This window comes from Gorilla gorilla, chromosome 20 (assembly GCF_029281585.2).
Source record: "Gorilla gorilla gorilla isolate KB3781 chromosome 20, NHGRI_mGorGor1-v2.1_pri, whole genome shotgun sequence".
Taxonomy (NCBI): domain Eukaryota; kingdom Metazoa; phylum Chordata; class Mammalia; order Primates; family Hominidae; genus Gorilla; species Gorilla gorilla.
The window spans coordinates 67486532-67554441 of NC_073244.2; the positions used below are offsets into that span (position 1 = coordinate 67486532).

Consider the following 67910-nt stretch of genomic DNA (forward strand, 5'->3'; position numbering starts at 1 on the left):
CCGAGGCAAGGGGGACGGAAGTGGGATCCGCACCTCTGGGCTTTCCTAGCCTGGCAGCCAGCTGGGCAGTGCATTCCCATCCACGTCCCCACCCTGCATGGCAGCCGCTTTGTGTGGTTAATGCTGATGTGAAAGGAGTGTTGGGCTGAGCTGGATGCCAAGGGTTTTTACACGCACGAATGCACGGAGACATCAGCACCAAGACCCTGTAAGGTAGGGGTGGGTCCACACCAGCGCAGATCAGCCCTGAGTTCCAGCCTGCTTGTGGACTTGGGAAACGGTGTGGGAGGCTGGAAAAATCCACTCATTCAACAAACAAGTACCGTCTGCTTCTCCATCAGGGCCCATGTTGGTTGTTTGGAATACCTGGGCAGCAAAGACACGAAAGGTCCTCGCTGTCATGGGACATAGATAAATGTCGCTGAGCATGTAAGAGGGACACCACCTAGCACAGGAGGCTTTCCAGTGGGATCTTGCTGGGCAGGGATGGGTTAAGGGCAGAAGGGCCTTCTGGCCTGAGAAACAGCATGCAGAATGGTCTTCAGGCTGAGGGTACTGCCTTTGAGCAGTGGCTCTCAACTAGTGAACATGTGGCAATGTCTGGAGATATTCTTTTTGTTGTTGTTGTTGTTGTTTTTAACACAAGGTCTCACTCTGTCACCCTGGCTGGAGTGCAGTGGCACGATCTTGGCTCACTGCAACCCCCGACTCCTGGGCTCAAGCGATCCTCTTGCCTCAGCCTCCTGAGTAGCTGGGGTTACAGGCGCCTGCCACCATGCCCGGCTAATTTTTGTATTTTTAGTAGAGACGGGGTTTCACCATGTTGGCCAGGCTGGTCTTGAACTCTTGACCTCAAGTGATCTGCCTGCCTCAGCCTCCCAAAGTGCTGGGATTACAGGTGTGAGCCACCGCGAAAATCTCTATCTGGAGATATTCTGAGCTCTCCTACGGGGTGTGTGGAGCGGGGCTGGGAATGCTACCTGCATCTACTGAGTGGGGGCCAGGGATACTGCTCACACCCTAGAGTGTGTAGGACAGTCCCCGCTGCAATGAATCCATCCCAAATGGCACTAGTGCTCTGGTTGAGAAACTGCGTTTAATGACCCTCAGAAAAGCCAGTGTGGCTGGAACGCTGGGTTGGGCGGGGGTTGAGCATGGAAAGGGGCTCTGGAGCAGCTCGGTCTCCCACTAAAACCCTAGGCCCCACAAGGAGTCTGGATTCCAGCCTCCCTGAACGGACCTTTGCCCAGCAGGAACCAGGTTTCTGCAGCGTCTGGATGAGCGTGCACGAAGCACACGCCTGAAAATCCTGAGCACGTGGCTCTACCGAGGGACTGGAAGCGCTCCAGGCCTCGGTTTCCCGCTGGAGCGATTACACCCTGGGGGCGGGGCCCGCTTCACGGGAGGGATTTTTGTACAACCGTGGTGCATGGAAGGATTTTTTTGCAGATGAGAGGGAATCGGTATTAATAAAGGGGAACTTGCGACCCCGCGTCTCGAGCTGGCCGTCCCTGGCCTTGGGCTCACCGGGGCCTCGGCCCCCAAGACCTGACAGCTGGAGTCCGCGACCACAACTGGGAGAACTACAACTCCCAGGATGCCGCGCATCGCCTGCGCCCGAGCTCGACGAGGCCTCGGACAGCCAATGGAAGGGTCCGGGGGCGGGAACTCGGAGTACGTGCGTTGTGACGCACCGACGGCGACGTCGGGGTTTGTGTGCGCGAGAGGCCGCCGATAAAGGTTGGGTGCCTCGCGCCGGGGGCCGTTGGGAGGGAGTGCGCCCCTGCCCCCCCTCCCCGGCCCCCACAGCTGCACCGCCGCTGCCGGGGCCCCACCTTCCCGTCGATCCCCGCGGGAAGGTCCTGGGGCTGCCACCCTCGTTCCCCCGATTGGGGCCGCAGGTGAGAGACCGGAGGGGGTGGGGGTGGGGGGAGGGACCGGAGGGCGGAGACGTTGCAGGGGGTGGGGCGGGGGGGGGGGAAGCGTGAAACCGGAAGGGGTACCTTAAAGGGGAGTCACTATTTCACCTCCGACTTTTGCCAGCTAGGCCGGGTCCGCTCTCTTAAAGGGCAAGGGGCTGCATTGAGAGGGCGGGTCAGGCTTTGCATTTTTACAGAAGCTTTCTGACTTAAAACAATGTTTTTCCCCTAAAAGGCGGTTATCTCATTAAAGGCCAGTGACCGTTTCCCAGACATTGAAGCAAAAAATCCTGAGTCCTGGTTGCTTCAAAGCGATCCCTAGTTCAGCTCAACAAAAGTGGAGATGGGGCTCTAGTGGCAGCATCCCCTTAAAGGGGAGGTCCAGCCTGCTGAAAGGGTGTGGCGCGGCCTTTTAAAGGGGATGTCTTCTTGTTAAATGGGACCCAGCTCTTTCAGGGCACGGATATCTCCTTTAAGGAGATGCTGGGCCTTCTCAAAGGCACGTGCAGCTTCTTAGCATCAGTAGGTTTGTTTTGTTTTGTTTTGTTTTCTGGAGACGGAGTCTTGCTCCGTTGCCCAGGCTGGAGTGCAGTGGCGCGATCTAACCTGCTTACATATTAAAGGGTACACTTACCTTTTAAAAAGGAAGTTCTTGGCTAGGCGCGGTGGCTCACGCCTGTAATCTCAGCACTTTGGGAGGCCGAGGCGGGCGGATCACTTGAGGCCAGGAGTTCAAGACCAGCCCAGGCAATATGGTGAAACCCCGTCTCTACTAAAAATACAAAAATTAGCCGGGCGCGGTGGCGTGCACCTGTAATCCCAGCTACTCGGGAGGCTGAGGCAGGAGAATCGCTTGAACCCGGGAGGCGGAGGTTGCAGTGAGCCGAGATCGCGCCACTGCACTCCAGCCTCGGTGACAGAGTGAGACCCTGTCTCCAAAAAAAAAAAAAAGGAAAAAAAAAAAAAAACAACACACAAGTTCTTGTAGCTTGTCCGAAGGGGATGCCTAGCCTTCATTCATTTAAAACTTGTTTACTGAGCACACACTCTGCCAGACATTATTGTAGGCACTGGGATGGCATACAACAGTGAACCAGACAGAAGCCCCTATTTTCCCGGCGTTGACATTCTAGCATGGGGAGACAGAATAAAACAGAAAGCACCCTGGTTATATAGTAGCGGTTCTCATCTGGGGGCAACGGTGCTCCCCAGGGGCGACACTGCGGCTAAGACTTGGAGGTGCAGGAGTGAGCTTTGTGGACAGTGTAGAGGAGGGCTTCAGAGGCCAATGTCAGGCGTCCAGTGGGTCGAGGCCAGGGGCCAGGGCTGCTGCTAAACACCCTACAGTGCACAGGACAGCCCTCAACAGAGAATGGTCTGGCCCCACATCTCAGCACTGCTGAGGCTGAGAATCCTAGTACATTAGAAGGTGATAATTGCTGTGGGGGAAAAAATAAGGCAGGAAAAGGGAATGGGGAGTTGGAAGGGATTGTAGATTTAAATAGGGCTGTCAGGGAAGCTCTCGCAGAGGGGATTTCAGCGAAGACTCGGAGGTGAAAGAGCGAGTGGCGGGCACAGGTGGAAAGGAAGGGGGTGGTTCTAGGCAGGTGCCCTGAGGTGGGAGCAGGCCTGCCTGGCCATCCTGGGTGACCAGGGGCAGGTGGCCAGTGAGGACAGCAGTAGGACAAGTCAGGGAGGGGACAGGCTGCAGGAAGTCGGCAGGCTCGAAGACCAGAACTGTGGCAGATTTCTGAGTACAGGAATGCAATGCCCAGCCCTCCCTGTTGACGGGTTCGCTTCAGTTGCTGTATTGGGAACAGACGGGTGGGCAGGGCACGGGTGGAAACACGGAGATCCGTGGGGAGGCTGTTGCAGCTGCCTGGGAGAGAGACAGTGGTGCCTCAGATCAAGGTGGAGGCCTGTGAGAAGTGGCCAGATCTCGGATATGTTCCGGCTGGAAGGGGAATCTGCGGACAGGGTCAATCGAGAGAGAGGAGGCGAGGAGCCTTTGGCCTGAGGAAGAAGACGGCTGCCATTTTCAGAGATGGAGAAGCTATGGGTGGAGTAGAAGCTGGGGGCGAGGAGCAGAAGACCATAGTTAGATTTTGGGCATGTTAAGTTGGAGGTGTCTAATGAGGCATCCAGGTGGAACAGTCTAGCAGGTGGTTGGCATTCAGAGGGTAGGTCTTATAGAGCTGGAGGCCTGGAGTCGTTGTTCATAGACAGTGGAGTCCTGAGAGTGGGTGAGGGCTCCCAGGGAGAGAGGACAGACAGAGGACAAAGTGGTGCCGGAGCCCCGGGCGCTCCCACATCTAGAGGTCAGGGAGGTGAGAAGGAACCCAGCTGGGGACTGAGATGGGGTGACAGGTGACGGAGGGCAGCGAGGGAGCGAGGTATCCCGGAGGCCAGGGGGAGGCGGGCTACGGACCCAGTGACAAGCGGGCCATTGCGGGCCACGTGCCGCCCAGGCCATGGAGTGGGGGCACCCATGTGGGACTGAAGGGGTTTGCGCTGGGAAAGAGCGGGCTGACGCTTGAGCTGCTCTGCTGTGAAGGAATGGAGAAACGAGTCTGCAGCTGGACAGGGAAGTGGAGTGAAGAGCTTTTTGGTTTTTAAAGATGGGAGACATAGATTGTTGGTTCTGCAGATGGGAACGTCCAGGAGAGGAGGAAAAGTGGAGGATGTGGGTGGGAAGGCAGGGTCCATGCGCACTGGGTCAGGCCTGTGGGGAAGGATTGCGCAGGGTGTCTGGACCTCGCACTGCTGGCATTGTGGATGGGATTGTTCTCGGCTGTGGGGCCGTCCTGTGAATTGTAGGGTGTTGAGCAGCATCCCTGGCCTCCACCCACTAGATGCCAGGAGCACTTGCCTCTCTAGTTAACAGATAACCCAAAATGCCTCCAGCATCGCGGGATGTCCCCTGGGTCGAAGGCACAATTTGTCCCAGTTGAGAACCACTAGTATCGTGGTCAGAATGTGAGAACCTTCGCGTCTGATTGCTTTTATTTTCACAGAGGCATGATCAAGGACAGGGTTGCCTGCCAAGAACAGGAGGGGAGAGGAGGGGCTGGAGGTTTCAGGAGAAAGAAGCATGTCAGGTAGTCACCTGGGGAGTGCATGGGCCAGAGACATGTAGTGTGAGCCAGGGAGGGTGGTGGTGAGGGGGCCGCAGATTTCGTGGGCTTGAAGGAAAAGTGAGACTGAGGCCAGGCAAGGCAAGGCCAGGCAAGGGGGTGCCTGTCATGGCCACCTGCAGCGTTTGTGCAGGGTCGGGCAGGAGTGAGGATGTGGGTTGGCTGGAGGTGAAAGGGCGCGCTGGATGGTAGATGGGCTGGAGTCTAAGGATTTGGGGAGTTGGAGCACCAAGCTGCAGTGACCTAGAAGGCTTTGTGGTGTTGGGAAGTAGGTTGTTCCAGGCTCAACCATGAGGACACTTTTTTTTTCCTTTTTTTTTTTTTCTTTGAGATGGAGTCTCTCTCTATGGCCCAGGCTGGAGTGCAATGGCGTGATCTCGGCTCACTGCAACCTCCACCTCCAGTGTTCAAGCGATTCTCCCGCCTCAGCCTCCTGAATAGCTGGGATTACAGGCGCCCACCACCATGCCGGGCTCATTTTTGTATTTTTAATAGAGACAGGGTTTCACCATGTTGGCCAGGCTGGTCTCAAATTCCTGATCGCAGGTGATCTGCCTGCCTCAGCCTCTCAAAGTGCTGGGATTACAGGCGTGAGCCACAGTGCCTGGCCCCATGAGGAGGCTTTAGTTAGCATGAAAAGGCTTAGGGTATGGCAGTGGGAGGAGTGTTGAGGCCGAGATGGAGGATAAGGTCTTAGAGGGAGAGCAGCAAGGAGGAGCCAGGAGAGCCTCTCTGCGTGTGGTCTTCAGGGACCCTGCCTGTCTGGAGAGGGAGGGAGCAGACTCCTACAGGCAGTGCTTGCTCTCTTGAAGGCGGGCCCCAGCCTTCTCAGACCTGGCTAGCCTCCTAAGGAGGGTGGCCACAGTTTGCTGGGGAGTTTCCATTTCAGCACTGAAAGTCCAGCATCGCTGGCACCTGCTCAAGTCCCAAGCAAACTGGGACCATTGGAGACCCTCATCCTCAGGAAGGTCCCCTGCAAAGTGGGTGACGTGGGGAGGTAGTCCCTGTCCCTTAAAGAGCCCGTGTGTGGGTTTGGGGTTGAGATGATCCAGTGCGGGGGTGAGCCGCTGACCCAGAATCCCTCCCCCAGGTGTGATGGTCGGCTCCCACGCGGACATGGCGCCGGCCTCTACTGCGGAGGGGGCCGGGGAGAAGCCAGGCCCTGCGGCCCCTGCCCCGGCGGCCCAGTACGAATGTGGGGAGTGTGGCAAGTCATTCCGGTGGTCGTCCCGGCTCCTGCACCACCAGCGCACGCACACAGGCGAGCGGCCCTACAAGTGCCCAGACTGCCCCAAGGCCTTCAAAGGCTCCTCGGCCCTGCTCTACCACCAGCGAGGCCACACGGGCGAGCGGCCCTACCAGTGCCCCGACTGCCCCAAGGCCTTCAAGCGCTCCTCCCTGCTGCAGATCCACCGTAGCGTGCACACCGGCCTGCGGGCCTTCATCTGCGGCCAGTGCGGCCTGGCCTTCAAGTGGTCGTCCCACTACCAGTACCACCTAAGGCAGCACACAGGCGAGCGCCCCTACCCGTGCCCGGACTGCCCCAAGGCCTTCAAGAACTCGTCCAGCCTGCGGCGCCACCGCCACGTGCACACCGGCGAGCGGCCCTACACCTGTGGAGTCTGCGGGAAGAGCTTCACGCAGAGCACCAACCTGCGGCAGCACCAGCGCGTGCACACGGGCGAGCGGCCCTTCCGCTGCCCGCTCTGCCCCAAGACCTTCACCCACTCCTCCAACCTGCTGCTGCACCAGCGCACGCACGGCGCCGCCCCCGCCCCGGGTGCCGCCCCCGCGGCCCCGCCCCCCCAGCCCCGGGAGCCCGGCGGCGGTGGCGGCAAGGTCTTCGTGTGCGACGCCTACCTGCAGCGGCACCTCCAGCCCCACAGCCCGCCTGCGCCTCCCGCCCCGCCGCCCCCGCCCCCGCCCGTGGTGCCTGAGCTCTTTTTGGCGGCGGCGGAGACCACGGTGGAGCTGGTGTACCGCTGCGATGGCTGCGAGCAGGGATTCAGCAGCGAGGAGCTGCTCCTGGAGCACCAGCCGTGCCCCGGGCCCGATGCGGCGCCCCAGCCCCAGGAGGCACCCGCCGAGGCGCCCAAGGCCGACCAGCCGCCGTCCCCTCTGCCGCAGCCCCCTCCTCCCGCCGTCGCCCCCGCGCCTGGCTTTGCCTGTCTGCCCTGCGGCAAGTCCTTCCGGACGGTGGCTGGGCTCTCCCGCCACCAGCACAGCCACGGGGCAGCCGGCGGGCAAGCGTTCCGCTGCGGCAGCTGCGACGGCTCCTTCCCGCAGCTGGCCAGCCTCCTGGCGCATCAGCAGTGCCACGTGGAAGAGGCCGCGGCCGGGCGCCCGCCCCCGCAGGCTGAGGCTGCGGAGGTGACCTGCCCCCAGGAACCGCTGGCGTCTGCCGCCCCCGCCCCGCCGCCACCCCCGTCCGCCCCCGCTTCTGCGGAGCGGCCCTACAAATGTGCCGAGTGCGGCAAGTCCTTCAAGGGCTCCTCCGGGCTGCGCTACCACCTGCGGGACCACACGGGCGAGCGGCCCTACCAGTGTGGCGAGTGCGGCAAGGCCTTCAAGCGCTCCTCCCTGCTGGCCATCCACCAGCGGGTGCACACGGGCCTGCGGGCCTTCACCTGTGGCCAGTGCGGCCTTACCTTCAAGTGGTCGTCCCACTACCAGTACCACCTGCGGCTGCACTCTGGCGAGCGGCCCTACGCCTGCGGGGAGTGTGGCAAGGCCTTCCGCAACACGTCGTGCCTGCGTCGCCACCGCCACGTGCACACTGGCGAGAGGCCCCACGCCTGCGGTGTCTGCGGCAAGAGCTTCGCGCAGACCTCCAACCTGCGGCAGCACCAGCGCGTGCACACGGGCGAGCGGCCCTTCCGCTGCCCGCTCTGCCCCAAGACCTTCACCCACTCCTCCAACCTGCTGCTGCACCAGCGCACGCACTCGGCCGAGCGCCCCTTCACCTGCCCCATCTGCGGTCGCGGCTTCGTTATGGCCGCCTATCTGCAGCGGCACCTGAGGACGCACGCCCCGGCCAACACGCCTCCCAGCACCACAGCCCCTGCCGCCGGCCCCCAGCCCCCTGCTCCACTGGCTGCTGCCCGGGCCCCGCCAGCCACCCAAGATGTCCACGTCCTGCCCCACCTCCAGGCCACGCTCTCCCTCGAGGTGGCGGGGGGCACGGCCCAGGCCCCGAGCTTGGGGCCAGCAGCGCCCAACTCTCAGACGTTCCTCCTGGTGCAAACTGCCCAGGGCCTCCAGCTGATCCCCAGCAGCGTGCAGCCCCCTACACCTCCGCCCCCTCCCGCACCTCCCAAGCTCATCCTGCTGCCCTCCTCCAGTGCTGGGGCTGGGGGCGGCCGTGCAAGGCAGGGCCCGCGGGCAGTGGGGAAAGCGGGCCAAGGGGCGGGAGTGGTCTGGCTGCCAGGCCCTGGGGGTCTAGGGGTGCAGGGAGCGGCCAGCGCTGGGGCCAGCGGGGCAGGGCAGAGCCTCATCGTTCTGCAGAATGTGGGGGGTGGGGAGGCAGGGCCACAGGAAATGAGTGGGGTGCAGCTCCAGCCCCTCCGACCAGCCCCAGAAGTAACCACGGTCCAGCTCCAGCCAGCGCAGGAGGTGACCACAGTCCAGCTCCAGCCAGCACAGGAAGTAACCACGGTCCAGCTCCAGCCAGCACAGGAGGTGACCACGGTCCAGCTCCAGCCCGTGGCCGGCCAGCTCTCCAATTCCAGTGGGGGAGCTGTGGCTACTGAGGCACCCAACCTGCTGGTTGTTCAGAGCGGGGCAGCTGAGGAGTTGCTCACTGGCACGGGCCCCGGGGAGGCGGGGGATGGTGAGGCCAGCACTGGTGTGGTCCAGGATGTCCTCTTTGAGACACTCCAGACGGACGAGGGCTTGCAGAGCGTGCTGGTGCTGAGCGGGGCCGATGGCGAACAGACTCGACTCTGCGTACAGGAGGTAGAAACACTTCCTCCTGGGCTGACCGAGCCGCCTGCCACCGGCCCACCCGGACAGAAACTCCTCATCATCCGCAGCGCCCCAGCCACTGAGCTGCTGGACAGCAGCAACACTGGAGGAGGCACCGCCACGCTGCAGCTCCTGGCCCCACCGCCGTCAGGCCCAGCCTCGGGCCCCGCGGGGCTCCCCGGGGCTCCAGCCTCCCAGATGGTGCAAGTGGTCCCCGCAGGAGCTGGGCCTGGTGTTATGACCCCTCAGGGCCTGCCCTCCATCCAGATTGTCCAGACTCTACCCGCGGTCCAGCTGGTGCACACGTTTTGAGGAGAGGCGGTGATTCCCCTCCCGCCCCGCACAGAGACCCCGACCCACTGCCAGCCGGGGCGGGGCAGCGTGCCGCAGGCTGGGCTTGCTAATAAAGACCCGAGTCTCCCCGCCTGTGTTTTGTCTTCCTGGGGGTAGGGAAGGGGGCAAAGTCATGGTCCTAGCCCCCGCCTGGGAGCGTGGAGTCTTAAGTCTTGCGTCCTGGGTCGCAGATGGCTTGTTCTGCATCCTGGGGCCAGCCACTACGTAGGGCTCAGTTCCCCTGTCCTGAAACCAAAAAAGGACGCAGGGGTCATTATAGTGGGGAGGTGGTGACATCAGACTCCAGGGAGTGCTACTTGTTCACTGTAGGTCGCCCCGCTGCCCCCCTCGTGTGAGAAATAGGGGGATCCTTATGCGGAAGGGTTCTGCGACCCCGGGCGCCCCGTGGGTGGAATGGCGTCCCTGGGGATGGGGGAGTCGGGCGCCAGGATGCTGAGCGTGGCCGGCTCCTCCCGCGAAGGCCCGGGCACGGATGAGAATCCACGCGCTGGCGTCGCCGCCCGGCGCTCAGGTTGCTCAGCAACGAGGGAACGTGGGGCGGGAGCTCGCGCTGGTCCCCAGCCCGCCGCCCGTCTCCTGCCGACTTCCGCTCCCGTTCTTCCCCAGGTCCCCTTTCCCCGTTGCTCCTTCTCTAGGGATAGGAGCGGTCGCTTCCCGGCCCTCCGCAGGGTCACAGCTCGGTTCCTCCCAGCCCGCCCTCCGGGGAGCTTAGCAACGGTTGCTACGGCCCGGAGCGGGCGCCGCCCCGCCCCACCGCGCGCTGTCTGACGTCACTTCCGCCCGCGACCCCCTTCCAGACCCGCTCCCGAAACCTTGTCGAAGGACCAAAGGCGACCGGTGCAGGTGCTTGCTGGTCCTTGTTCTTGTGGCGCGGGACAGGGACGACTGTGGGGGAGGGGGCGCTGGGGACCGGGGTGGAGCGAGCGTGGTCCGTTCTCTGGCATGTGGGGAGGGTGTTCGTGGACCCCACTGCCTGGGAGGGAGCCCCGTGCTGCAGTGTTGGCGTCCACAGCGCGTTTGGGAGTGTAGATCGCTGAATAATACGGGGGAGGGGAGATCCCGGGAGACTTTAGCAAGGTCGCTGAGTATTGTGGGGGGCGCCTGTCCTGCCGAGATCCTCGCTTGGGGGCCCCGAGGGTTCTCAGTGTCCTGATCTAGGAAGTGCCGTTGCTGCTCTCTACCCCTCGGGGGAGCTTTGGGGACAGAGGTGCCCCCCTGACGCTGACCTACTTATGTTCTCACCAGGTGCACGACGCCAACTCCCTTCTGGGGGGCGGGGGCCTGGGGGCTGCCATGGCCCCCAGCCACCTGTCAGTGCGGGAGATGAGGGAAGATGAGAAGCCCCTGGTGCTGGAGATGCTGAAGGTGAGAGGCAGGGGCCCCAGGGGGCCTGGGAGTGGCTGCAGTGGGGGAATTGCAAGTGGATTCAGCCACCCCCTCCCACCCACCTGAGCCAGCCTGGACCCCTGGAGCGGGATCTTTTCCTCCTGAACCTCAGCCGCCCTGCTGCTGAAAACCACAGCAGGTGTGGCAGGTGGGGGCTCACCCCCCCAGCCCTACTGGGACCCCAGCACCAACGCCCTCCCTGGTCTCTCATCTCCAGTCGGCTCTGCACGCCAGCGCAACAGCCAGCTCTGTGCCTCCGACCCCAACTCTTCAAAGCACAGCCCAGCACCCCAACCTAGCCCAGCAGCCTCCCTCCAGCTTCCACTCCAGCCTGAGGCACCCTCCCTGTCCTTACTTCTCTGGGGCCTCACTGCGGCATTGCTACTGAATTGAGCGCCCCCACAGCTCCTAATTCACTCATCCATCCATCATTCGCTCTCGTTCATTCATTCACTCCATACCCAGTGTGCCACACTGAACATCGGACCGTGCTGCCTTCCCTTCCCATTTGGGAGCCCTCACCCCGCCCGGGGCAGGGTCTACCTCCTCTCTTTGTCCAGGAGGCCCTAGCGTTTTGGATGGCTGAGCCACCCCTCCTGCCCACAGGCCGGCGTGAAGGACACGGAAAACCGCGTGGCCCTCCATGCCTTGACACGGCCGCCGGCCCTGCTCCTCCTGGCGGCGGCCAGCAGCGGCCTGCGCTTTGTCCTGGCTTCCTTCGCCCTGGCCCTCCTCCTGCCGGTGTTCCTGGCTGTGGCCGCCTTGAAGCTGGGCCTGCGGGCCCGATGGGGCTCGCTGCCTCCGCCGGGTGGCCTGGGGGGCCCCTGGGTGGCCGTGCGGGGCTCCGGTGACGTGTGTGGGGTCCTGGCTCTGGCCCCTGGCACAAATGCAGGGGACGGGGCCCGGGTCACCCGCCTGTCTGTCTCTCGCTGGCACCGCCGCCGGGGCGTGGGCAGGAGGCTGCTGGCCTTCGCGGAGGCCCGGGCTCGGGCCTGGGCTGGGGGCATGGGGGAGCCCCGGGCCCGGCTCGTGGTCCCCGTGGCTGTGGCCGCCTGGGGGGTGGCAGGGATGCTGGAGGGCTGTGGTTACCAGGCCGAGGGGGGCTGGGGCTGCCTGGGCTACACGCTGGTGAGGGAATTCAGCAAAGACCTGTGAAGCTACAGACTGACAGCCAGGGCAGGGGAGGAGGGAGGGGCGCCAGCACCTGATGAGCGCCTACTGTATGCGGGTTCTTTTACCTGCTCTCCCTCAGTAAGTCCTCAACCACCCTGGGCCCAGAAACAGAGGCCTGCCGAGGGGAGGAGCCTGGCCTCTGTCCACCCGTCAGCAGTGTGAAGTCTGTAGTGTTTGAGCTTCTCAGAGTGGAATGACTCCTTTTCCTTCCTGGCCCTCGGGGGCCTCTCGAGGTCAGCCTCTCCAACCCCTACCTCAGCTCATGTCTGCACTGAGAAACCTCCCCGGGTGATGTCTGCAAAGTCTGTGCTGTCCGTGCCCCAGGCTGGGAGAGCTATTTGGGGAGGGGGAGAGGAGGCCGAGCAGAATACACCCCAGAGTTAGGGTTTGCGACTCCGCCTCCCTGGGACCTGGATTGGGTCAGATGCCTGTCCTTGGAGGGGACAAGGTTGACTGCTTAGGGGGGGCGGTGCACAGGGCTGCCAGGCCTGGCCCCTCTCTAGGAAGGTTGAGAGCTGAGACGGGCAGCCCTGTTCCTTCCTCCAGATCCGTCTGGTTTTTTACACTGTTTGTTAATAAAGCCTGAAACCGCTGTGTGCCTGTCTCTTCTCTGATGGCTTTCCCAGTCTGTCTCCGGACACCCCCCGCCCATTTCTGTCTGGCTTCTCCTTTCCCCAGTTAACATTAATTGTTGGGGGACGGTGCTGGACTGGGAGAAGGGGAGGCTGTGAGCTCAGGGGCAGCCCGAGGCCCTGCCAGCCCTTCTGAGTCACGCTCCCCATTACCGAATATTTTCCGCCTCACAGCTGCCTGGTGTGCAGGCTGTGGGCTGTGTGTGTGTGTGTGAGTGTGTGGAAGAGTGTGTGGAGCCCCTCCCCTTCCCAAGCCTTGACCCTTGTGCTGCTTATCCCCCGACCCCAGTTCCCTCTGGGACAGTGAAGTTCAACCTCTCCTCTCTCAGCTGGGGACTGGGGGCTTCACACTCAGATCCACCAGTGAGTGGGAGGACTGGAGGGCCGGGTCTTTCAGTCTCTTTTCCTAACTCAGGAAGTCCCTCCTGGTGTCTGGCTGCAAATCTTGCTGCTGCACCAAGAGCCCCAGGTCTGCCCAGCCCCCAACCCTAGCAGTGGTCTCACTGGATTTCCCTGACCAGACAAGAGAGGAGACAGCAGGTGGGCGCCCCTCCCGCTCATGCTGCGCCCCCCCGCACATGTCCCCCAACCCCTGTCCTGTGCCTTCCTGCAGCCGGCCACCCCCTAAGCATCTCTGGGCACAGCACTTTGCTGGCTGGAGCCTGCCTGGCCGTCGTCTCCGTCTCCCGTGTGGGTGTCTGCAGTTGGACACCCTCCCTCCCGCCCGCCACCCCCCTCCCCCCCATGCCTCAGCCGACGGCCAGCCCCCTCCCGCCACCCCCCCCCACCCCCCCGTCCCCTGCCGCCTCCCTACAGCCTCTTTCTTCCTCCTGGCAAAGCGTCCAGCCCTGCCTGCTCCTCCTCGGGCCTGGGCGCCTCCAGCAGGCACTTCCCTCCCTCCCTCTCTCCCCAGCTGCCTCCTCCTCTTCTCTCCCCGCTCTCCTTCCCCTTTCACCCCATCCCCTGCCCTGGCTGCAACCATGAGGGTCTTGGCCTGCCTCCTTGGTGAGTGATCCGTTCTCCTTGGGGACTCAGGGGGCCTAGGCCCCCACCTCTGACCCCTTAGCTTGTCCAGTTTAGGGACTCAAACTTCCGGGACTGGTCGCTGGTGCTCTTGCATACCCTGACATCCCTTCTGAGGATTCCTGCTTGATCTGCCCAGCCTTCTGCCAGCCCAGAAGCCCAAGGGACCTGCCCCCTGCCCGCCCCCCAGCCCTGACCCTGCAGGGGATCTCCCAGACATCTGACCTTTAGCCAAGCCCATGTGGGAGCACCAAAGCTGTGGTCCCCAGCCCTGACTTCAGGGGCCAGACATCTGCAGCCCCACCCGCCTCAGAGACCTGCGTCTCAGCCAGCCCCTCTGTCCAGAGTCCTGCCTCCCAGCAGTGGGGGTTTCTGGTTCAGAGGTGTGAGGACCGTGTGTGTGTGTGTGTGTGTGTGTGTGTGTGTGTGTGTGTGTGTGTGTGTGTGTGTGTGTGTGTTTTGGGGTATTCAAGATGAGGGGCCTGCGCTGGAGAAAGGGCCACCCCCGGCCTGCCCCTCACTCTGCCCCACCCTCCGCCCTCCCTTCCAGCGGCCCTGGTGGGGATCCAGGCTGTTGGTAAGTGCCCAGACTCCTCCCATCTGCCCCCCCGCCCCCCGCACCAAGCCTCCCCCTTCTGCCCATCCAGGCCTGGCCTCACCCCCACTGGGTCCCCGGCCCATCCGAATTCCACTGTGACCTTGGCCCCAGCTCCGCGAGGGAATCCCCCAGGTGTCTGGCCGCATCTCTCTGAGCACCCAGGAGTCTGGGCCCAGGGGCCAGTGAGCAGGGCCACTGGCCTACAGACAGTACCTGCAAGACAGCCCCCTGCCCCTACAGTTGCCCTGGCCTTGGGGCCCCCAGGATGCCCCTCCCCAGTCACAGCCATTCCTCCAACCCTCAGAGCGCCTGCGCCTGGCCGATGGCCCCCATGGGTGCGCTGGCCGCCTGGAGGTCTGGCATGGCGGGCGCTGGGGCACCGTGTGTGATGACGGCTGGGACCTGCGCGATGCCGCCGTGGCCTGCCGGCAGCTGGGCTGCGGAGGGGCACTGGCCGCCCCGGGAGGCGCCTTCTTCGGGGAGGGGGCAGGGCCTGTGTGGCTCAGCGAGCTGGCTTGCCGGGGCAACGAGGGGCAGCTGGGCCTCTGCCACCACCGGGGCTGGAAGGCCCACATCTGCTCCCACGAGGAGGACGCGGGCGTCGTCTGCGCAGGTGAGGACACCCTGGCTGCTCCTTCAGGGGGAGCTCCTTTGGAGATGACCCAGGAACCCCAAGTCCTTAGCCCCAGCAAGTCTGAGTGTTCGGCAGTTCAGAGACACCCAACCTCCCATCCCCTCCAAAGCCAGGTGGCTAACTCCCTCTTCCAGGGACCCAAATGGCCTGGATTCCCCTCCTCTCCTCACAGCTTCTGTCCCTGCCCCCCCGCCGCAGGTCAGCGCGTGGCTAACTCCAGGGACGACTCAACATCTCCCCTGGATGGGGCTCCCTGGCCAGGGCTGTTGGTGGAGCTGAGCCCCAGCACGGAGGAGCCCCTGGTGACACATGGTGAGCCCAGGGGACTGCCCTGCCAACCCCCACCCAGCGTGCCCTCCTGCTGCCTCCAAGGGGAGAGGGACTGTCCTGCCAACCCCCACCCAGCGTGCCCTCCTGCTCCCCCCGAGGGGAGAGGGACCTCTGCAGTATGAACTCCCAGGGGACACATAGCCCGCCCCCTGCCCCACCCCATCTCCTTCATAGCCTAGGGAGTCCTCCATCACTTCAGACCCTCAGAGACGGAGGCCTGGGCCCCCAGGTGGGAGGAAGGATGAGGGGCTCAGCTCCTGACCCCTGGCTGTCTTCACTCCCAGCCCCCCGCCCAGCTGGGAACCCCCAGAACGCCTCCCGGAAGAAGAGCCCCCGGCCCAAGCAGGCCAAGTCCACCCGGGCCCCTCTGCTGACGACAGGAGCCCCCCGCCAAGGTAAGCTCCATGCAGGCTCCCCTGACCCCAAGGCTGGTTGCTGTGAGGCCCAGGGCCCAGAAAAACTGAGGACCTGCAGGCACCCTCTCCGTAGCCGGGGCCCCGTAGGGATCCCAGTGTTCCCCGTGTCCCTCCCCCGGGGATTTAGACGGCCAGGCCTGGTCTCCCCTCTTCTTCCTGCCCTGTCAGGAGGCCCAGGTGTCCTGGCCCGCTCAGGTCGTGGACTCACCTCTTCACGGGCTGCCGGCGGACAGATCTCAGGCCACCGCTCCCTCAGGCCTGTTTCTCCAGGTGGAAATCGAGGAAGGGGTGTTTGAATCATTTCTCACTGGCCACACCGTCCCCTCCCTGCTCACCCCACAGAGCGGCTGCGCCTGGTCTCTGGCCCCCACAGGTGCACCGGACGCCTGGAGGTCTGGCACGGCGGGCGCTGGGGCACCGTATGTGACGACGGCTGGGACCTGCGTGACGCTGCTGTAGCCTGCCGGGAACTGGGCTGTGGGGGGGCGCTGGCTGCCCCCGGGGGTGCCAGATTCGGGCCTGGTGCAGGGCCCGTGTGGATGGACGATGTGGGGTGTGGAGGAGGAGAACAGACCCTCCGAGACTGCCCCCGAAGCCCCTGGGGCCGGAGCAACTGTGACCACAGCGAGGATGCGGGGCTGGTCTGCACCGGTACGTCGGGCTGGGGCCTGGCCCCCTCCTGTCTTCCTCAGACCCCAGCTCCCTCTTGCCCCTCCAGGAAGCTGCAGCGGGCCTGCTCCCAGCTCTGCCTCCTGCCCGCCTGCTCTCTGCATGCCCGGCGCCCACTCACCACGCTCTCCAGCCCCTCCTTCCACAGCTCCTGCCGTTCTCCTTGCCAGGAATGGGAGGAGCAGGCTTGAGGCTTGGGCTAGTGCTCAGCCCTGTCCCGGGGCCTAGGCCAGTGACCGTTTGTTTAAGCCTCAGTTTTCCGGAAGGAGCGATGGAGCTAAGAATGCCTGCCTCAGGCTTGAGCCAAGTCCTGGAACGCAAGAAACCCTGCCTGCCCTCTGCCACTGGGCTGGCCACGGCAGGGGACCCTCTCAGAGACCCCTTGTCTCTGTGGCCAACCTCTGCTCCTTCCCCATCCTCAAGGGAGCTGGTGGGAAGGAGGGAGGGAGGGTGGTGACTTGGGGGCATGGAGGGAGACGGAGGCAGGGTGGGGACACCCACGGGTGAGCCTCTATCTCCCCTCATTCACGCCCCCTCAGCGCGGGGTCTCCTCCCCTCATACACACCCCCTCAGCAGGGGGTCTAGCTGTCTCCCAGGGGGTCCCTCCCCTCTCCTGTCCCCCTTGGACCTGGGATAGAACCCAGCAAACAGCTGTTGGGGGGTGTTAGGTGAGAGCTCAGGGGCTCCCTCCCCTCTCCTGTCCCCCTTGGACCTGGGATAGAACCCAGCAAACAGCTGTTGGGGGGTGTTAGGTGAGAGCTCAGGGGCTCCCTCCCTCCTTCTCTCCTTCCTTCCTCCCTCTTTCCCTTTCTCTTTCTCTCCTTCCACAAATCTTTACACACCACCACGGCAGGGCCTGGAAACCACAGGAGAAAGGCCAGGCCCCACCCTGCTGGACTGCCCGATCCATTGACTGTAGGAGGCCGGCAGGCAGAGGGCACCCACCTGGCATTTCATCAGCGTTGGGGTGGGGACAGTACAGGGGCTGCAGGCAAAGCTGGGTGCCTGCCCAGGACCGGTAGGAAATGCTGACATCAGTGGGTATCCAGGGGGAAGAGAAGAGGGAAAGAGGCTGACCCTAGTCTCTGCTGTATGCTGGGCCCTGCGCTGTGCACGTTACCTGGGGCCGCTCTGAGCCTCCCGCAGCCCGGACATGGTGGATCCTCATCCCTCTCTTCACAGATGTGGGGCCGAGGCTCAGAGAGGTGACATAAATGGCCCAAGACCCAGGTGCCTAGCAAGCCCCAGCCCCAGCCGCTGACCCTTCTGGGTCTGTATAGACCCACGCCCCATGCCTGTCCCACTGCACAGTTGGCCATAGGGACGTGGTGGGGACACGGAGGTCAAAGTGGGAGTGAGCAGCAGAGAAGGCTTGTATGGGGTGGGGGTGGTGTCTTCGTGTGCCTAGTGTACAAGCTGTGGGGGAAGAAGTGGGACCTTCAGAGCAGAGTTCATTGGAGGGAAGTTGAGGCTCTGGAGAGGAGAGGGTGAAGGTGCCAAGAAAGGAAACAAATGAACTAAGGCGCCCGGTGAAGCTGGGAGCTTCGCCAGCATCTGATTTAATTCTCATGGCAACCCCAGGAGGGAGACGCTCCCCTCCCGTCTGCAGATGAGGAAAAGCAGACAGGTGTGTTAGACTCCTCCCTAGTTCTGTGCTCTTCTCTAGAACAGTGACTGGAGGCAATTCTGCACCTGCTTTGTTGGGGGACAGAGAGAGGGACTCCAGAGTCCTCCAGTGATGACTCAACTCTTACCCCAACAGAAATATACCCGAAGAGCCAGGCATGGTTACAGGCTCACACCTGTAGCCCACATGCTTTGGGAGGATTTCTTGAGGCCAGGAGTTCAAGACCAGTCTGGGCAACATAGTGAGACCCTTTCCCTACAAAATATAAAATAAAAAAAAATAGCAGGGCATGGTGGCGCATGCCTGTAGTCCCAGCTACTTGGGAGAGGCTGAGGCGGGGAGGATTCCTTGGGTCCAGGAGGTCAAGACTGCAGTGAGCCAAGATTGCACAATTGCACTCCAGCCTGGGTGACATAGTGACATCCCCTCCCCCCAAAAATAAAAAAATGAAATGTACCCTATGTATCCTAAGGCCAGCGAGAGGTTAATATCTAGACTAGTGGCTCTCAGCTGGCAAGGGAGTGAGGGCTTTCTCATCCCCCTTCCTCCCCAAAGGACATCAGGCAATGTCTGGAGACGTTTTTGCTTGTCGCAGCTAGGGGGAGGGGTTGCCACTGGCATGTGGTGGGTAGAGGACGCAGTGCAGGACAGTTGCCACGATAAAGGAGGATGCCCAATGCCAGTGGTGCTGAGACTTGGAAATCCGGCTCTCTAGGATCCGAGGGGCCAGGCATGGGAGGTGGATCCAGGGCACCAGAGCCAGAGCTCCCAGCGTCCCCAGCCCCCACCGCCCCAAGGCAAGGGATATGGGGGATGCACCAGAGTTGGACTCCGGGCCAGTGACTTCCTGTCCTGGAACCTTTTCCTCATTTGGATAGTGAAGATGGAATATTTGCTTCCCAGAGTCATCTTGGGGTTGCAGCCTGCCTGAGCATAACTTAGTCCCCGCTCATCCACCCTCGTTTCCTGGCCCTGTGCTCCCTCTCCCACCATCCAGGCCCGGCACCTCGGCTGCGCCTGGCCGATGGCCCCCACGGGTGCGCCGGCCGCCTGGAGGTCTGGCACGGGGGTCGCTGGGGGTCGGTGTGTGACGACGCCTGGGACCTGCGAGACGCCGCTGTGGCCTGCCGGGAGTTGGGCTGCGGAGGGGCGCTGGCCGCCCCCGTGGGCGCCTTCTTTGGGGAGGGGTCTGGACCCATCATCCTGGACGACCTTCGGTGTCGGGGAAACGAGACGGCCTTACGATTCTGCCCAGCTCGGCCCTGGGGCCAGCATGACTGTCACCACCGCGAGGACGCTGGGGCCGTGTGTGACGGTGAGGGGGCTGTGGTGGAGGACCGGGAGGTGGGCGTGGTGGTGCTTGGAGCGGAGGGGCAAGTTCGGGGGGGGGGTCCCTACGCACCCTTCCTGCCCTCTGTCTGGACTTTCCACTCCCCCATCTTATTCCCCTCTGAATCCTCACCCTGCGTCACTGGTTCTCAGCTGGGGGTGGCTTTGACCCCAAGGGGACATCGGACAGTGTTTGGAAACATTTTTGATGGTCACAGCTGGGGGTGGGGGTGCTCCTGGCACCCAGGGGTTAGAGGCCAGGGGTGTTGCTTAGGATCCTGCAGTGCACAGGCCGCCCCCGCAGCTGAGAACAATCCAGCCCCAAATGGAAACAGAGGCGAGGATGAGCCTCAGCCCCGTGGCAGCCCTGGTTGGCCCTGCCTCCTGGCCCCCGGCAGAAGCCAGCCTTCTCCTCTGCATAAGGTCACCCCCCGCTTCTCTGTCACCCCTAAGCTACCATGCCCTCTGCTCTCTCTGTTCCCGTGCTCCGCATTCACACCCCCTCTCCCCAGGTCAGGGATGTGGAAAGCGTGGGCTGTGTCTAGGGAGGAGGTTCGGCAGGAAGAGATCTCTGCGTGCAGCTGAGAGGACTGAGGAAGGATGACGCAGGAGGTGGGGGTGCCGGCTCCGGGATGGAGGGTGTGTGTGGGTGGCAATCACTTACCCCCTGCTCCACAGGCATGCCCCTGGGCTATGTCCCTCCCACGGCCCCCACGGACAGCAACGACTCCACGCCCAGGGAGGCTGCCTCCAGGCCCCCGTCCACCATGACGAGCCAGGCTCCAGGGACGGCAGGCGTTTCACCTCCTCCAGCCTCCCCTACTGTCCTTTGGGAGCCTGGACCGGAAGCCGGTGAGTCCCTCCATGCTCCCCAAGAAAACAGGGTCCTTCCTTCTGTTTCCTTCCCTCAGCTCTGAGACTGTCTCATGGGGGGCCTCTTGCAAAGAGAAAGGTGGAGGAGCACAGGGGCCTCGCCCAGGACACTGAGCTGGGTTCAATGCTCTGCTGTTGCGTCTGGGAGCGTGTAATAATTCTTGAACAAGGGGTCCTAACTTTCGTCATTTACCAAGCCCCCAAAATTCTGTAGCCAGTCCTGGATAAGAGAAAGGATGCTGGGCTGACAGTCTGCTCTATTCCCGAGCTGCACGGTGTGGCTGTAGGATCCATCATGGGGTACTCAGGCCAGCTTCAAGGAACAGCCCTGCTCAAACATTACCTTTACTTTCCAGAGTCTCTGGTTCTTTAGCAAATGTGATCAATGGTTCTGCCTACCTCCTTTCCTATATATATATATATATTTTTTTTTTTTTTTTTTTTGAGAGTGGATTTAATTCTGTCACTCAGGCTGGAGTGCAGTGGTGTGATCATGGCTCACTGAAGCCTGCAGGCTCAAGTGATCCTCCTACCTCAGCTTCCCAAGTAGCTGGGACTACTAATGTTTTGTATTTTTTTTTTGCAGAGATGGGGTTTGCCATGTTGCCTAGGCTGGTCTTGAACTCCTGATCCCAAACCATCTGCCTGCCTCGGCCTCCCAAAGTGCTGGGATTAGAGGCGTGAGCCACCGTGCCTGGTCTCTTTCATGAGTACTGAAAGGACTGTTGTTTTAAAATATAGGTGTTATTATTACCGAGGTATGGTGAGGCCAGGAGCTCAGGAGATGACAGCCACTAAAAAGATTGTGACTAACGGTTCTCAAGAGGATGGCGTGCCACACGGGGCCACACAGGGAAGCACCAGGGCCAGGCAGGAGGTAGAGGGAGTGAGGGGGAAGCATGGCAGGAATCTTTTATACGTTTATTTAGAGACAGGGTCTCACTTGGTTGCCCAGGCTGGAGTGCAGTGGTGTAATCACAGCTCCCTGCAGCCTCAAACTGCTGGGCTCAAGTGATCCTCCCACCTCCGCCTCCTGGGTAACACAGCTGCATGTCACCGAGCCCGGCTATTTTTTTTTTTTTTGTAGAGACAGGGCCTCACTATTGTCCAGGTTGGTCTCAAACTCCTGGCCTCAGGTGATCCTCCTGTCTTGGCCTCCCTAAGTGCTGGGATTATAGACGTGAGCCACCCGGCCAGGTGCAGGGGTCTTTCTTGTGTTTTTTGCAGGAAGGAATAGGTGAGACAGGTTGAGCAGGCTTAGAATTGGCTGGTTTGAAGAATTTCAGCGGGGGGGCCGGGGGGGAGGGTGGCGGCTCAGAGGGTTGTCCTTAGTCGTCTGGTACTTGGCCCTGGGGCAATGAGGACAGGTGCAGAGTGGCCCAGGGTGTGAGAGCCCAATGGAGAGGGTGGTTTGCACACAAAAGGCATGCTCAAGCCGTTTACCATCTCTAGGAATTAGCTAACCCTGGGAGGGGCAGTCCCTCAGGATCAGGAATGCTCCAAGATGTCAAAGCATCAGAAATACAGAAAATAAAAAGGCGTGGTTAACACAGCTGTCTCCTCAAGATGGGAAAAGGCCGAACAAAAGTAGCAACTTATTTTCACCATGATCACCATTCCTAGAGGCCTCGTTCCCCTTTTCCTGAATAATAATATCAGCTAACACTGAACGAGCATGCACTGGCTCCTCGTGACTGATGCTGTTCCCAGTTCTCTCCGTGTCTCAGTCCAGGTGATGCTTACAGCCACTGCGGTGTGGATACTGACAGGTCTCCATGTTACAGATGAGGCAGCACCGCTGAGAAATGGGAGAGCCGGGATTCAAGCAAAAACACTTGTTCCAGGGCGCACGTTCTTTAAAAAACAATTGTGATAAAACATACATGACATAAAGTTTACCATTTTTACCAGTCTTTTTTTTTTTTTTTTTTAAACAGGGTCTCGCTCTGTCACCCAGGCTGGAGTGCAGTGGCACGATCTCGACTCACTGCAGCCTCTGCCTCCTGGGTTCAAGCGATTCTCCTGCCTCAGCCTCCCGAGTAGCTGGGATTACAGGCTGAGCCACCGCACCTGGCCCATGCTTGGCTAATTTTTGTATTTTTAGTAGAGACAGAGTTTCTCCACGTTGGCCAGGCTGGTCTCGAACTCCTGACCTCAGGTGATCTGCCCGCCTGGGCCTCCCACAGTGCTGGAATTAACAGGTGGGAGCCACCGTGCCGGGCCTGCTGCTCCCTGTCTTTTAAAGGACTTCCTCTGAGAAGCCTTCTCCAGCTTCCTCAGGCAGAATTTTTCTCACCTTCTCCTCGTTGTGTGTCTGCCTTGCCTTTTGGGTACTTCCACTACTCCCTTTAGCTCGCTGAGCTGTAATGAAGTGTGTGCATGCTACTTTCCCTAAAGACCGAGAGCTTTTCAAAGCAGAGGCTGTGCCTGACTCATAAACAACAACAAAACACCTTATTATCCCTGGTGGTCTAGTGGTTAGGAAAATAAAATCTAAGAAAGAAGAAAAAAACCCTTATTAAACCAATAATAATGAGAGAAAATTAAGGGTGGTGAACAATTGCATGGAAAAAGACTTATTTTAATTGAGGTGAAATTCATGTAACATAAAGTTAACCAGTTTAAGTATACAACTTAAGTGGTATTTGTACATTCAAAATGCTGTACAACCACTACTATTTGGCTACTGTGAATGGTGCTGCTATGAACATTCACATACCGGTATCTGTGTGAATACCTGTTTTCAGTTTATTCTGGGTATATCCCTAGTAGCAGACTTTCTAGATTATATGGTAATTTGATGTGTAGCTTTTTGAGGATCCTCCAAACTCTGCCTGACTCATTATCCCTCATGCCTAATGCAGAAAATGGCACAAAAAAGGCCTCATGAAATACTTGCTGCCTGGAGGAAAGGAGGGATGAATGGAGGGAAGGCCTAGATGGATGAGTGGAAAGGAAGATGGGGGGAGGGAAAGGTGGATGAAGAGTCAGGAGGCTGGGCGGCTTCCGCGACTCTAATTCTTTGGGTCTCTTCTACCCCAGGGTCCCCCCAGCTGCGCCTGGTGGCTGGGCCCAGCAAGTGCTCAGGTCGACTGGAGGTGTGGCATGACCAGCGCTGGGGGACCGTGTGTGACGATAGCTGGGACATGCGGGATTCAGCTGTGGTCTGCCGGGAGCTGGGCTGTGGTGGACCTCGGCAGCCAGACCCTGCCGCTGGCCGCTTTGGCTGGGGTGCGGGCCCCATCTGGCTAGATGATGTGGGCTGTGTGGGGACTGAGGCTTCACTGTCCGACTGCCCTGCTGCTCCCTGGGGAAAGCACAACTGCGCTCACAATGAGGATGTTGGGGTCACCTGCACTGGTAAGGAGGCCCTAGCTATCTGTTGACTCCAGGAGGGCTTCCTGGAGGGGAACAGTAACTAACATGGGCACTAACATTGATTGAGTGCTTCCTAAGCCCCAGCCCTGTGCTGGGTGTTTTTGCACATATAACCACATTGAAATCACATAATAAGTCTAGGGTGGTGTGTGTTATGCCCATTTTACTGATAAAGAAGCTGAGGCACAGAGAGGTTGGGTAACTTGCTCAAGATCACACAGCAACAACTAACTGGCAGATCTGGGATTCCCACTCAGAGAAGCTGCTGCTTCCTCTTCCTTCCAGGAATCAAGGAAATCTCCCACTAAGAAAGGAGCTTTAGCTTTCCTAAGATGAAAGGAAGCGGGCAGGGCACTGGGAGATGGAAAGAAGCCAAAGTGAGAGCCAGAACATAAACTCAGGCAATGCCTGTTATTAAATTGCAGAGGCTGAGCCAGGTGCAGGGTCCTCATGCTGGGCTCATGAATGGAATGAACATGGTCTTGGTCTTTGAATAGCTCACAGCTCATGAAGAGAAAGAAATACTCTAACAAATCATTGCAAACCTGTGTGACTCGTTATAGTTTGAGGTTACCAAGACCACTGTCAGACTCAATAATCTGCTAGAAGAACTCATAGAATCAAAGAATCTGTTACACTCAGCGTTATCGTTTATCACAGTGAAAGGATACAGATTAAAATCAGCCAAGGGAAGAGGCGCCTGAGGCAGGGCTCAGGAGACAGCAGGTGTGAGCTTCCAACTGTCCTGTCCCAGTGGAGTTATGCAGACAGCACTTCATTATCCCAGCAACGAAGTGGGACAACACACATGAGGAACTGCCAACTAGGGAAGTTCCCCCGAGCCTTGGCGTCCAGAGTGTTCGTGGGGACTCGGCCACGTACATGTGGCTGACCATAAATCACACTGTTAGCATAGGCGATCTGGCATGGCCCAAGTGCCCCAGGGAAAAAAATCTCTTATCAGGCAATGTGTTCCAAAGGCTTCGAAGTCATCTCCCAGGAGCCGGGGAAAAGGCTAAACCTTTCTTTGGGCAAGGTTAATCCTTTACTGCACACGTGTGCTAATCAGAAAGATGGAAGATGGAGAGTGCTGTCTCAAAGGATGGAGGCATCACCTCTGCTGGAAGCTACGGCTCTTCCCTCTGTCCCCATCTTCCTGAGGGCCACGGGGGCACCACAGAAGGATTCTGAGTTCGGGAGCGGCCTGTCGGACCTGGGTACCCCACTGGTGGTCAGTAAGAATTGACAGGGAGGTAGGGAGACCTGTCAGAAGGTATAAGAAATGAGGCCCTGACTCAGAGCAGAAGCTGAGGAGATGGAGAGGAGAGGTCAGGTGTGAAAGGGTGAGGGGGTCAGTTATGTCCAGATTGTAAATGCCAAGAAGGCGGGGGCAGTGTCGGGTTTGGCTTGCCATAGGCTACCCAAGGGTCTAATATGGTGTGTGGCTCATAGGAGGTGCTCAATAAATATTTGTGACAATAAATGAATGAATGATGAATGAATGGGAACTGGGTGAGTGACTGGAGAGAAGGAGGGGCCTGGGTAGATGATCTTGTCATCATGGTGTCTCCGTCTTCTCTTCCTGCCCCACTCACCTTCCAGGGCCCCCAGGCCTGGACTCCATCTCAGACCCCTTCAGCTGGAGCTGGATTCCTGGACTGGGGAGAGATCGGGATGCCTGGCTCCCGGGAGAGCTGGCCACCAAGCCCTCTGCAAGTGTGACTGCCAGTGTTCTGGAGAAAACAACCACGAAGGCCCCAGGGAAAATGCCTAAGAGTACTAAGAAGTGGGTGACAAAAAATGCAAAGAGATCAACCACTCAACCCCCAGTGATGCCAACCACGAAACACTCCAGGGCCCAAAGCCCCCCAGACCTAACCTCACAGACCACTACAGCCCTGACCACTGAGGCCTCCCGAAGACCTACCTCTGAGTTTACCAGAAGGCCGACCACGGAGGCCCCCCAGAGATGGACCTCTCACACCACTGCCACGCTGACCCCTCAGGCCCCCCGAGAACGGACCACTAAGACCATGGCAATGCTGACCACTCAAGGTCCCCAAGAAATGACCTCTGAGTCCACTATCAAGAGTATCCCTCAGGCCTCCCTGGAGCCATCTGCTGAGATCCCAGAAGGGTCTCCAGAGTCACCCAAAGACCCGGCCCCCTCTCCCAGTGTTAGCACCACTGGGGAATCAGGTGAGTGGCCGTGAGGGGTGTGGGGAGAGAATGGGAGAGGCTGACCCTCCCTCCTGACCTAAGGGCCTTCCACGCAGGCCTGTTCCGGGTTCGTCTGGCCGATGGGCCCAACCGCTGTGCTGGCCGGCTGGAAGTGTGGCATGCTGGACGCTGGGGAACAGTGTGTGATGACAACTGGGACCTGCGGGACGCCACTGTGGCCTGCTGGGAACTGGGCTGTGGAAAGGTCCGGCCTCGAGTAGGCAAAACCCATTACGGCCCTGGGACTGGGCCCATCTGGCTGGATGACATGGGCTGTAAGGGAAGCGAGGCCTCACTGAGCGACTGCCCCTCGGGGGCTTGGGGGAAGCACAACTGTGACCACGAGGAAGACGTGGGGCTCACGTGCACTGGTACCAGGGCATGGCGGTGGTGGTGGGGTTGTCGGGGGTGGCCCGGAGAATGGAGTCAGGGTGGGGCCAGGTGACGGCACCATGGTCGACTCTAAAGAACTGGGTATGAGGGGTCGGGGTGGGGAGATCCCAGAGTTGCTCCAGAAGATTCCAAAAGGGGAGGGAAGAGCAGCAGCAAGGACCTCTGAGAAAGAGGATGGGGTCAACCATTACCCCAATTTCTCCAAAGGCTACACAGACTATGACGATTATCCCCCCTGGACCTGGGACCCCACCTCAACAGAGGACCTGGCCAAGGGGACTACCACAGCGGGGGTACCTGGACACACTCTCCCCTGGAGCACCACCCGGCGCCCGGGTAGCTCCTCCCCAGCAACAAGGCGCCTGCCGGACACAGGTGAGGGGCCTGATTGGGGTGGCCATGGGGGGCCTCCATAAACCTCCATTCACTTCCCTGCAGGGTTTCCAGAAAGACCCTTCTCAATGAGCTGGCTGAGGCCTCGGGGCACCCTGGAAAGGTTTTCCTTGGCTCCTGAGACCCTAAATGCATTACCCCCTTGGGCTCAATGGTGACACTTCTTCAGAGCCAAGGACACCCTCTAAGAGATCAGGCTAAGCTCAGCAATCCTGAGTCCATGGCCCTCCTGTAAGCCACACAATATGCAAGCCTGGGGCCCTCAGTCAAACCCACAACCAAGGGCCATTCTGTCATCACATCATCGTCCCCACCCCAGCTCCCCCAGAGCAAGCGAAACCTCACCCATTCTTGAAGCTCACGCTCTGGTCCGAGTCTGGTATGGCTCAGACAGAGGTGGGGACTCCTGGAGTGCAGCTTCTCTCCTTACCCTGGCCATCCCCTCCCTCTGGCCAGCAGAATCAGCCTCCAGGGCCACAGCTCCATCCCCCTCTGCTCTGTGGCCTCTGTCTTGCTGCTGCAGCTCCTTCCACACCTGGGACCACGCCCCGCTTTGGCCCCCACATCACTGCCACCACATTCTTCTGCCTTTTTCTTTGCCTGTCTTCCTTGTATCCCCATCTCTCAGGATCCCTGTGAATCCATCTCTGCTCCTGTTTCTCACTCGCTGTTGGTCTCTTTTTTTCATTATCCATTTCTCACTCTCATCATCTCTATCTCTGTATTGCCCAGGATGGAATGCAGTGGTGTGATCTCAGCTCACTGCAGCCTTGACTGCCCGAGCCCAAGCGATCCTCCTGCCTCAGCTTCCTGAGAAGGTGGGACTACAGATGTGCGCCACCACACCTGGCTCATTTTAAATTTTTGTAGAGACGGGCTCACTATGTTGCCCAGGCTGGTCTCAAACTCCTGAGCTCAGGCGATCCTCCTGTCTCACTCTCTCAAAGTGCTGGGCTTATGTCTGGGTTTATACGCGTGAGCCACCATGCCTGGCCTCACTCCATTTTCCATGATCAAATTCTCTATCTTTTCTTCTCTGTGCCAATCTCTTTTTGCCTTTCATTTTCAATTTCTCACACTCGTCTTTATGCCGTATTTTTTTCATGGTAATTTCTTTTGCTCTCTCTCACCATCTTTCTCATTTTTTTTCTTTCATTGTCAGTTTCATATTCCCATCATTTCTTTTTCCCTGTCTTTCTTTTTCAATTTCTCACCCTCATTACCTCTATTTCTCACTCCAGTTTTCGTGGTCAGTTTCTCTTTATTTTTTTCTTCCTTGTCCTTCTGTCTTTTTGTTTCATTATCAGTCTCACACTCTCATCTCTGTTTCTCACCTAGTTTTTCCTGGTCAATTTATCTGTCTTTCCCCCTCAGTCTTTCACTTTTCTTTCAGATCTCACCTTCACCACCTCTGTTTCTCACTCCATTTTTCATGGTAAATTTGTCTCTCTCTTTTTTGAGACAGGGTCTTGCTCTGTTGCCCAGGCTGAAGCGCAGTGGTGCAATCTCAGCTCACTGCAGCCTTGAACTCCCAGGCTCAGGTGATCCTCCCACCTCAGCCTCCTGAATAGCTGGGATTACAGATGCACACCACCATGCCTGGCTAATTTTTTTTTTTTGAGACGGAGTCTTGCTGTGTTGCCCAGGCTGGAGTGCAGTGGCATGGTCTCGGCTCACTGCAACCTCCGCCTCCCGGGTTCAAGTGATTCTCCTGCCTCAGCCTCCTGAATAGCTGGGATTACAGGCACCCGCCACCACGCCCGGCTAATTTTTGTATTTTTAGTAGAGACGGGTTTCACCATGTTGGCCAGGCTGGTCTCAAATTCCTGACCTCGTGATCCGCCTGCCTCGGCCTCCCAAAGTGCTGGGATTACAGGGGTGAGCCACCGCGCCTGGCCTGATTTTTTGTTGAGATGGGTTCTCACTATGTTGCCCAGGCTGGTCTCAAACTCTTGGGCTCAAGTCATCGGCTCGCTGCGGCCTCCCAAAGTGCTGGAATTGCAGGCGGGAGCCACTGGGCCCAAACTGTTTCTGTATCTTCTGTCCTCTTGTCTTTCACTTTCAGTTCTCAGCTTCGCCACCTGCTTCTCACTCCATTTTTCACGGTCGGTTTTGCTGTATCACCTCATACTCTCATCGTCTCCATTTCTCACTGCGTTCCCTCCCCAGGCCCAGGGCTGTGGTATCTTTTCCTTTGTCTCTTCCGGTTGTTTTCTGAGTCTCCATCTCCCGCGCCTTCCCTGCAGTCTCCCGCGTGCTCTCTTCTCTCTCCCCCTCGTTTCTCTCATGGTCAGCCCCCTTCCCTCCGTTTCTGTCTCCCGCGGGCTCCTCTGTCCGTTTCTCACCGTCCCCGCCGCCCTCGCCGCTCCCTCACGGGAGGTTTCACTCCCCACCTAACGGGCAGCGTTTCTGTCCTCCCTCTGTGCCCGTCGCAGTCGCTGTTTCTCCGTCTTCTGCCTCCATTCCACTCTCCCGCCCTGCTCGCCGTCTGGGACTGCCTGGGTTTCGGCCTCTGTCGCCCCGCGCCCCGTACCTGTGCCCTCCTGAGAGGCCCAAGCCTCCCGCTCCCGCAGGAGAGTCTCGCCGCAAGCGTCCTTTCCCGCCTTTTTTTTTTTTTTTCTGGCGCTTAGCACGCATGCGCAGGCGCGGTGGGCCCGGGAATGGAGGGACGGGATGGGGCAGGCGTTCATCTGCCTCGCACCTCGTGACGTCACAGGCGCGCTGCGCCTCCTGATTGGCCAGCCGGCGCATCGCCCGCGGTAATAATAGCTGGGCGAAGGGCAACCAGGCCCCAGGAAGCGGGCCTTGAGGTGGGGAAAGGGAGGGAGGAAGCAGGCCCTAGAGGCGCCGTGACTTGGGGGTGGGTGGGCTCCAGTTGTGAGTTAGAGCTATCATTCCGTTTCCAGAGCCGGAAGCGGGAGCTCCGAGAGGTGATGCTCCTCGTTCAAGGACTGCCAGGGTTGCAGCGCCTCCCTAGCCCATAGCGCCCCCTCGTGGTGGAGGCGGGCACGTGCCGGGCACAGCGGCTGCGGAGACAGCGGGTCTGGCCTCGGGACCCCTCCCGTAGGGTAGGGAGGCAGCCAGTGAGCAGAAATAAATGCAGAATTACAAACTGCGCCGGTGAAGTGAAAAGACAGCCATGTGTGCCACCTTATCAATAGGAAGACTTGGAGGCGTATGCGGGGTGGGGTGGGAGACAAGGCAGGCATGCATTCTTAGCTTCAGGAGCAACGTAACCTTGAAAAAGTGACTTCGTCTCTTTGAGTCCCCGTTTCTTATTTATATTGTTTTATTTATTTATTTATTGAGACGGAGTCTCGCTCTGTCACCCACGCTGGAGTGCAGTGGCGCTATCTCAGCTCACTGCAACCTCTGCCTCCCGGGTTTAAACGATTCTCCTGCTGCAGCCTCCCGAGTAGCTGGGATTACAGGCGCCAGCCACCACACCCGGCTAATTTTTGTATTTTTAGTAGAGACGGGGTTTCACCATGTTGGCCAGGCTGGTCTCAAACCCGACCTCGTGATCCACTCGCCTTGGCCTCCCAAAGTGCTGAGATTACAGGTGTGAGCCACCGCGCCCGGCCACCTGTTTCTTTCTCTGGAAAAAAAAAATGGGGCGCCAGGGTTGTTGGAAAGGTGGAACGAGAGCTCACCTAGTCTGTGCTGGGCATGCATGACCCCAACTGCAGGCCATAGAAACTGTTGCTACACCTGTGTTTCAGATGGGGTTAAAAAGTGAGGCTCAGAGAAGTTCAACTTAGGAGCCACGATTATAACCTGTTTTAAGTGATTTCACACGTTTTGCTCCTTGGATTGGGAAGCATGCATGCTAAAATAGAAGCACGAGTCTGGAGTCCGACTCTCCTACCAGGTTCCAATCGTGGTTCCAACCCGGATTAGAACTAGTTGGGTGACTGCAGGCCCCAATTCAATGAACAAAATGTGTGTGAAATCGTTTAAAACCGCAGAATATTGCTTGTTAGGGTTATTTGCTGAAAACGAACAACAGCTGCAGGATTTCAGGGAAGGAGCGATTATTTGTAGTAGAGAAATCAAGGAAACCTCACAGGGGAGATGATATTATTTCATCAGCAGGCCACAAGGAGAAATGAATTCTCAGAGAAGCAAAGGGTGGGAGAAATTTGCATTGCCAGAAATTTTCATCGGTGTTATCCATCTCTGCTAGACTTTAAGCTCTGTGAAAGATCTGTATCTATTTCAATTGCTGCCATAATACATCGCCACAAATTTAGTGGTTTAAAACAATGCAGACTTATTATTTTGCAGTTTCGTAGGTCAGAAGTCAGACTCGCTTAGTGGGCTAAGATCAAGGCGCCAGCAGGATGGTTCCCTTTGGAAGGCTCTAGGGGAGAATCCATTTCCCTGCCTTTTCCAGCTTCTAGAGGCCACCTGCATTCCTTGGCTTGTGGCTCCATCCCCCATCATCAAAGCCAGCAACATTGCATCTCTCTGACCTTTCCTCTGCCTTCGTATTTTTCTCTCTCACTGTGGCTTGAAAGGTTCTCTGATTTTATTTATTTATTTATGAGACAGAGTCTCACTCTGTCGCCCAGGCTGGAGTGCAGTGGTATGATCTCGGCTCACTGCAGCCTCTGCTGCCCAGGTTCAAGCAATTCTTATGCCTCAGCCTCCTGAGTAGCTGGGATTACACGCGTGTGCCACCACTCCCGGCTAATTTTTGTATTTTTAGTAGAGATGGGGTTTCACCATATTGGCCAGGCTGGTCTTGAACTCCTGACCTCAGGTGATCCACCCGCCTCGGTCACCCAAAGTGGTGGGATTACAGGCGTGAGCCACGGCACCCAGCCAGTTCTCTGAGTTTAAGGACTTAGATTGGGGCCACTTGGCTAATCAGGATAATTTCTCCATTTCAAGGTCTGGACCCTTAATTACATCCACAAGTCCCCTTTTGCCACGTAAAGTAACATATTCACAGTTTCTGTGGATTGGGGCACACGCATCTTTGGGCGAGGGGCATATTAGCTTGTCTATCATGGATCTATCTGGAATCCCTAGTGTCTAGGGCAGTGCTTGAAACTCAGTAGTTAATTTTTATGTTATTTGTTAAACAAATGAATGAACAAATGAAAGATGACATTGTAAGTCTAGAGAGACACCGGAGATGAGATTGGAGGCCTGTGGAATTTGGATTTTTTTTTTTTTTTTTTTTTTTGAGACGGAGTCTCGCTCTGTCGCCCAGGCTGGAGTGCAGTGGCGTGATCTTGGCTCACTGCCAGCTCTGCCTCCCGGGTTCACACCATTCTCCTGCCTCAGCTTCCCGAGTAGCTGGGACTACAGGCGCCCACCACCATGCCTGGCTAATTTTTTGTATTTTTAGTAGAGACGGGATTTCACTGTGTTAGCCAGGATGGTCTTGATTTCCTGACCTCGTGATCTGCCCGCCTCGGCCTCCCAAAGTGCTGGGATTACAGGCGTGAGCCACTGCGCCCGGCCGGAGTTTGGATTTTTATGAAGCAGCATTTCTTCAGGCTTCCTGGATGATGGAGTTTGGAGATACAAACGTCAGTTCATGTGTCAAATGCCTACTGTGTGACAGAGCATGTACTAACTACTGGGAGGTAGTGTTAGGGAGCAAAGCAGGGGAAGGGGCAGGGGAGACTGAGGGTTGCAGTTTAAAATAGGATGGCCAGGTGTGGTGGCTCATGTCTGTAATCCCAGCACTTAGGGAGGCTGAGGCAGAGGGATCGCTTGAACCCAGGAGTTCAAGACCAGCCTGGCCAACATGGCGAAACCCTGTCTCTACTAAAAATACAAAAAAATTAGCCTGGTGTGGTGGTGCATGCCTATAATCCCAGCTCCTCGGGAGGCTGAGGCAGGAGAATCGCTTGAACCTGGGAGGCGGAGGCCACAGCGAGCCAAGATTGTGCCACTGTACTCCAGCCTGGGTGACAGAGACTGTCTCGAAAAAAATAAATAAATAAAAATAAAATAAAATAAAAAATTCACCAAGCAGGGGCGTGCTCCTGTAGTCCCAGCTACCCGGGCGGGAGGTTGAGGCAGAAGAATCACTTGGGCCCTGGAGGTTGAAGCTGTAGTAAGCCATGGTCAAGCCACTGCACTGCAGCCTGGGTGAGTGAGACCCCGTCTCAAAAAAAAAAAAAAAAAAAAAAAAAGATGGTTAAGAGACATCTTACGGGCCGGGCGCGGTGCCTCACTCTAGTCCCAGCACTTTGGCAGGCTGAGGCAGGTGGATCACCTGAGGTCAGGAGTTCCAGACCAGCCTGGCCAACATGGTGAAATCCCGTCTCTACTAAAAATGCAAACAATTAGCCGGGTGTGGTGGCACATGCCTATAATCCCAGCTACTTGGGAGGCTGAGGCAGGAGAATCCTTTAAACCCAGGAGGCGGAGGTTGCAGTGAGCCGAGATCACGCCACTGCACTCCAGCCTGGGTGACAGAGTGAGACTCCGTCTCAAAAAAAAAAACCAAACAAACAAAAAAAAGAGACATCTTACTAAGAAGGTGCCATTTAAGTGAGAAGGCCCTGAGGCCCTGTGGTGGGTGCATGCTCTGCTGGTTCAAGAAATAGCAACAAGGTGGATGGGACTAGAGCGGAGTGTTGGGTGGAAACGGTGGCAGCGGGGGAGATGGGGAATGGACTGTAGGGGCCAGCGTGGATGCAGGGAGCCCGGGAGGTCCAGGGGAGAGTGACAATGGCTCTGATCAGGGTGGCGGTGGAGACCAAGGGAGATGTGGATGTATTCAAGCCATATTCTGGGGGTTGAGCTGATGGAGCTGAGTGATGGGTTGGGGATGGTGAGGAGAGGGAGGCAGGGAACGGGTACCTTTTACCAGGTCGGGGAGCTCTGTGAGTGGGGGCACAGCAGCCAGAGTGGGGATATCAGGAGATATTAGCTGTGCATCCTGGAGGTCCAGGGAGCGCCTGGGCTGAGAGGATATAACTTAGTGAGATGGAATTTGAATCTGTGGGAGTGGATGTGACTACACAGATAGACAGCTGTGTCTAATGTAGTTCCCGCCACTGCCAGCTGGGAAGCCGGGGAGACCTGTGCTTGGGGTATCGCCGGAGGTTTATCACCCTATGAGGTCGTGCAGGGAGAAGAGGATCCACGACTAAATATGAGATTAATTTTAGAGGTTGGATGGTGATGAGGATAATGGTAGCTGCTATTTTATCACGTGCTCTCCATGGGCCAGGCGCTGTTCAAAGTGCATCCTGTGGTTACACTCCCTTCCTCCCCATGCAGCCTTGTGAGCTGAGTCCTATCCTTAGCTTGATTTTACAGATAAGGAAACTGAGGTAGGGAGAGGTCAGGATTGCAAAAGGCTGAACTTGGATTCAGACTCCAGATTCCACACCCTTACTGGCTCTAGCCTTGGAGAGTGGGAAGGACAGAATTAGGTCTGCAGAATCCAGGGCGCATACAGCAGGGATGGCCTTATCCACAGGGGATGGGGGAGGCCTCCTGAGGGCATGGCCTGTGGACTAACTCCTATACAGCAGGGATGGCCTCATCCACAGGGGATGGGGGAGGCCTCCTGAGGGCATGGCCTGTGGACTAACTCCTAAAGGATGAATAAAGGCTTGCCAGGGAAGGAAGGGGTGAGACTTGGGAGATATGTACCCAGAGGGAAAGAGAACCATTTAGAACCAGGTAGATCTGCTGGGGTCTGGAGCTGGATGCTGTCCCTTAGCTGTGTTACCCCAAGAAAGTTTCTTGCCCTCTCTGGGCATCAGTTTGGCCATCTGTGTGAATCAGCAGCCTCCCCAGCCACCCTCTCCCCATAAGACCAGCAAAAATGACACCATCTGACAGCATGAAGGCTGTAGGATAAAGGTGTGAGTGAGGATCCCCATGCACTTAGCGGGGCAGGTTTGCAGTATCTAAGGAGATACACCTGCTTCCATACAGCAATTCCACAACGAGGTGTCGAGAAATTCTCGCTCATGAGCCTAAGGACATGGGCACAAAGAGTTCACTGAAGCCATATTTGTGACAGCAAAACACTGGGAGTAACCTAAATGCCCATCAACAGGAGCATAGATTAATACCCAGCTGTATATCCATGCAATCGAGTAGTATGTAGAGGTTCACAGAATGAGCCAGAGTTATGTGTATCTTTTTATTCTTTTTTTTTTTTCCAAGACGGAGTCTCACGCCTGTAATCCCAGCACTTTGAGAGGCTGAGGCAGGCAGATCACCTGAAGCCAGGAGTCCGAGACCAGCCTGGCCAACATGGCTAAACACTGTCTCTACTTAAAATACAAAAAAGTTAGCTGGGCATGGTGGCAGGCGCCTGTAATCCCAGCTACTAGGGAGGCCGAGGCAGGAGAATGGCTTGAAACTGGGAGGCGGAGGCTGCAGTGAGCCGAGATCTTGCCATTGCACTGGGCAACAAGAGCGAAACTCTGTCTCAAAAAAAAAAAAAGAGAGAAAAAGAAAAAAAAGAAAGAAATACGCGTATGAGAATGAGAAACCAGATTTCCGACAGTGCATTCTGAGAGTACACAGGAAGCTGCCATTTTAAAAGGGAGATGGCTTCAATTTGTGTTCTTTTTTTTGTTTTGTTTTTTTGTGACAGGGTCTTGCTCTGTCACCTAGGCTGGGGTGCAGTGGCATGATCACAGCTCACTGCACCCTCCGCCTCCAGAGCTCAAGTGATTCTCATGCCTCAGCCCCCCAGTTAACTGGGACTACTGGTGTGCCCCACCACACCTGGCTAATTTTTGTAATTTTTAGTAGAGACGGGGTTTCAACATGTTGGCCAGACTGGTTCTGAACTCCTGAGCTCAAGTGATCCACCTGCCTTGGCCTCCCAAAGTGCTGGGATTACAGGCGTGAGCCGCCGTGCCCAGCTTGATTTGTGTTCTTCATGGAGTCTTCCTAAAACCCAGCATCTTGAAAATACATCTTTTTGTTTCTTTTAGATGAAATTTTGCTCTTGTTGCCCAGGCTGGAGTGCAGTGACGTGATCTTGGCTCACTGCAACTTCTGCCTCCCAGGTTCAAGTGATTTTCCTGCCTTAGCTTCCTGAGTAGCTGGGATTACAGGCACGTTCCACCACGCCTGGCTAATTTTTGTATTTTTAGTAGAGACAGGGTTTCACCATGTTGGTCAGGCTAGTCTCAAACTCCTGACCTCGTGATCCGCCCACCTCAGCCTCCTAAAATGCTGGGATTACAGGCGTGAGCCACCATGCCCAGCTGAAAATACATCTTTAGTGATTCACTGCTAATGGGTTTTTTTCCCTGGACTATTTCTTCTTTTTTCTTTTTTAATTAATAGTACCACTAATGGTGGTGTTTTTGTTTTTGTTTCTTGGTTTGCTTTTATGTTTGTTTGCTTGTTTGTTTTTGAGAAGGAGTCTCACTCTATGGTCCAGGCTGGAGTACAGTGGTGTGAGCTCAGCTCAGTGCAACCTCTGCTTCATGGGTTCAGGCGATTCTCCCACCTCAGCCTCTTGAGCAGCTGGGATTACAGGTTCCCGCCACCGTGTCCAGCTAATTTTTGTATTTTTCGTAGAGACAGGGTTTCACCATGTTGGCCAGGCTGGTCTTGAATTCCTGACCTCAGGTGATCTGCCTGCCTTGGCCTCTCAAAGTGCTGGGATTACAGGCGTAAGCCACCACACCTGGCCATTACCACTAATGGTTTTTCAGGTTTCCTAATGGGTATGGATATCTGGTAGGATTTTATAGCTACCCTTTTAAGGTGTCTAATAGAAATGGAAAGGTATTTGATTAAGAATGGTTAATAATACGAAGGCATGACGGAGGTGTCTGCTGTGCCTGGCATCAGGGTGAAATTTGACCCTTGTTCTATCAGCGTGCAGTGTCTTAGCAGGTAACGGAGCAAGGGATTTCTGTAATTGGGACCGCTAGCCACAGAGCTCAAGGCGACATCGGTCAACTTGCCCAAGGTCTTGGACACTGCCCTTCTGCCTGGTTTTGCGTTTGGAATGAGAAAACATCCTAACGGGCTCAGTTGGGTAGGAAATGAAGAGGAAGGGAATTCGGGGTGGGGGTGGCAGCGTGGGCAGAGGCTGGGAGGTGTGAAAAGCCTACGCGTTGTGGTTGTTCCCAGTGTTTTGCTGTCACAAATATGGCTGCCGTGAACTCCTTGTACCCATGAATCCCTGGGCTCATGGGTAAGGATTTCTCAGCACCTCCTTGTGGAATTGCTTGTGGAAGCAGGCATGTCTCCCTAAACACTGCAAACCTGCCCTCCTAACTCAAGGTCAGGGTCCAGCGTGAGCAGAGCATCGTGTGGGACGAGACGATGCTGGAGAAGCTGGCAGGGGCTGGTTATGAAGGAAGATGGTGTCTGTGGGCCGTGGGGACTCATGGAAGGGTTTAGGGTGGAAAGGGGCAGGTGTCTGCCAGTTTTTAAGAGGCCTCCAGGATCAGTGTGGGGGGCCAGGGTCTCAGGGGAAGTTGGTTTGATGATTCGGATAAGAACAACCAGGGCAATGAGTATGGAGTGTTTTGTTCGGGTGATGAACATGTTCTCAATTTTGATTGTGGCGATGGTCACGCAACCTTGTGAGTGTGTAAACCCCCTCAGTTGCAATTTCAAGTTGATGAATTGCATGATACGTGACCTGTATCTCAAGGAAGCTGTTGTTGAGGCCGGGCACGGTGGCTCACACCTGTAGCTCACTTTGGGAGGCTGAGGCAGGAGAATCACTTGACCCTGGGAGGCAGAGCTTGCAGTGAGCCGATATTGCGCCACTGTACTCCATCCTGGGCGGCAGACTGAGACTTACTCTCAAAAAAAAAAAGAAAAGAAAAGAAAAGAAAGCTGTTGTTCGTATAAAGCTAGGACTGAATTATCATTCTGTTCTCCCTAAATAAAATAGCATACATATATGTATATATATTATACATTTATGTTATATAAAATTGCTATTATATAGAGATTAAGTGCATTTGGTCAAAAAAAAAAAAAAGGAAAAATAGTATTATAGAGATGTTCCAGGCAGTGAATTAATAAAGATGTTATGGTTTTTCCCCCGCTAGGGCAGGAGCCTTGAGGAATTAAAATAACAAATTCCTTTTTTTTTTTTTTTTTTTTGAGGCGATGTCTCGCTCTGTCACCCAGGCTGGAGTGCAGTGGCACAGTCTTGGCTCACTGCAACCTCTGTCTCCTGGGTTCAAGTGATTCTCCTGTCTCAGCCTCCCGAGTAGCTGGGATTACAGGCGTGTGCCACCATGCCCAGCTAATTTTTTGTATATTTAGTGCAGATGGGGTTTCTCCATGTTGGCCAGGCTGGTCTTGAGCTCCTGACCTCAAGTGATCTGCCTGCCTCAGCCTCCCAAAGTGCTGGGATTACAAGCTTGAGCCACGGCGCCAGGCCCAAATGCCCTTCATTTTATGTGCTAGTTTAGTGACGGTTTCCATCGTTGGTAGCCAAAAACATCCCAGCTGAATGGAGAAGGTCTCCACGAGCTCAGGGAGGGCTGCAGTGGTGGTGCAGTTGAGACGGGATGATGCCTGAACTGGGGCTGGCCCAGGAGGAGAGAGACGGGGAGTCAAACTCAAAGGGAAGTTGGAAGACTCAATCCTCTTCCCCATATCTCTCTAGGAAGCAAAGATGGTTACAAGCTTCCCTGGACGTGGGACACACCATCAGGAAGGGGCCTGGCTGAGGGGACCCCTACCGTAGGCAAACTAGGACCAACTCTTGGGGCTGGCACCACCAGGAGCCCAGGCAGTCCTCCAACTCCGAGAGTCCATGGAGACACAGGTGAGACACGTGGCTGGGGTGAGGAGACTGGGACGGTATTTGTCCTGGGGTAAAGAGACGGATTCCAGACTCCCCACTGGAACCCTTACGCCAGAAAGACTCAGCAGAAATATACCCTAAAACAAAGGGTTATTGGCTGAGCATGGTGGCTCATGCCTGTAATCACAGAACTTTGGGAGGCCGAGTTGGGAGGATTGCTTAAGCTCGGGAGTTTGAGAGCAGTCTGAGCAACATGGTGAGCCCCCCAAGATATGAACATTAGCTGGGTGTGGTGGTACGCACCTGTGGTCCCAGCTGCTTGGGAGGCTGAGGCAGGAGGATCCCTTGAGCCTGGGTGCTTGAGGCTGTGGTTGTGCCACTGTATTCCAGCCTGGGTGCCAGAGCGAGACCTTGTCTCAAATAAAGACAAAAACAGAACCAAGAGGTTATTATCTAGACCACTGGTCATCAACTAGGGTCGATTTTGCCCCCAAGGGGAATTTGGCAATATCTGAAGATATTTTGGATTGTCATGGCAGGAAGTGAGAGGCTACCCATTGGCACCTGATCAGTAGAGGCCGGGGTGGTGATAAACATCCACAATGCACACGACATCCCCCATAACAAAGAACCACCCAGCCCTAAATTACAATAGTACCGAGGTTGAGAAACCCCAGCCTAGATGGCATAAGTCACTGTGACAAATAGGAAAATGATAGGAAACCCTAGATGAGAAAGAGGAAAACAGGTGATTCCCAGAAAAGGAAGCCCAAATGGCTGAGTGTATTTAGAAATGCCCATGCTCATCAGGAACCAGAAAATATAAATTAAAACAATGGCAAGTACAGAGGAGAATGGAAAAGGTGGGTATTATCAAGTGTGAGTGAGGATGTGGGAAGACAGGCAACCCCACTGGACAGAGCTGTTTGATAAAGACAATCCAGCAGTATTTAGTAAAGTTAAGCATGATTAGGCCGGGTGCAATGGCTGACACCTGTAATCCCAGCACTTTGGGAGGCTGAGGCGGGCAGATCACGAGGTCAGGAGATCAAGACCATCCTGGCTAACACGGTGAAACCCTGTCTTTACTAACAATACAAAAAATTAGCCAGGCGTGGTGGCAGGCACCTATGGTCCCAGCTACTCGGGAGGCTGAGGCAGGAGAATGGCGTGAACCCGGGAGGTGGAGCTTGCAGTGAGCCGAGATTGCGCCACTGCACTCCAGCCTGGGCAACAGAGTGAGACTCTGTCTCAAAATAATAATAATAATAATAATAATAATAATAATAATAATAATAATAATAGTCAGGTGTGGTGGCAGGCGCCTGTAATCCCAGCTACTCGGGAGGCTGAGGCAGGAGAACTGCTTGAACCTGGGAGGCGGAGGTTGCAGTGAGCTGACATCGCACCACTGCACTCCAGCCTGGGCAACAGAGAAAGACTCTGTTAAAAAAAAAAAAAAAAGAGAGAGAGAGAAGAAGGGAGGAAGGAGGAAGGGAGGAAGGGAGAAAGGAGGGAAGGAAATCTGCATGAGCTCCATGACGTAGATCTATAATTTTGCCCATTTCTCAGATGAGTGAAATTGAGGCACAGACATCACTGACTCTGACATCAATAATTATTAGAGTGCTTATTCTATGCTAGACATTACGCTAAGTGCTTTGCACAACCATGGTCTCCCTGAGTCCTTTTGACAGCTCTGCAAGGGAGATACGTTGATCATCCACAGTCTATAGCTGAGGAAGAAACTGAGATTCAAGCAGTGAAGTAACTTGGCTGTGGTCACCCCGCTAGGAAGCCATGCAGCTGGGGTATAAACTCGGGCAGCCTGCCTTGAGCACAAGCCCTTTACTTAACTGCTTCTCCAATCCTGCAAACAAAGGACAAGGCGGGGAAGGGATGCGCCTGAAAGACCCTGCCCTGCAGGAACAAGTGGAAATCTGTAGATCTGTGTGGTTCAATACGGTAGCTACGAGCACCGGGCATGGTGGCTCACGCCTGTAATCCCAGCACTTTGGGAGGCTGAGGCAGGCAGATCACCTGAGCTCGGGGGTTCAAGACCAGCCTGAACAACATAGTGAAACCCCATCTCTACTAAAAATACAAAAAAATTAGCTGGGCATGGTGGCACATGCCTGTCATCCCAGCTACTCAGGAAGCTGAGACAGGAGAATCACTTGAACCCAGGAGGCAGAGATTGCAGCAAGCCAAGGTCGCGCCACTGCACTCCAGCCTGGGCAACAAGAGTGAAACTCCGTCTCAAAAAAAAAAAAAAAAAAAAGTTAAATGAATTAACACTTTGAAAATGAAACATTTGCCGGGCGCAGTTGCCACGCCTGTAATCTCAGCACTTTGGGAGGCCGAAGCGGGCGGATCACGAGGTCAGGAGATCGAGACCGTCCTGGCTAACACAGTGAAACCCCGGTCTCTACTAAAAATACAAAAAATTAGCAGGACGTGGTGGCGAGCGCCTGTAGTCCCAGCTTCTCGGGAGGCTAAGGCAGGAGAATGGCGTGAACCTGGGAGACAAAGCTGGCAGTGAGCCGAGATTGTGCCACTGCACTCTAGCCTGGCAATAGAGTGAGACTCCGTCTCAAAAAAAAAAAAAAAAAAAAAAAAAAAAGAAAACGAAACATTCAGTTTCTCATTCACACTGGCCGCATTTCAAGGGCTTGGTAGCCACATGTGGCCAGTGGCTACTGTATTGGCACTGTAGATCACAGCGCATTCCCATCACTGCAGATGTGGGATTTCATTGCCTAGACTCTATGTGCAAACAACTTGGGTTCAAGTCTTAGCCCTGCAACTTGCAAACTATGTCTGTGTGACCTTGGGCGAGTCACCTGCCCTCTTGCCCTAATTTCCTCCTTCTGTAAAATGGGGATAAAATTGGCACTCACTTGGAAGACAGCCCCAGAAGAGGGTCAGGCTCCTCCTGCTACTCAGGCCCAAAATTTAAGGGGGTGCCCAAAACGCCAAAATCAAGATACATAATATCATAATACAGTATTTTTAAAAATGAAAATTAATGCCAAAAAAACCCCAAAAACCCATGATGAACTCGGTATCAAAAATGTAACTGAAGGCCAGGTGCGGTGGCTCATGCCTGTAATCCCAGCACTTTGGGAGGCCCAGGTGGGCGGATCACGAGGTCAGGAGATCGAGACCATCCTGGCCAACATGGTGAAACCCCGTCTCTACTAAAAATACAAAAAATTAGCCGGGTGTGGTGGCGGGCGCCTGTAGTCCCAGCTACTCGGGAGGCTGAGGCAGGAGAATGGTGTGAACCCGGGAGGCGGAGCTTGCAGTGAGCCGAGATCCCACCACTGCACTCCAGCCTGGGCGACAGAGCGAAACTCCATCTCAAAAAAAAAAAAAAGTCACTGAAGACAGGATCCTATCCGCCTCGCTGGGCTCCCCCTAATCCTGGCCCTGTTGGATCCCATCTTTGGTTAAAATATTAACTTTGGTTAACTGTGGATCTTTTCGATTAATTTTGATTGTTTAAAAATATTGCATAAAAACGCTTGAGCCCAGGAGTTCGAGGCTACAGTGAGCTATGATCTTGCCACTGCACTCCAGCCTGGGCGACACAGCCAGACTTTATCTTAAAAAATAAAAAAATCCATAAAAGTATTTATTTTGATTACTAACATTACCGTTCGGAGCCCTCTTTGGTCTCCCTGCCTCCCCCGGCTCCCCACATCTCCCAGTCCCCCGCTGTCTCAGAATCCTCCCGTATGCTGCACGCTTCTGAGCACTCCCGCCCCCTCCCGCACCCCAGCACCCCACGCATCCCTCCCTCACCTCACCCTCCTGCACCCGCTCCCGCAACCCGCGTGCCCCTCGGCATCCCCGAGTCCGGAGCATCCCCGCATCCTCCCGCAGCGGAGGACGCCAGGTGGCGCCTGGAGCCATCGGAGGACGTAGGGAGGAGGGGCCCTAGGGCCGGGTGAAGTCTGCCGGTGACCCATGACGTCTCGATGCTCTGTGCCTTTCCATTGGTCGGCTCCTCGAGGGGCGGGGCGGGACGCGTGGTGGGCGGAGCCGGCTGACCTCAGAGCGTCCGTCTGTCTTTCCTCCTCCTCCAGGTTCCCCGAGGAAACCGTGGCCCGAGCGCCGGCCACCGCGGCCCGCTGCGACCAGGACAGCGCCCCCAACCCCGTCCCCAGGTCCCTCCGCCTCTCCGGGACCCCCAGGCCCAGCGCTGACCTCTGACTCCAGTCCAGAGCTCACTCCCCACTCAGCCTTGACGTCCGAGGCGACCTCTGACCCTCCGAACACTTCACCACCCACCCCAGACCCGGCCTCCCGGACGAACCCCGACCTCATCTTGACAAGCCCTGACTTTGCTTTGTCCACCCCTGACTCCAGTGTGGTTCCCGCGTTGACCCCGGAGCCCTCACCCACGCCCTTACCCACCTTGCCCAAAGAGCTGACCTCTGACCCTTCTACACCATCGGAGGTGACCAGCCTTTCCCCTACCTCAGAGCAGGTCCCAGAATCTGACACAACCCCAGATTTGGACACAACTCCATACTCCAGTACAGTCTCAGAATATTCTAGATCCCCAGACCCCTCCCCAAGCCCTCACCCCACTACTACCCCTGATCCCACCATGGCCCCTGACCCCATCACAACCCCTAACCCTACTGTGACCCCTCACTTCCCTACCACCCCTCACCCCACCACGACCCCTCAACCCACCACCATCACCCACTCCACCATGATTCCTGACCCAACCACAACCCCTCAACCCTTCACCACCATGCAGCCCACCACGACCCCTCACCCCACCATGACCCCTCACCCCACCATGACCCCTCACCCCACCACAACCCCTCACCCCACCACGACTCCTGACCCCACCACGACCCCTTACCCCACCACCATCACTCACTCCACCATGATTCCTGACCCCAGCACAACCCCTCAACCCTTCACCACCATGCAGCCCACCACGATCCCTCATCCCATCACGACCCCTCACCCCACCACAACCCCTCACCCCACGACAACCCCTCACCCCACCATGACTCCTGACCCCACCACGACCCCTTACCCCACCACTACTCCTGATCCCACCACGACCCCTCACCCCACCACAACTCCTGACCCTTCCTCAACCCCTGTCATCACTACTGTGTCCCTTTCAACCTCCTTGGGGACAGAACTCTCCTCTCCCACTGTAGCACCAACAGTCAAGCCCAGTCTGCACCCCCAGTTGACCTTCACAGCACCTGCCCCTCACACCTCTACATCCCAGATACCCACCTTAGAGCCCTCTCCAGCCTTGGAGTCCAGCCCCTCCAGGTCCTCCACAGCCACAATCATGGACCCACTGTCCACTGAGGACTTCAAGCCACCCAGAAGCCAGAGCCCCAACCTAACCCCTCCACCCACCCATACCCCACACTCAGCCTCTGACCTCACTGTGTCCCCTGACCCCCTCCTTTCCCCCACAGCCCACCCCTTGGATCATCCTCCCCTTGACCCCCTCACCCTAGGGCCAACTCCTGGTCAGAGCCCAGGCCCCCATGGTCCATGTGTGGCCCCAACACGACCTGTAAGGGTCATGGCTTGTGAGCCACCTGCCCTGGTGGAGCTGGTGGCTGCTGTGAGGGATGTGGGTGGTCAGCTGCAGAGACTGACCCAGGTCGTGGAACAGGAGCGGCAGGAGCGCCAAGCCCTGCTGCTGGGGCTGACGCAGCTGGTAGAAGCTGCCCGGGGTCTGGGGCAGCTGGGTGAGGCCATGAAGAGACTGGCAGAGATGGCCTGGACCACCAGCATGCCTGCACCAACCACCACTACCCCAGAGGAAGAAGAAAGACCCCTGAGGGGAGACGTGTGACCCTCTCCAGGATTTGAGGGGCTTAAGACACCCCCAACCAAAAAAAACACAAACAAACAAACAAAAAAAACCCCAAAGTATCTAATTAAAAACAAGGTGTGAATGGTATTTTTGGCGAATCCTAGAAAGACAGAATCACAAGACTGATTTTGATATGTGAATAGCCCAGGTGCCATGCAAGGCGGTGTTGACGATGGAGATGATTATGAGGGTGGTGATGATGGTGATGATCATGACGGTGATGGCGATGGAGATCATGATAGGGTGATGATCACTGTGGTGAGGGTCATGGTGATAATGGTAAGATGGTGGTGGTGATGAAGATGGTGAAATAATGCTGATGATCATGAGGGAATGGTCATGGTGATGAGGCGGTGAACATAATGATGATGATTATCATGATGATGATGATGGTCCTGGTCATGAGGGAATGGTCATGGTGATGAGGCAATGACCATCATGATGATAGTGGTGGTGGTGATGGTGGTAATTATGATGATGATGATGAAGATGGTGAAATGAAGGTGATGGTGATAGTGATGATCGTGAGAGAATTGTCATGGTGATGAGGCAGTGACCATCATGATGATGGTGGTGCTGGTCATGAGGGAGTGGTCATGGTGATGAGGGAATGATGGTAATGATGATGATGGTGGTGGTGCCAGTGGTGATCATGGTGATGATGGTCACACTGATGGTGATGGTGATGGTGGTAGTGGAGGTGATAATGATGGTGTGAAAGGTGATCATGGTGGTGATGACTGTGAAGGAACAGTCATGGTGATGAGGCAATGATGGTAATGATGATGGTGATGGTGATGATGTTGGTGATTATGGTGGTAAAGATGATCTTGGTGGTGACGATCATGGTGATGGTCGTGACAGTGATGAAGCTTCATGTGAGCAAAAACGGCCTTGTTCATGGATGTAAGCCCAGTTTCTAGGACAGAGCTGATGCAGAGTACACACTCAAATATCTTTTGAATGAAAGAGTGCATCATCATCGTCATCATCATGACTAATATTTGTTGGGCGCTTCCTATGTGTCAGGCTCTGTTTTAAGAGCTTTGCATGGATGATGATGTCATTTTGTCTTAACGAGTGCCTGCTGAGGAAGGTACTGTTACCACAGCTCAGCAGATGAGGAGGTGAGCTTTGCAGCCTGGATTCCTGAGTTTGAGTCCTCGCTGGGAGTAAACATAAGCCAGTTACTTAACCTCTGGGTCTGAGCTTCTCCAACTATAAAACGGATAATAATAGTACACATACCTCATGGGGTTGCTATAATGATTGAATAAGTTAATACCTAGGAGAGTGCTTATGATGGCTCTTGATAAGCGCCCGTCATGTGAGAGCAATTATTGTATTTATCCCCATTCTGCAAATCTGGGCTTCGAGGCACAGAGATGTTTGGTCGTGCACCCCAGATCACTCAGGGAACACGTGGTGGGCCATGCTTGGCACTCAGGGCCCTTGCTCTTAAAATAATATTTTGGCTGGCCATAGTGGCTCATGTCTGTAATCCCAGCACTTTGGGAGGCCGAGATGGGAGGATGGCTTGAGGCCTGGAGTTCCAGACCAGAAATATAGTGAGACCCCCATCTTTATTAAAAAAGAAAGAAAGAAAGAAAATATTCCATGGCTGTGTCAGACTGACCTGGGTTCAAGTCCTGGATTAACCATGTCCTGGCTGTGGAACTCTGGCAGTTTCCCTCCCTTCTCTGAGCCTCAGTTTTTTCACCTGTAAAATGGGTAGAGCAATAGCACCTGCCTCATGGGGTTGTGAGGATTAAATGTGGCAGTGCAGATAAGGACAACATGGCATGTAGGAGGTACTCAGTTAACAACAGTGCTTGCGACCACGCCTGCCTGTACTTTTCTGTGCTAACACTGCATGGACTGTTAATCCACGTACATCCAGTCCTCACCATAGCGCTTTGAGGGAGAAACTTTGATCCCCGTTTCAGAAAGGACTCTGAGGCTCAGAGAGGGCAGGCCCGTTGCCAAAGGGCACACAGCAGAGCCAGGGACTCAAACCCTGAATACTGTGATGTGAATTTCCGTGCTTTGACCATGGCCTGCGTTTCCAGATTGGGGCTTCCATGACTGCCCCACTCCAAGCGACCGTGGGTGGGCTCCTTCCCATCTCTGTGCCTCAGCTTGCTGGTTTGTAAATTGGGGGCCGTCTCGGAAGACCCCACTACTCTGATTCTGGGTCCTGCAGCCTCAGGCACGAAACCATTTCCTCCTCCTCCTCCTCTCTCGGCTTAGAGGTCGTGGAAGGTGATGAAGGCTGGCGCCCCCGCAGTCCTGCAAAGGCCAACAGGGTCCAGTTACTTGGGCGGGGGGGTGACGGGGTGCGGATAACGTCTGGGGGTCCTGATAGATGGACGGTCTGCTCCTGCCAGCGGGCGAAGGAGCATGCTGAGAATTCTGTTCCCCAGATCTCATTAAGCCCTGAGACTTAAATAACTGCTGACTGGTTCCCTGGAGAGGCTGAGGGGAGAGCTTCTGCCCTGGGGAGATGGGGGGTCACGGGCAGCACCCCAACATGGAAGAAAACGGCTCCTTTTCCAGGTCCAGGTGGGAGCAAATGAACGCTGGCTCTGGGTCACCCCCCACCAAAAGTAACAGAGGGCCCAGCCTGGGGTTCGGGCTCCTGGCCCCTCTCTGCAGGCCAGAGGTGGAGGGGGTGCTGTTGGGCACTCTGGCCTTAGGCCCCTCCGCCCCCTGCCACCTTCTGCCAGCTCTGTAGAAGGGAGTGCTTAATTACCCAGTCACTCTGGCCTTAGGCCCCTCCGCCCCCTGCCATCCTCTGCCAGCTCTGTAGAAGGGAGTGCTTAATTACCCAGTCACTCTATCCCTGCTTGGCCAGGCAGTTAAGCCCAAACATCTGGCCCCAGGGCCCACGGCCAGAATGGGTGGCCAGCCCCCGCCCAGTGCTGGCCCTGGCTCTGGACACCTCCCACGGGACAGCTGAGCTCGATCCTCTGCCTGCCAGCTTGCAACTAGCCCAAAACAGTAGCTGCATAGGCCCAGCAAGCTCAATTGACGCAGAAAAAAACATTTGATGAAATTCAACAGCCATTATGGTACACACACACACACACACACACACACACACACACACGAGAGAACAAAGTTGGAGCAGAGAGGACTTCCTTCATCAGATAAGGGGTATGAAGGAAGACACGTATCTTTGACTTTCCCTGGGCAATGGATGTGATCTCCTATGAGCGCTGACACAGGAGGCCCCGAAGAACGCAGCAGGTAAGCGGTTTGCGTGAGTGAGAGCTGGGCCCGATGCTGGATCCATACTCTAAAGTCATCTTCTCACATTCCTTGCACCTCAAAATGTGACCCACGGGCCTGCAGCATTGGCCTAATGTGGAAGCTGTTTACAAACACGGAATCTCATGCTCTGCCTAGAGCCACCAAAGCAAATTCTGCCTTTTTTTTTCTTAACTTTTTTTTTTTTTGAGACAAAGTCTGGCTCTGTCACCCAGGCTGCAGTGCAGTGGTGCGATCTCAGCTCACTACAACCTCCCCCTCACAGGTTCAAGTGATTCTCCTGCCTCAGCCTCCCGAATAGCTGGGATTACAGGCGTACACCACCATGCCCGGCTAATTTTTGTTTTTGTTTTTGTTTTTTCTTTTTTTTGAGATGGAGTCTCACTCTGTTGCCCAGGCTGGAGTGCAGTGGCGCGATCTCGGCTCACTGCAAGCTCCGCCTCCTGGGTTCACGCCATTCTCCTGCCTCAGCCTCCGGAGTAGCTGGGACTACAGGTGCCTGCCACCAAGCCCGGCTAATTTTTTGTATTTTTTAGTAGAGACGGGTTTTCACCATGTTGACCAGGCTGATCTTGAACTCCTGACCTCAAATGATCCACCCACCTCCACCTCCCAAAGTGCTGGGATTACAGGTGTGAGCCACCACGCCTGGCCTTTTTGTTTTCTTTTCTTTTGTTTTGTTTTTGAGACAGGGTCTCACTATGTTGCCCAGCCTGGAGTGCAGTGGTATAATCACAGCTGACTGCAGGCTTGACCTCCTGGGCTCAGGCGATCCTCCCACCTCAGCCTCCTGAGTAGCTGGGACTACAGATGCACACCACCGCACCCGGCTAATTTTTGTAATTTTGTAGAGATGGGGTTTCACCATGTTGGCTAGGCTGGTCTCAAATTCCCCACCTCAGGTGATCTGCCTGCCTCGGCTTCCCAAGGTCCTGGGATTACAGGCATAAGCCACCGCCCCAGCCCATATGGTAGACTATTCAGTGTACAATAGCATCATGTCTAAAAAAAAGTAGTTAATCTGGGCATGGTGGCACGTGCCTGTAATCCCAGATACTTGGGAGGCTGAGGCAGGAGAATCGCTTGAACCCAGGAGGCAGAGGTTGCAGTGAGCCGAGCTCATGCCATTGCACTCCAGCCTGTGTGACAGGGCGAGACTCTATCTCGAAAAGAAAAAGGTATTTAATTACATACTTTAATTAAAAATACTTTATTGCTAAACATGCTAATGACCACCGGAGTCTTCAGCGAGTCATAGTCGTTTTGCTGGTGGAGGATCTTGCCTCGACGTTGATGGCTGCTGACTGATCAGGCTGATGGTTACTGAAGCCTGGGGAGGCTGTGGCAATGTCTTAAAATAAGACAGTAATGAAGTTTGCTGCGTCAATTGACTCTTTCTTTCATGAAAGATTTCTCTGTAGCATGCAATGCTTTTTGATAGTATTTACTCCACAGTAAAAATTTCTTTCAAAATTGGAGTAAGGTCGGGCATAGTGGCTCACACCTGTAATCCCAGCACTTTGGGAGGCTGAGGCAGGAGGATTACTTGAGCCCAGGAGTTTGAGACCAGTCTGGGCAACATAGAAAGACCCTGTCTGTACGAAGAAAATAAAAATTAGCCGGCCGGGCGCGGTGGCTCATGCCTGTAATCCCAGCACTTTGGGAGGCCGAGGCGGGCGGATCACAAGGTCAGGAGATCGAGACCATCCTGGTTAACGTGGTGAAACCCCATCTCTACTAAAAATACAACAAAATTAGTCAGGCGTGGTAGCGGGTGTCTGTAGTCCCAGCTACTCGGGAGGCTGAGGCAGGAGAATGGCATGAACCCGGAAGGTGGAGCTCGCAGTGAGCCGACATCACACCACTGTACTCCAGCCTGGGTGACAGAGCGAGACTTTGTCTAAAAAAAAAAAAATTAACCAGGTGTGGTGGTGTGCACCTGTAGTCCCACCTACTTGGGAAGCTGAGATGGAAGGGTCACTTAGCCCAGGAGATGGAGGCAGCAGTGAGCTATGATTGTGCCACTGCACTCCAGCCTGGACAACAGAGCAAGACACTGACTCTAAAAAATTTTTAAAAATTGAGTTAATCTTCTCCAACCCGGCTGCTACTTTATTAACTAAGTTTATTAACATTCTAAATCATTTATTGTCGTTTCAACAACATTCACGGTATCTTCACCAGAAGTACTTTGCATCTCAAGAAACCACTTTTTTTGGTGCTCATTCATAAGAAGCAACTCGTCTGTTCAAGTGTTATCATGAGATGGCAGCAATTTAATCACATCTTCAGGCTCCGCTTCTAATTCTAGTTTCATTGCTATTTGTACCACATCCGCGGTGACTTCCTCCACTGAAGTCTTGAACCCCTCAAAGTCATCCATAAGGGTTGAAATCAACTTCTTCCAAACTCCTGTTAATGTTGACATTTTGACTTCCTTCTCTGAGTCACGAATGTCCTTAATGACTTCTAGAATGGTGAATCCTTTCCAGGAGGTTTTCAATTGACTTTGTCCAGAACCATCAGAGGAATCACTATATATGACAGCTATAGCCTTACAAAATGTATTTCTTAAATAATGATACTTGAAAGCAAAATTACTAAGGCCAGGTACGGTGGCTCACACCTGTAATACCAGCACTTTGGAAGGCCGAGGAAGGAGGATCACTTGACGTCAGGAGTTTGAGACCAGCCTGGCCAACATGGTGAAACCCTGTCTCTACTAAAAATGCAAAAATTAGCCAGGCGTGGTAGCGGGCGCCTGTAGTCCCAGTTACTCTGGAGGCTGAGGCAGGAGAATCACTTGAACCCGGGAGGCGGAGGTTGAAGTGAGCCGAGATCGTGCCACTGCACTCCAGCCGGGGTGACGAAAACAAAACTCTGTCTGAAAAAACAAACAAAAAACAAAAACAAAACAAAACAAGAAAGAAAGAAAGAAGAAAAAAAGATAATACAAACTCTCAATAAACTAGTTGCCCAGGCTAGTCTCAAACTCCTGGCCTCAAGTGATCTTCCCACCTCAGCCTCCCAAAGTGCTGGGATTCAAGGCGTGAGCCACCGGGCCCGCCCATGCTTTTATATTCTTTCACACACGTGCATGCTTTCTCATACAGTGTCTTGATCTCTCACAGTCTCACAATCTCACACTCATCCTCACACTCACATCTACACCTGTAGTCAATCTGAAACGTTTATGTTCACCCCCACACATACAGCTCGCTCATGCTCACAAGCTTACTCCCTCATGCTCACACACTCACAATCACCCGCACACACACCCTCACCCCCACCCGCCCACTCACCCACACCCCCGTGCCCCCAAGCCCCTCCTGCTGAGCATGGCAGGACATCCCTGCAGGTTAACAGCAGGGACCATGTGGGGGAGCCCAGCTGGGTTCGACTCCAGTCTTTGCCCCCCGGCCCGGTGTGTGGGCATGGCGGGAACCTGGCTGCCCCGAGCGTGAGATGGGCAGAGCCCAGGGACCCCCGCCACCATCATGGGGACAGGTCGGGGAGCAGACGTGGCCTCTGAGATCCCTGGTTGGGGTTCAGCCTCCGGCCAGCACTAAGCATTACTTAATTAGTGTCGTCCCTGCCTGCCTGCCGGGGTCAGGCCCTTCCTGGGAAGTTTATGTCCTCCCCTGTGCTTCACCCATGACAGGCTGGTCATTATCACCTTCCAGATAATCCTCAGCTGCCGCCAGCAATCAACACCTCGTGCCCCCCTGCCCCCTGCCCAGTCTCCACTCCCACCCAGCATACCGCATCCCAGCCACCTCCAGCTTTTTGGGACACATTCTTGGCCTAACAGCTCAGGCTATTTCAGATTCACAGATAAAGGGGCAGGAAGTCTTGATATATTCCACCCGCACCCCCCACCCCTCGCGTTGTTGACTCCCTTCTTCTCCCCAGTGATCCCTACTCCAGGAAGCTCACCCGGATTGTCCAGGTCAGAGGCCCCAACGCTATGGCTTGAACCTGGATTCGAAGGCTCCTTGGGGTCACTCCACAGGAGAACACCTGCTGTCAGCCCCGCTCCAGGCAACACCTCGGTGGCCACAGCAGGCGCCCTGAGGGGTATGCAGGGGCCAGGGAGTGCGTGACACACGATCCAGCTCCGAGTTGTAGCCTTGCTCTGGGCCTGAGGCCAAGGAGGGCAAGGAGAGGAAGAGACAGTGTTTGCAAACAGGGCAGCTGCCAAGAAGGGGCGGGGGAGAGAGGAGGAAGGTGCGAAGGAGAGAGGGCGCTGGCGGCGCCTGCCCGCGGCGCCTGCATGACCTTCCCACCCTGGCTACACATTGACAGGCATATGCGCGCACACACACGGATCCGATGTCCACACATAGCGAGTCACATTCACTCCCCATACACACAAGTACGTCAGCACACACAAGCTCGGATGCTCATGCAGACACAACAGGCACAAAGCTGTATTATCATCCACGTGCAGTGAGACACACAACGCCATCCTCCCTCCTTTCCATGCATATGCACTCACACACGTGCACACACTCATGCTCACACATGCACACTCACACTGGCGTACACACTCATGCTCACCCACGAATTTACATGTGCACACATGTGCACACTCATACATGCACACACATTTACACTTGTGCACACATGCACACACATACTCGTGGACACACATGAACACTCACTGGCACACACACTCATGCTCACGTATGACAGTCACACTTGCACACATGTGCACACTTGTACTCATGCATATGCATACACTCAATCGCACGCACACACTCACACACTCATGCACACAGGACATTCACACTTCCACATATGTGCACACTTGTACTCACGCACGCACACACACACTTGCACACACATCCACACTTACACACATGTGCACACTCATGCGCACACACACTCATGGACACACATGCACACTCACACTGGCACACATACTCATGCTCACACATGACTCACACTTGCACACATTTGCACACACATGCACACACAAAATTGCACACACAGTCACACTTGCACAATATGCACACTCGCATGCATGCACACTCACACTCAGACACACGTGCACACTCACTGGCGCACACATACTCATGCTCACATTCACACTTGCACACATGTGCACACTCACACTCACATATGGACACGCATACACTCATGCACACTCACACACACTCATGCACACATGCATATAGAGTTCCTTGATGGAAGCTTTGAGGACCATATCTTTCATTCCATTGTTAGCACACAAACTTTGGTTTGGTAAAGGAAAGGGATTCTTAGAAGCAGGTGGCTCACTCCCTCCTGCCCACAGCTCTGCCATCAGGACCCCCTGCAGGACAGCAGGGAGGCTCAGGCAGCTCATCCTCGCCCGTCCGTCTCTCTCTCTCCCTTCCTCTCTGTCTCTTTTCTCTGTCTGTGTCTCTCTTCCTGTGTTTGTCTCTCTCCATCTCTGTTTCTCTGTCTCTGTCTCTGTTTCTCTTTCTCTCTATCTCTGTATGTGTCTGTGTCTGTTTCTCTCTCTCTCTTCCTCCACCTGTTTCTTTTTCTGTGTGTCTGTTTCTCTATCTGCATCTCTCCTTTTTCTCTCCCCCGTCTCTGTTTCTCTGTGTGTGTGTCTCTGTCTCTCTCCATCTCTCCCTGCTCTCTGTTTCTCTGTGTCTCTGTCTCTCTACCTCTGCACCCCCCTCCCTCCTCCACACGTCCTCTGATGCACACTCCCCTTCTCGTTCCCGAGCAGACAGACTCGCAGCAGCACTGGGATCTGAGCACCAGATGGGAGTTTATTTGCAGAGTGGCTGGGGCGAGAGAAGGCAAAACACATCACAGAGAGGGTGGTGCCACGTGGGAGGGAGACCCGGCCGGAGAGAAGGAGAGGGGACGGCGGGAGGACAGGGACGGAGGGGAGGCTGTGCCACACCAGACAGGCTAATTTATTTAACAGACATTTCCTGACCCCTGCTGCAGGCCATCGCTGAGTACATGGGGTCTGTCAGCAAACAGAAGGTGGCAAAGACCCCCGACTCCAGGAGCTCACAAAATAACCACAAAAAATAAGCCATGCAGGTAGAAGAGGATACACGTCCTAGAGCAATAGCAGAGTGGGGTGATGAGGAGGCAGACAGTAAGCACTTACGATGCGCAGCTGTAATCCCAGCACTGCAGGAGGCCGAGGTGGGAGACTCGCTCGAGGCCAGGAATTTGAGACTAGCCTGAGCAACATAGCAAGACCCGCCCCCAACCATCTCTTTAAAAAGTTAAAAATTAGCCTAGCGTGGTGGCGCATGCCTGTAGTCCCAGCTACTCAGGAGGCTGAGGCAGGAGGATTGTTTGAGGCCAGGAATTTGAGACTAGCCTGAGCAACATAGCAAGACCCGCCCCCAACCATCTCTTTAAAAAGTTAAAAATTAGCCTAGCGTGGTGGCGCATGCCTGTAGTCCCAGCTATTCAGGAGGCTGAGGCAGGAGGATTGTTTGAGGCCAGGAATTTGAGACTAGCCTGAGCAACATAGCAAGACCCGCCCCCAACCATCTCTTTAAAAAGTTAAAAATTAGCCTAGCGTGGTGGCGCATGCCTGTAGTCCCAGCTACTCAGGAGGCTGAGGCAGGAGGATTGTTTGAGGCCAGGAGTTGAGACCCACCTGGGCAACATAGCAAGACCCCTCCATCTCTAAAAAAAGTTAAAAATTAGCCTAGCGTGGTGGCGCATGCCTGTAGTCCCAGCTACTCAGGAGGCTGAGGCAGGAAGATTGCTTGAGCTGTGGATTTTGAGACTGCAGTGAGCAGAGAGAGCACCACTGCACTCCAGCCTGGGAGACAGAGCGAGACCCTGTCTCAAAAAAAATAAACATGCAGGGGGTGAGGGGATGAGCGTAAAGTGTCCTGAGCAAAGAGCAAGTGCAGAGGCCCTGGGGAAGGTGGCGGCAGCTCCCGAGAGCCACGCGGAGGTCTGAGACCCTGGGGAAGGTGGCGGCAGGTATGGAGGGACATGCGGAGGTCTGAGGCCCTCATGGACCAAGGGAGGAATGCAGCCTGCAGAGAGGAGAGAGGAGGAGGATGCAGAGGGGAATCCCAAGCCCCATGGATGAAAACACACTGAGGAGAAACCAAAAGCCGTCGGCCTTGGAGGCCTCGGGTGGGGCGGCTTCCCTTTCTGCATCCCCCGGGGCCTCCTCACTGCCCAGCCTCCTCTTCCACCGCTCCCACTGCCTCAGCCTCGCCCTCCCGCTGCCTCCAGGGGCGCCCCAGGTGCTCCCTGATGGAGATCACAGCGCTCCTCCTTCGGGGGTGAGGGTCCAGCAGCCCCCACAGAAGCGCGTCGGCCGCGGGGGCCAGGCCGAACCAGGGCTGAGGGCGGTCCTGGGGCTGGCCCGACGCCTGCCAGATGAGGAAGTCCTCGTAGAAGGGGTCGGCCTCGGCCAGGGGCCGGTCCCAGGGGAAGTAGCCCGTGAGGAGGCAGAAGAGCAGGACGCCCAGCGCCCAGGCGTCCAGGGCGGGCTGAATGGGCAGGCCCTCGGGGAGCGGCGGGGGCGCGCAGAGCTCGGGGGCCGTGTAGGGGATGGGCGGCCCGGCCAGGCGCAGCGGCGTCCCGCGAGGCCTCGTGTGGCCGAAGTCGGTCAGCTTGAAGCGCCGGCAGTCCGGGTCGCACACCAGGACGTTCTCCGGCTTCAGGTCCCGGTACACCAGGCCGCGGGCGTGGATGTACTCCAGGGCGGAGGCCAGCTGGGCGGCGCAGCGGTGCACCGCGGGCTGCGGGAGGCCCACCTGCGGGGAGAGGGGTCAGGGCCCGGTGCCCCGGGGCCACGGAAGGCAACCGAGACCGCGGGGCCTCTCCTCCGCCCGGGAAGCAGGCCCAGGACACTAAGGAGGCCGGTAAGGAAGACGGTGAATAGTTGGCCCTGTGGGGCCTAGTGTGACCTGTGAGGCCTGTGGGTTTAGTGGGGCCTGGGGTGACCCCATGAGGCCTAGTGTGACCTATGAGGCCTGTGGGTTTAGTGGGGCCTGGGGTGACCCCGTGAGGCCTAGTGTGACCTATGAGGCCTGTGGGTTTAGTGGGGCCTGGGGTGACCCCATGAGGCCTAGTGTGACCTGTGAGGCCTGTGGGTTTAGTGGGGCCTGGGGTGACCCCGTGAGGCCTAGTGTGACCTATGAGGCCTGTGGGTTTAGTGGGGCCTGGGGTGACCCCGTGAGGCCTAGTGTGACCTATGAGGCCTGTGGGTTTAGTGGGGCCTGGGGTGACCCCATGAGGCCTAGTGTGACCTATGAGGCCTGTGGGTTTAGTGGGGCCTACGGTGACCCTGTAAGGCCTAGTGTGACCTGTGAGGCCTGTGGGTTTAGTGTGGCCTAGGGTGACCCTGTGAGGCCTAGGGTGACCCTGTGAGGCCTAGGGTGACCCTGTGAGCTCTGTGGGTTTAGGAGGCCTAGGGTGACCCCATAAGGCCTAGTGTGACCTGTGAGGCCTGTGGGTTTAGTGTGGCCTAGGGTGACCCTGTGAGGCCTAGGGTGACCCTGTGAGGCCTAGGGTGACCCTGTGAGCTCTGTGGGTTTAGGGGCCTAGGGTGACCCCATGAGGCCTGCGGGTTTAGTGTGGCCTAGGGTGACCCCGTGAGGCCTAGTGTGACCTGTGAGGCCTGCGGGTTTAGTGTGGCCTAGGGTGACCCTGTGAGGCCTAGTGTGACCTGTGAGGCCTGTGGGTTTAGTGGGGCCTAGGGTGACCCTGTAGGACCTGTAGGTTAAGCGGGGCCTAGTGTGACCCTGTAGGGCCTGTGACTTGATTGGGGTCCAGTGTGACCTGGTGCTGCCTGGTGAGTCTCCATAGTGTATCGCGTGAGTTCTGTGATGTCTATGAACTCCAAAGAGGCCTAACAACTCCACGAGTCCTGTGGGCCCCACGAGGGGCCTCCGGGGGGTAGGGGAGGCCCAGGGAGGCCCAACGCAGTGGCTGTGGCTCCTGCGGCCCAGGCTGCTCAGGACGTTCCTGGGAGGCGGGTGAGGCACTCGGAGGCGGCTTGGGGTCTGCCTACGCACCTTGGGCTGGATGAAGGCCATGAGGTCCCCGTGCAGGACGGGCTCCGTCAGGAAGCTGTAGGAGTGTGCCGACTCGATGCCAATGCCGTAGGCCGTCACGATGGCTGAGTGCGCGCCCAGCGAGAGCCCCACACAGAACTCGTACAGGAAGCCACGGAGGGATGTGCGGGGTTTCGGGAGCTGCTTCAGTGCCAGGGGTGTGCCTGGGGCAGCAGGGACAGGTATGGGAGGCGTGCAGCAGCCGAGGGCCACCTGGGCCAGCTGCTCTGTTCCCCTGTGGTCCCCCCGATGGCCCCTCAGCTTGGACTCTTTCCCATAGACCATCTCCACCTCCTCCAACTCCCACCTCCCTCCCGAGCCCATCCTAACAGCATGGCCACCCAAGCATCACCAGCGGTACCAATAGTTATAGCATGCTGGGGACCAGCTGGGGGCTCAGGCCTGCGATCCCAGTGCTTTCGGAGACCGAGGCAGGAGGATCCGTTGAGGCCAGGAGTTTGAGACCAGCTCGGACAACACAGTGAGACCCTACCTCTAAAAAAAGTTTTAAAAAGGCCGGGCACTGTGGCTCACGCCTGTAATCCCAGTACTTTGGGAGACCGAGGCGGGTGGATTGCTTGATGTCAGGAGTTCAAGACCAGCCTGGTCAATATGGTGAAACCCCTTCTCTACTAAAAACACAAAAATCTAGTTGGGTGTGGTGGCGCATGCCTGTAATCCCAGCTACTCGGCCGGCTGAGGCAGGAGAATTGCTTGAACCCAGGAGGCAGAGGTTGCAGTGAGCCGAGATTGCACCACTGCACTCCAGCCTGGGGGACAGGGTGAAAAAAAAAATTAGAAAAATAATTAGCTGGGCATGGTGGCATCTCTAAAAAATTAAATAAAATAATAACCGTACATGGTGACTTTCTACCTTGCTTTCTTACAAGCCTATAGCCATGGAGATGGAGGGATACCATGAAATTTCTCCAATGACCTCGTTTGGCTTCTCATGACAGCAAACTCGTGTTTGAGGCAAAAAGGTATTTTTGAGACACCTGGGGAAAAGGTAACCTACACTGGGTAAGAAAGCCAATTAGGAATTGTGGATTTTGTCACGTGTGGAAACGACTTCCTAGAAGCTAAACTCCCCAAAGGAACTTCTGATGTCTTCCTTTTTTTTTTTTTTTTTTTTTTTTGAGATGCAGTTTCACGCTTGTTGTCCAGACTGGAGTGCAGTGGCGTCATCTCGGCTCACTGCAACCTCTGCCTCCTGGGTTCAAGCGATTCTCCTGCCTCAGCCTCCCGAGTAGCTGGGATTATGGGCACCTGCCACCATACCCAGCTAATTTTTGTATTTTTAGTAGAGATGGGGTTTCACCATGTTGGTCAGGCTAGTCTCGAACTCCTGGCCTCAGGTGATGCCCCAGCTCAGCCTCCTGAAGCATTGGGATTACAGGTGTGAGCCACTACACCCGCCGTTTTTTTTTTTTTTTTTTTTTTTTAAAGACAGGGTCTTTCTCTGTCATCCAGGCTGGAGTGCGGCAGCACAATCATGGCTCACTGCAACCTCTGCCTCCCGGGCTCAAGCGATTCTCCTGCCGAAGCTCCCTGAGTAGCTGGGACTACAGTTGTGCACCGCCACTGGGCTAATTGCACCAAGCTGATTTTTTTTTCCCTGACACCAGAAATTCCTGCTAACTGGCTAAGTTTTTAAAAAAAATTTGTAGAGACGGTCTCGCTATGTTGCCCAGGCTGGTCTCAAACTCCTAGGCTCTAAGCAATCCTCCTGCCTTGGGCTCCCAAAGTGCTGGGATTACAGGTGTGAGCCACCATGCCCGGCTTGGTTTCTTTGATTTCTGAGCCATCAGCTGCCAGGGTGCAACCTTCCCCATCACAAGGCCGTGTGTAACTGGGATAAATTCCCTCCTTATCGGCCCAGCGCAGTGGCTGATGCCTATAATCCCAGCACTTTGGGAAGCCAAGGTGGGCGGATCACTTGAGGTCAGGAGTTCGAGATCAGCCTGGCAAACATGGCGAAACCCCATCTCTACTAAAAAATACAAAAATTAGCTGGTGTGGTTGCACATGCCTGTAATCCCAGCTACTCGGAAGGCTGAGGCAGGAGAATCGCTTGAACCCAGGAGGCGGAGGTTGTAGTGAGCCAAGATTGTACCACTCCACTCACTGCAGCCTGGGTGACAGAGCAAGACTCCATCTTCAAAAAAGAAAAAAAAGAAAAAGAAAAAGGCCGAGTGCAGTGGCTCACACCTGTAATCCCAGCACTTTGGGAGGCCCAGGTGGGTGGATCACTTGAGGTCAGGAGTTCAAGACCAGCATGGCCAAAATGGTGAAATCCCATCTCTAGTAAAAATACAAAAATCAGCCAGGTGTGGTGGTGCATGCCTTGCCTGTAGTCCCAGCTATTCGGGAGGCTGAGGCAGGAGGATTGCTTGAACCCGGGAGGTGTAGGTTGCAGTGAGCCGAGATTGTGCCACTGTACTCCAGCCTGGGTGACAGAGTGAGACTCTGTCTCAAAAAAAAAAAAAAAATGAAAAAGTTCCTTCCTTATCAAAAACACCAGCCATCCCCGCCCACTCCGCAGCCAGATGCAGTGGGGTCTCTTCCGTGTGTTCACAGCGCTCCTGATCACTGCTGCAATGGCCACGCCACCCGGTGTTGGCGATCCCTGCCCATCTATGCTGCCCACGGTGCCCTGAGCTTCTTAACGACAGTGACATGCTCAGGGCCCCAGCATCATGCAGCCCAGGGGCAGGTGTGCTGGAGGCCTCCAGATACAGGTTCAGTGAAACGGCCATGGAGGGGCCTCATTGGCAATGCCCCCGCCTGTTACTGCTCATGCCTCCGGCTTTGTGAGCACCCAGGGCTGGATCTTTGCATGTGCGGCTCTTCCTGAGGTGTGCTGTTGTGTGGCTGTGTTATTGCCCTCTGTGTTATTACTGAATTGTGTATCCCCAAAACTCGTATGTGGGAGTCCTAACCCCCCCATTGCTGAATGTGGCTGTATTTGGAGATGGGGTCTTTAAAGAGGTAAAATGAGGTCACTAGAGTGGGCAGGCCCTCATCCAATGTGACTGATGTCCTTATAAGAAGAGGAGATCAGGACACAGACACACACAGAGGGACGACCATGTGAGGACACAGGGAGAAGACGGCCAAATGCAAGCCAAGGAGAGAGGCCTCAGGAGAACCAACCCTGCTGGCATCTTGATCTCTGGCTTCCAGCCTCCAAAGCTGTGAGGAAACAGAGCTCTGTTGTTGGCCAGGCACGGTGGCGCACAGCTGTAATCCCAGCACTTTGGGAGGCTGAGGCAGGAGGACCACTTGAGGCCAGTTTGAGAGCAGCCTAGGCAACACAGTGAGACCCCATCTTAAAAAACATTTAAAAATTAGCCGGGCATGGTGGCATGCACCTGTAATCCCAGCTACTCGGGGGGCTGAGGCACAAGAATCACTTGAACTTGGAAAGCGGAGGTTGCAGTGAGCCGAGATTGTGCTACTGCACTCCAGCCTGGGCAACAGAGCGAGACTCCATTTCAAAAAAAAAAAAGAAAGAAAAAAGTCAAAAGTTGTATTGTGGAAGCCCCTGCCTTTGTTATGGCAGCCCCAGCAGATGAATGCACACTTTTTCTGCATTCATGCTAGGAGATTCTTGAAGGCAGGGACTGGCTCTGGTTCAATTCTGGGTCCACTGCCCGCCCGACCCCCCTAGCACAGGGCTGGCCTCAGAAGGCGTGCCCTGAACTGACTGACCTCAGGTTGCCTCCCTATTTTCCGTTTCATGGAAGGACACAGTGCTTGGCAGAAAGGCCCAGGGTAGTGGGGAGCTGTCCTGCGCACCCACTGTGTGCCGGCCTTGCTAAGTGCTTAGCAGACAGCATCACTCTGCATCATCCCACAGTGACCACTACAGCTGCCACAGGAGGCTCCTGAGCTGGGAGCTCTGTCTTACCCAGCATTATACACTCCCAGCAACTAGAGCAATCCACATTCACTCAGAGGATCCACCATTCTTCCAAGTGGAAATCATTACCCACATTTTTCAAAGGAGGAAGCTGAGACTCAGAGAGGGCAAGGGAGTTCCTCAAAACACACAGTTTTTGGCAGGGCACCGTGGCTCATGCCTGTAATCCCAGCAATTTGGGAGGCTGAGGCAGGCGGATCACTGGAGGCCAGGAGTACGAGACCACCCTGGCCAACAGAGCGAAACCTCATCTCTACTAAAAAAGAAAAATACACACACACACAAATGTAGCTGGGTGTGGTAGTGCATGCCTATAGTCCTAGCTACATGGGAGGCTGAGGCAGGAGGATCACTTGAACCTGGGAGGTGGAAGTTGCAGTGAGATTGCGCCACTGCACTCCAGCCTGGGCGACAGAGCCAGACTGTCTCAAAAACAACCAACCAACCAAAAGAACAAAAAACAAAAAACACACAGCTTTGGAGGGCAGAGGTAAGACTTGATTCAGGCCTGCCAGCCTCCCCAGCCTGGGCTACCCCTGGCCCGTGCCCCGCCCCCAGCTGAACCCTGCCACCTCCGGCCCCACAGCCTCGTACCTTTCTGACGATGGGTGACCAGAAGGACGCGGCCATAGCGACCCTGGCCCAGGGGACGCACTTCCTTGTAGAGCTCGTCCACCTCGGCTCGGACCAGGGTCTGAGCACTCAGCGTCATCATGTCCTCCAGCGCGCGGGCAGCCTCCTGGCCCTGCTGGAGCTCCTCTAACGTCAGGCCGCCCAGACCCTCCTCCTCGCTGTCCTCCGAAGCCCCTGCCTCCGCCGGCCCTTCCTCAGACTGTTTGCCGGGCATCTCTGCGAGAACAGAGAGGGGTGCCCAGGCTCAGGTCCCAGGCCCAAGGGAGGAGGGGACTAGGGGTCTGGACTCCTGGGTCTGAGGGAGGAGGGGACTGGGGGTCTGGACTCCTGGGTCTGAGGGAGGAGGGGACTGGGGGTCTGGACTCCTGGGTCTGAGGGAGGAGGGGCTGGGGGCCTGGACTCCTGGGTCTGAGGGAGGAGGGGACTAGGGGTCTGGACTCCTGGGTCTGAGGGAGGAGGGGCTGGGGGCCAGGATTCCTGGGTCCGAGGGAGGAGGGGCTGGGGTCTGGACTCCTGGGTCTGAGGGAGGAGGGGCTGGGGGTCTGGACTCCTGGGTCTGAGGGAGGAGAGGACTGGGGGTCTGGACTCCTGGGTCTGAGGGAGGAGGGGACTGGGGGTCTGGACTCCTGGGTCTGAGGGAGGAGGGGCTGGGGGTCTGGACTCCTGGGTCTGAGGGAGGAGGGGCTGGGGGCTCATCGCGCTTCTCATTGTGACTCAGTCTCCTTCTTGGTGAGAAGTGGGGAGACAAGTCTGGTGTGAGTTCAAGCCCCAGGTCACAGATGTCCCTGCCCCCACATCCCTGCGTGCCGCGGCCGCCACCCGCCACCCTGAGGTTGAAAGATGAACCAGATCACTGAGACTCCCCCATCTTGTTTCCAAAGCAAACAGACTTGGGCCCTGGGGGTGGATGAGTAGACTCTGTCTCCTGAGAACAAACAGGTGCTCTTGGGCTCAGGGCTGGGAGGGCGGGCTGTGCAGAGGGCCTGGGACGCCTGGGTCCTGCATGGGACCGAGCACTTGGGATCAGTCCCCAAGCTCCTGACAGGCCTGGGGTCCCACTTTCACAGCCCAGCCACCTCCCTCAAACCCAGCCCCCCAGCCCCTCCTCCGCCAGACCCAGGGGTCCAGGCCCCCAGCCCACCTCTCTCCTGGAACCTCATACAATTCACACAACTGGGGACCCCCTGATTCTGTTTCCCTCACCCTCCACTGCTCTACAGCCTCCAGGTGCAGCCCAGGCTCCCCTGAGGGACCGAGGACTCGGGCCACCTGGCACAGTCACCCTCAGGTGCTGCCCACCTCAGGCCAGGGCACCTTGCCCACCTCCCAACCTGAGCTCAGACCTCCAGACCTCACCTCCTCCAAGGCCCTCCTGACCCTTCGGCCGCCGGCTGTGGTCAGTGCCCGGCACTTAGGGCCCATGCCGGCAGAGGCCTGCCTAGGAGCAAGACCCCGCCCCGACTTTGGGGGTCGTAAGGCCCCGCCCCTGGGCCCGCCCCTTCTGCCCCCACTGGGAGCAGAGCGACATCGTGCGATGACTCCTGGAACTGGCTGTGGTCAGGCGAATACCCTGACCCAAGAGTTGAGCCCTCCTCCTTCAGACCCAGGAGTCCAGGCCCCAGCCCCTCCTCCTCCCTCAGACTCAGGAGTCCAGGCCCCCAGCGCCTCCTCCCTCAGACCCAGGAATCCAGTCCCCCAGTGCCTCCTCCCTCAGACCCAGGAGTCCAGGCCCCCAGCTCTTCTTCCCTCAGATCCAGGAATCCAGGCTCCCAGCTCTTCCTCCCTCAGACCCAGGAGTCCAGGACCCCAGCCCCTCCTCCCTCAGACCCAGGAGTCCAGACCCCAGCCCCTCCTCCCTCAGACCCAGGAGTTCAGGCCCCAGTCCCTCCTCCCTCAGACCCAGGAGTCCAGCCCCCAGCCCCTCCTCCCTCAAACCCAGGAGTCCAGGCCCCCAGCCCCTCCTCCCTCAGACCCAGGAGTCTAGGTCTCCAGCCCCTCCTCCCTCAGACCCAGGAATTCAGGTCTCCAGCCCCTCCTCCCTCAGACCCAGGAGTCCAGACCCCCAGCCCCTCCTCCCTCAGACCCAGGAGTCCAGGCCCCCAGCCCCTCCTCCCTCAGACCCAGGAGTCCAGACCCCAGCCCCTCCTCCCTCAGACCCAGGAGTCCAGGCCCCAGTCCCTCCTCCCTCAGACCCAGGAGTCCAGGCCCCAGCCCCTCCTCCCTCAGACCCAGGAGTCCAGGCCCCAGTCCCTCCTCCCTCAGACCCAGGAGTCCAGGCCTCAGCCTCCCCCACCCATCTGAAGTTTTCCGGCAGAACTGAGGCCTCCCCACCCCCTCAAGGCCTCTCTTCCCAGTTGCTCCAGCACCTGCTTCCCGCCCCTCTGAGTCTGAGGTCATCCCACACTGCATCGTTCTGGAATCTCATTGTCTCATTCTTTCCCCAAACTAGACCCCAGCATCTGATCCCCTGGACACCCCTCTCCAAGCACTTGTGTCTGACCTGTCAATGGGGCATTGATGGGGCAGCTGGGTGGGGTCAAGGCAGGGGTGGGTTCCAGAAATGATTTCATTTTCTACACGGGACCCGGACTCCTGGGCCTGATGGAGGAGGGGGTTGAGGACCTGGACTCCTGGGTCTGAAGGAGGAGGGGGTTGAGGACCTGGACTCCTGGGTCTGAGGGAGGAGGGCCTGAGGGCTCCTGATTCCAAAGAGAGGAATAACAATAAAAATAGTTTGAAAGCGCACAACAGGAATACAGGCCAGTGAGTGCCTCCCTGCTGTAAGCACAGGGAGATTAAGCCCCACTAGGAAGTCCCCAAGCCTTGGGCCACAGTGGGACTTCAGACCCCTGTTTTTTTCTGGGACGGTTGCACCCACCCTTCAGGGTTTTTTATTTCTTTTTTTTTTTTTTTTTGCTTTTTGAGACGGAATCTCGCTCTGTCACCCAGGCTGGAGTGCAGTGACGTGATCTCGGCTCACTGCAAGCTCCAACTCTCTGGTTCGAGTGATTCTCTTGCCTCAGCCTCCCAAGTAGCTGGAATTACAGGCATTTGCCACCACGCCTGGCTAATTTTTGTATGTTTTAGTAGAGACAGGGTTTCACCATGTTGGCCAGGATGGTCTTGATCTCCTGACCTGGTGATCCACCCGCCTCAGCCTCCCAAAGTGCTGGGATTACAGAGGTGAGCCACTGTGCCTGGGCTATTTTTATTTTTTTGAGACAGGGTCTTGCTCTGTTGCCCAGGCTGAGTGCAGTGGCCCGATCTCAGCTCACTGCAATCTCCACCTCCCAGGTTCAAGTGATTCTCATGTCTTGGCCTCCAGAGTAGCTGGGACTACAGGTGCCTGCCACCCCTCCTGGATAATTCTTATATTTTTAGTAGAGACAGGGTTTTACCATGTTGGTCAGGCTGGCATCGAACTCCTGACCTCAGGTGATCCACCCGCCTCAGCCTCCCAAAGTGCTGGGATTACAGCCATAAACCACCGTGCCTGGCCCACCCTTCAGGTTTATACTGCCATGACTGATGTGAAGTCACTTCATTTTTTTAAATAAACTTTTTATTTTGGAATCATTTTAGGTTTATAAAATGGTTGCCAAGATCCTGCGGAGAGTTCCCATGCACCCTCCCCCAGCCTCCCCCGGTGTCGGCATCGCGATGCAAACCGTGAGACATTTGTCAAAACTACGAGGCTCACAGTTGGGCCAACACCAGACTGTTATTTCAGCAGCGCTTCCACGATGGATCGAGCCCAGGATGCCGTCTCGTATGTAGTGAGCTCACTTCCCAGCCTGGAAGCATACCTTCCTGCTTAGGAAACACAGTTTCCAGTTCTGGACCCTCCGCTGGGTGCTGGGGTCTTGAATTTGGATCTAGTTCGTCCCCGTCCTGCAGGCGTGAACCTCCACAAGCCAGGCTCCGTGTCCTGTCTGGGAGGTGCCGTGGGACTGCGAGGCGCGGGCTGGCCTTGGTGAGGAAGGAGACCCATGGGTACCAGGCCTGGCTCTTAGGATTGGCGGGTCTGAGAAAGGGGGACGGAGCTGGGACAATCACAATCCGTGGTGCTCTGTGGGAGCAGAACTGGGAAGGATCTAAATACGGAGAAGACCAGGTCCAGCCTGGACAGTCAGAAAGAGACATGGATTGTTCTAATGCAAGTTCCCCAGGAGGCCAGAGAGGGCTGGGGGTGGGGGCCACTTTCTGGAGCCATGGGACAGGGGAAGATGCTCTCGGTGGAGGCCACACAGTGCGCCAATGTCTGGCAGCAGCTGTGCGTGCATGTGTGTGCGTGTGTGTGTGTGCACACATGTGCGTATGCGTGCGAGTGCGTGTGTGCGTGCGTGTGCGTGCATGTGTGTGCGCATATACGCGTGCGTGTGCGTGCGTGTGCGCATATACGCGTGCATGTATGCGTGTGTGAGCGCACGCACGTGTATGTGCGTGTGTGTACACACGTTTGCACGCATGTGTGTGCACGCACGCGTGTGTGTGTTCTCACATGTGTAGATTTAGGTCCAGAACAGATGAGTGGCACCCATGACATCACCCACAGCCCAGAGAAATGGGAGAGGTGGAGGGTGAGGTTTATATGGTGTCGGATCCTAAAGTTCAGATCTTGTGACATGGACAGCGGGAGCCACCGAAGGTCTTAGAGGAGAGGAGTGATCCCATCAGAACTCCATGATGGCCAGGCGTGGTGGCTCATGCCTGTCATCCCAGCACTTTGGGAGGCCAAGACGGGTGGATCATTTGAGGTCAGGAGTTCGAGACCAGCCTGGCCAACATGGTGAAACCCCACCTCTACTAAAAATACAAAATTAGCCGGGTGTGGTGGTGCGGGTGTAGTCCCACCTACTTGGGAGGTTGAAGCAGGAGAATCACTTGAACCTGGGAGGGGGAGGTTGCAGTGAGCCGAGATCGCACCACTGCACTCCAGCCTGGGCGACAGAGCGAGACTCCTCGAAAAAAGAAAAAGAGGTCCATGATGAGCTTTCAGCATGTCCTCAGAGCACAGAAACACACAAGGCAGGGTGTGGGTGGTGATGGGGGACCAGTGCCTTCCTTCAAGAAGACGCACTCTGGGTCGGGCGCGGTGGCTCCCGCCTGTAATTCCAGCACTTTGGGAGGCTGAGGCGGGTGGATCACGAGGTCAGGAGATCGAGACAATTCTGCATAACAAGGTTAAATGCTGTCTCTACTAAAAATACAAAAAATTAGCTGGGCATGGTGGCGGGTGCCTGTAGTCCCAGCTACTCGGGAGGCTGAGGCAGGAGAATGGCGTGAACCCGGGAGGCAGAGCTTGCAGTGAGCTGAGATCGCGCCACTGCACTCCAGCCTGGGTCACAGACCGAGACTCTGTCTAAAAAAAATAAAAATAAAAAAGAAGACACTCTGGACGGAGGGAAGAGGAAAGGTCCTTGAGGGAGGAAGGGCTGGGAGCCTGGATCCTGCATCTGAGAGAGGAGGGGCAGGAGCTGGGCTCTTGGGTCCTCAGTTGGAAGAGGAATGGGCGTCCAAGCCCAGCGTTCCGTAGGGAGAATGCAATGTGTTCCCTCTGTGTCCTCCCGGGTGCAGCTGTCTCTCCATCCAGGTGGCCCTGGGGGCTGGGGGAAGGGCCTGTGGCCCAGGCTCTGGCCACCTGTCTCCGTCACCTGGTCAGGGAGCTCCCCCATCTGTCCCCATCCTCCCCCCACTTTTGCCGTCATCACCCTCATCTGTCCACTCCTCCAGGCTTGAGCCTCCCTCCTCCCCGTCCTCATAGGACACGCTCCCCAAAACCCCAGGTCCCTCTCTGTTCCCTTGCAACCCCCAGTCGTCCCCCAGGAAGTCCAGGACAGCCAGTGGAGGGCTCCTAGTCTCGGGATCCAGGTCCAGAAGCCCCTGGAGCAAGGCCAGGGCTGGGGGCGCAAACTGGTCCCAGGGTGGTGGTGGCTGAGGTGGCTGAGGCTTGGTGGTCACCCAGCCAGCGAAGGCCTCGAACTCAGGGTTGGGGGCCAGTGCCACGTCCCAAGGGAAACAGGCAGTGGCAGCACAGAAGAGAAGCACCCCCAGGCCCCAGGAGTCCACGGCTGGCCGCAGAGGCAGGGTGTTGGGCGGTAGCAGGAGGCAGAGCTCAGGCGGTGCCGTGGGCAGAGGCACTGGTGGGGCAGGGGTCGGGCTGCCCTCTGGCCGGGTCAGACCCAGGTCTCCCAGGGCCACACGGCTGCAGACCGGGTCGAAGACCAGCACGTTGTCAGGTTTGACATCTGCGTGGACTAGCCCCCGGCTGTGGAGGAAGTCCAGAGCTCCTGCCAGCTGGGCCGCCACCCGCTTCACCAGCAGTTCTGGGAGGCCCTGAGGTCAAGAAGACAGGAGGAGGGTCAGAGTGTCTTGGTTTTGTCTTTTTTATGTTGTCCAGGCTGGTCTCAAACTCCTGGCTTCAAGCCATCCTCCTGCCTTGGCCTCCCAAAGTGCTGGGATTATAGGCATGAGGCACTGCACCAGTTGGTTCCTTCTGAATAATTTTTGAAAGAGGCTCTAGATTCCTAAGTCCTAAAAGTTTGACTCTTGGGGTTTGAGAATCTAGAACCCCAGACTAGTGGCTACCTCCAGTGTTCCCACCACATGCTCCCAAAGACTTTCTTTCCATCATCCTCAACCTCAACCTGCAGCCATATCTGCACTCCTGTAGACCAACTCCCAGCTGGTCTCCCAGTTTTCCCCACTGGAACCCCAGTTATAACCAGTAGCTCCTTCTTTTAGCTTCTTTCAACGATTCTCCTAACTCAAACACTCAGGCCCACTGTGAACATTTCTTATATATCTTTTGTAAACTGACCATCCAGATCTTCTCCAGTGAGAACTCAAATTTCATTCTTAACCCTAATCTTAGTCTTATATGAGTCTAGACCCCATCTCTAACTCAGAGGCTTTTCTAAAATTCCCCAGTTTATTTCATCAATTGATTATCTATCCGTCTAGCCAGCCAGCTGGCCAGGCAGC

General features: G+C 56.4%; 5 protein-coding genes across 6 annotated transcripts in view; 3 read left to right on the forward strand and 2 right to left on the reverse strand.

Annotated features, from left to right (window-relative positions):
* Window positions 1-1699: 1699 nt before the first annotated feature.
* On the forward strand, window positions 1700-9442 carry ZNF628 (zinc finger protein 628). Its single transcript, XM_055370603.2, has 3 exons — window positions 1700-1901; window positions 4934-5017; window positions 6144-9442. Exons 2-3 carry the CDS (start codon window positions 5011-5013, stop codon window positions 9326-9328), a joined length of 3192 nt encoding a protein of 1063 aa, XP_055226578.1. The 5' UTR covers window positions 1700-1901; window positions 4934-5010; the 3' UTR covers window positions 9329-9442.
* Window positions 9443-9522: 80 nt separating this feature from the next.
* On the forward strand, window positions 9523-12521 carry NAT14 (N-acetyltransferase 14 (putative)). Its single transcript, XM_055370609.2, has 3 exons — window positions 9523-10213; window positions 10616-10735; window positions 11363-12521. The coding sequence occupies exons 2-3, from the start codon at window positions 10664-10666 to the stop codon at window positions 11909-11911; spliced, it is 621 nt and encodes a 206-aa protein (XP_055226584.1). The 5' UTR covers window positions 9523-10213; window positions 10616-10663; the 3' UTR covers window positions 11912-12521.
* An 858-nt stretch (window positions 12522-13379) lies between these two features.
* Window positions 13380-44135, forward strand: SSC5D (scavenger receptor cysteine rich family member with 5 domains). Of its 2 annotated transcripts, XM_055370616.2 has the most exons (14): window positions 13380-13566; window positions 14135-14161; window positions 14487-14795; window positions 15015-15128; window positions 15431-15541; window positions 15905-16213; window positions 18857-19174; window positions 19867-20040; window positions 23104-23421; window positions 25042-25638; window positions 25716-26030; window positions 26260-26427; window positions 38036-38197; window positions 42268-44135. In XM_055370616.2, the coding sequence occupies exons 1-14, from the start codon at window positions 13542-13544 to the stop codon at window positions 44025-44027; spliced, it is 4707 nt and encodes a 1568-aa protein (XP_055226591.1). In that variant the 5' UTR covers window positions 13380-13541; the 3' UTR covers window positions 44028-44135. The 2 variants fall into 2 exon arrangements, with proteins under 2 accessions (XP_055226591.1, XP_063557740.1); XM_063701670.1 differs by lacking the exon at window positions 38036-38197 and having other exon boundaries at window positions 13381-13566.
* A 9664-nt stretch (window positions 44136-53799) lies between these two features.
* On the reverse strand, window positions 53800-62349 carry SBK2 (SH3 domain binding kinase family member 2). The gene is made up of 4 exons (XM_031007786.3): window positions 62283-62349; window positions 60888-61142; window positions 56330-56532; window positions 53800-55066 (listed from the first exon to the last, which is right to left on the reverse strand). Exons 2-4 carry the CDS (start codon window positions 61138-61140, stop codon window positions 54476-54478), a joined length of 1047 nt encoding a protein of 348 aa, XP_030863646.1. The 5' UTR covers window positions 61141-61142; window positions 62283-62349; the 3' UTR covers window positions 53800-54475.
* Window positions 62350-64477: 2128 nt separating this feature from the next.
* Window positions 64478-67910, reverse strand: part of SBK3 (SH3 domain binding kinase family member 3) — a 6722-nt gene continuing 3289 nt past the window's right edge. Inside the window, exon 4 of the mRNA XM_004061481.4 lies at window positions 64478-67262. Coding sequence (XP_004061529.1) covers window positions 66585-67262 — 678 coding nt within the window. The 3' untranslated portion in view covers window positions 64478-66584. The remainder of the gene's footprint in view (window positions 67263-67910) is intronic.

Bases quoted from the DNA above. Each gene is read 5' to 3' on its own strand.
- NAT14 (XM_055370609.2), top strand. From the start codon at position 10,664: ATGGCCCCCAGCCACCTGTCAGTGCGGGAGATGAGGGAAGATGAGAAG. The intron at 10,736-11,362 runs GTGAGAGGCAGG...TCCTGCCCACAG, and splicing joins TGGTGCTGGAGATGCTGAAG to GCCGGCGTGAAGGACACGGA.
- SBK2 (XM_031007786.3), bottom strand. From the start codon at position 61,140: ATGCCCGGCAAACAGTCTGAGGAAGGGCCGGCGGAGGCAGGGGCTTCG. The intron at 56,533-60,887 runs GTACGAGGCTGT...CTGCTGCCCCAG, and splicing joins GGTCACCCATCGTCAGAAAG to GCACACCCCTGGCACTGAAG. The intron at 55,067-56,329 runs GTGCGTAGGCAG...CTCTCCCCGCAG, and splicing joins TGGCCTTCATCCAGCCCAAG to GTGGGCCTCCCGCAGCCCGC.
- SSC5D (XM_055370616.2), top strand. From the start codon at position 13,542: ATGAGGGTCTTGGCCTGCCTCCTTG. The intron at 19,175-19,866 runs GTGAGGGGGCTG...CCTGCTCCACAG, and splicing joins CGCTGGGGCCGTGTGTGACG to GCATGCCCCTGGGCTATGTC. The intron at 25,639-25,715 runs GTGAGTGGCCGT...CCTTCCACGCAG, and splicing joins TAGCACCACTGGGGAATCAG to GCCTGTTCCGGGTTCGTCTG.